Source organism: Xiphias gladius, chromosome 15 (genome assembly GCF_016859285.1).
Source record: "Xiphias gladius isolate SHS-SW01 ecotype Sanya breed wild chromosome 15, ASM1685928v1, whole genome shotgun sequence".
In the NCBI taxonomy this organism is placed as follows: domain Eukaryota; kingdom Metazoa; phylum Chordata; class Actinopteri; order Istiophoriformes; family Xiphiidae; genus Xiphias; species Xiphias gladius.
In genome coordinates, this window is record NC_053414.1 from 13,157,942 (window position 1) to 13,230,030 (window position 72,089).

At 39.8% G+C, this 72,089-nt stretch overlaps 3 protein-coding genes across 3 annotated transcripts in view; 1 reads left to right on the plus strand and 2 right to left on the minus strand.

Annotated features, from left to right (window-relative positions):
* Positions 1–83, plus strand: part of spag5 (sperm associated antigen 5) — a 13,729-nt gene extending 13,646 nt beyond the window's left edge. Inside the window, exon 25 of the mRNA XM_040147242.1 lies at positions 1–83. This exon is cut by the window's left edge and continues 92 nt beyond it. The gene's annotated coding sequence lies outside the window, so the exon portion shown is untranslated.
* Positions 84–2,296: 2,213 nt separating this feature from the next.
* Positions 2,297–3,394, minus strand: foxe1 (forkhead box E1). The gene has a single exon (XM_040146872.1). The coding sequence runs from the start codon at positions 3,392–3,394 to the stop codon at positions 2,297–2,299; it is 1,098 nt and encodes a 365-aa protein (XP_040002806.1).
* A 25,314-nt stretch (positions 3,395–28,708) lies between these two features.
* On the minus strand, positions 28,709–37,890 carry sh3gl2a (SH3 domain containing GRB2 like 2a, endophilin A1). The gene is made up of 8 exons (XM_040146378.1): positions 37,867–37,890; positions 36,416–36,488; positions 35,154–35,297; positions 34,676–34,809; positions 34,410–34,568; positions 33,504–33,607; positions 33,261–33,314; positions 28,709–28,964 (listed from the first exon to the last, which is right to left on the minus strand). The coding sequence occupies exons 1-8, from the start codon at positions 37,873–37,875 to the stop codon at positions 28,709–28,711; spliced, it is 933 nt and encodes a 310-aa protein (XP_040002312.1). The 5' UTR covers positions 37,876–37,890.
* Positions 37,891–72,089: the final 34,199 nt, after the last annotated feature.

Genomic DNA, 72,089 nt, shown 5'->3' on the forward strand with positions numbered 1-72,089 from the left:
CTTGTGTTCTTTGTATTTATGTCTATGTTATGCTTTAGCTTCTCCTGGCTGTAAGTGTTCATATTTTAAGTATGATTAAAATAATTGTTTTTAAATCAAATAAATTGTCTTTGTTCCTTATACTTCAGCAAATAAAGTAAACAGTCACGTTAATATTAATAGCAGCACACGTGGCCACTGTTAGATTTGAATACATCATGCTGAATAACTACATGTGTTGTGCTCCCACGCTACATGGAAAATAAAAACATCTTTTTTTCAAAGTGTTAGCAGTCATACTTAGGTTTTCTCTACCAGGCAATATTTTTAATAGTGATATATTTTAAAGGGTTTGATGAACTTCGTATCTTGGTCTAGAACTTAGTTTTAACTATCAGTTAATGGTTTGTGAAAAGAAAGGTGGTTAAAAGTATTAATAATACTTGAACCACAAACCTTCAAATTTTAATTGTCAGTCATGACAAATAAAAATTTTTTGCAGAAAATGCGCTCTGTTCGAGTGCTTTAAAAAAAAAAAAAAAAAAAAGGAAAAAAAATCTTCCCCTAAAATGAAAACAAATTACAATTTCCTCCGTGGATGTTTTTCCGTATGGCACAGTTCAGCATTTGGTAAAAGTTGGGAGAATCCTACAGTGGAAATGAATGCAGATACAACTTGACTGTGTTTGAGCAGAATGCACAAGAAAAGCAGATTTGTTTTTTCTCTTTTTCTCAAACCTTAGCAAAGTGTTACTGTACATGGTAATCTCCTGTTGCTGTGTACTGTTAACACAGATGAGGTATGCCACCGTAGGCTACACCTGAGTTTGTTTAAATCTAATTTTATAATTTTAAAAAAGTGAAGTGTGTAGAAAGATCTCCCATCACCTTCGGCCTTATACTTTCTATTATCGCCTATCATTAGACCATAAACAAAACCTTTGTTTATCAAACCAATCTTTGTAGTAAATCCCCAATGTCAATATTGTCTTTTTGATATCTTATAAGTTGACACTTGCTGATTAGTTATCCTCATTTAATCCACCGTGATATTAAAGTTCAGTTGCACTCGCGAAAACTAGGAGCCCTTCAAAGAGGGATACTTTGTTGAAAAAAAAAAAAAAATCAAGTCATATCCGTAAACATAGCTTCTTTTCCGATAGAAAATAAAGTGTCTTCACCATAATAAAGTATTTCATATGAGTCTCATCTTGTCTGATACGCAGATGTTTTTGCAACAGAGGTTCTAGCATTGAGGTAAAGGACTCGCACTGCTTCATTTCACAGGCTGAAATATTGAGTTACAAGTCAATTCATTTTTTTGATTAGTGGATCCATGTGGTAGATAAACTCTGTGTTTCTAAGTGCTGTGTAGATGTCTGGGCATGATAATTGAGGCCGGTCACAGTCACTGCTAATACCGTGGCTCCAGACAACACTTCAAACTGGCTGAAGTGAAACACCGTAAGTAAAATAAACAAAAGAAACAGATTTTGGAGGGCATTTTTCATTCGTGGCGGCATTATGTCTGGATCTGTTGGTTCCTCGTTATTTTGTAATCCATTCTAGTTTAATTATAACATTTACAGATATATCCGATGTAATTCTGATATGTGACTAACTGATGTTGCCTGGCTGTGAATCACATTTTCCTCTGGGGACAATAAAAATACAAAATAATTGCCTGATATTTCGGCACAATTCCTTAAATTGTAATAGCAATAATTCATCAGTAATTTAAACATTTTATTTTTGTAAAAGAAACCTTCTATATGATTGTTTATTTCCAAAAAGATGACCTAATATGCATTTTCATTTGGAAACAAAATACATGCAAATGTAGTAAAGCTAATGTTCTTCATACAAGCCACCTAATGCAAAGGCTATGACCATGAAACACAATAATTTATAGCAACATTTCAAAGACTGTCATTTAAACTTAACAGTAATGTAAATATTTAGCTTGCACATTCTAGTTATGACAAAAAAAGCTCGCACCCACAAATGAAATTAGATGAATTTTACATTCTCACATGCTGTGAAGAACCCTTGACATTCAAAACCAAATTTAAAACGTGATCTGAAAGTAAATTACCGTCATTATGGAAAATCGGTTGTAGGGTTAATGGTATATATCACAGTTGTGTCAAGAGAGGTGCATTTAAACAGTCTGTTCAGTTTTGTCCTTAATAAATGTCAAACAAAGAAAAACAATCATGTTTGTGTGCAGAAATGTCTGGCTCACTTAGTGCTTTCTCAAGTCTCTGATGTTCTGTTATAAAGGTATTGAGATGCTGGGATCTACATTCTCGGTAGCTCAGATTGCAGACACAAACCTGTCCATATTCCCTGGGTATGTGGGGTGTCTCAGATAACCCCCAGTGTTGCCGATAGGACCTGCAACACTGTTATACTGGGAGAAAGAACCCAGCTGCACTGGGGAGATCCTGCCATAATGGTCCACAGACTCCGCAGGCCCGTGGGGTGAGGCATGGAGGCGTCCTGTCGCTGCATACCCCTGGGTGTGGCTGTGTCCATATGAGCCCGGGTGTGCATGGTGGTGTGGGTGCCCGTTGGGCCCAGAGTAGGTGAACCCGGGATGTGTAGAGGAGCGGGATGGCACGGCTCCTCCGCACGGTTGGCTCTGGAAAGCTGGAGCTCCCAGGTTGCAGGGACTGGATCCGCTTGGAAGCCCCTCAGGAGTGAAGCTCCTGCTGGGCTGCTGCATCACCTCTGGCCCTTGACCTCCCAGCATGCTGGCTGACGGTGGGTGTCCCATGAGGTTGCTGATGCTGAACATACGGGTCTGGCCTGGCCCGAAACCAGGAGGGGATGAAGAGGGGTAGTAGGTGGACGGCAGCTGCTGCCCATAGGTTGCACTGACTGTCATGTTGGGGTAGACTGAGTTGGTATATGCAGCTGACCTGGCAATCTGGACAGGAGAGAAAACTGGCGTCTCATGCATGTATGAGGTGTAGGTGTTCAAGTCACAGCGCTTAAACCTCTTCCTCCGCCTCAGGAAGCTTCCACTCTCGAACATGTCCTCTGCGTTTGGGTCTAAAGCCCAATAGTTGCCCTTTCCTGGCCGCCCTGGCTCTCGAGGGATCTTGATAAAACAGTCATTGAGAGTCAGGTTATGGCGGATGGAGTTCTGCCATTTCTTTGAATTGTCTCTGTAGAAGGGGAAACGCTCTGTGATGAATTTGTAGATGCCCCCCAATGTCAGCTTGCGGTCAGGGGAGTTTGCTATGGCCATGGAAATGAGTGCAATATAGCTGTAAGGGGGTTTCCCCCGCTGGAGAGGTCTCTTCCTCCTCCGACCTCTGGGCTGCTCCTCTGTCTGTGGCGGAGGGTTGGAGACAGATAAAGTGTCTGCTGGAGAGTCTTTCTCCACTTTGACCACTGGCATTGTCATGGACAGTTCAAAAATGTCCCGGAAAAACAGATTATAAAGTGAGCTTACTGCAAATGCTGGTAGTTCCACAGCCCGCCTGAGGAAGACAAATTTGATCCTGGACAGTGGAAACAGACAATCCTTCCAGAAAAATCACATTTGTTTTTCACAATTCAGTGTCTCTGAGTCCAAATCCAACAGTTCTTCAAAAGCAGTTGAAGTAATTTGCTTTTCCAAGAAATCCCGTTTCATTAAATGCAGTGCTAATTCCACAGTTTGTTGTCAGGTTAAGTTGGAGACCAAAGCTGTAAAAGCACTATGCGTGGTGTTTAAGGTGTATGTGAGAATGAGTCAACCAGCGTTACCTGAAGAGCGTATTACCTCCGCAGAGCACCTGAGGGGCCACACCCCCCCAAGTATCACATGCTCTCAACATACCTCAGCTTTATAAGGGCCTATTGTTCATGCCTGACAAAGTCTGCATACTTTGTGGGGGAAATTTCTATTTCAAGCGTTCTGACATATTTTTAATGTGGCTGAAATACAAAAATATCTGTTGTCAAATTCAGAATCTACTTTTTCAATTAAATGAATTAACTGTTGTTCATTAAAAAAATAAACACTAAATTTTAAGTTCACCTTTTATTACCTGTTATACATTTACTTGTAACTATCAGATTTATTCCATGCAGAACCGTTTTGAGTTTTATAGACCAGAACTGTCAAAACAAACATTGTTTCCTCTTCATATGCAAATTCTCCTTTAAAGCTGACCTCAATTTATTTTAACAAGTCCAAAATGGTACGTGTTGTTTTGATGTTTCACACTAAAAGACCTCTTTAGTGGTAACTTAACCTGTGAGTTGTTTTTCTACCTCGCTTCCTTGTTTGTTTTGTGCCAGCGGTCGGACGAGCCAGCTGTGTTAAGAGATGTAAATATTTTCCAGTGAAAGGCCCTCGTGTGATTTCAGCATGTAAATTATAGAACATCACAATCCCTGGATGTATCCCAAGACACAGAAATAACCAGCTCTTGATATAGAAATTGTTTTGATTATGAACATCTTCAAGGAATTGGTGGTAATACTTCCTGGATATATTTTAAATTCAGTGTCATTTAAGTTTGTATCAGTCTATTTTTGCAGGGCAGCAACTGCTGCACACACTTACAATTTTTAACTTACTAGGTCCATTCTTAGATAGACTAATCTGTGAAACCTTTTCTTTTAAGTGGACTTTAAACACTGTTGAATTTCACCAGCACCAGTGATGGACACAATGCTGACACTCTGTGCAGCTCTGGTGGTATGAAGTCTGGGGACTCCACAGGGCTGGGGTTCACCAACTTAATCTCTTAAACAAACAGAGAGGAAAACACAGCAGCACACTCCCACTGCTCAACACCAGGCTGGGTCAACACCGCGGGCATGTGTCAGAGCAGGAGCGTGGTGAGAGAGCGTGGGTTTTCGCAGACAAACAGCCCGATGAAAGGTTTAGTCCTGTGGGGAGGGCTGGGGATGTGGCGCTCCTGGGCTGGACCTGGAGTCATATGATGGGGTGGGGTATGTGATCGGATGAGGAGTTTTTTTTTATGTTAACATGAGAATCCTGTTAGTTGTTAATTCAATTTAACTTTGCTGTAATTTTGCTTACATTTCAAGATAAGACAACCAGCTAAAAATAGAGAAAGCTGAACAAAAAAGGAAGACAGGTGCAAAATTGTTTTATGATATTGATGATTTAAGTTTTACACGATCCCAGGTGTTTATTTGAAAATTATCCAGTTATAATATAGGTATAATCTCTCAAAGTCTCACAGCCTTTTAGCTACTTGTTTAGAAAGTTATGGGTGCAATATTGTGCAATGATTGCACAATATTAATCCTTTAAGTGAATAAATTTTAGTTTAGTCTATATCGTGTTCATGACAGATTTTTTTCGTGCTTCATATACATTTTTTTTGTATGATGGTCATTTCATTATTCAGTTAAACCCAGCATGTATTTCTCCTCAAGGTGCATGGTGAAAAAATATGCAGCAGTTACATGAGTGTGTAGAGGGCATGCAAGCTACCTGACACCCCATCCAGTTCGACTAGGACAGGCAAATAAAAAAAGCCACTGGATCACAGTGGATAGTATTATTTGTCACTGTGAGCCTTTACAGTGCAAAAGTAAATACATGTAAATTAATCCTAATTCAATTAGCTGAAGAATTGATATGTATATAGGCAGAAAGTGAATAACTGACTGTTTTGATAATTGTTAAAGTCAATAATAAGAGTATAAAGAAAATAATTATTTACAGTCCTAATATAATACTATTATAGGCTGGCATTTCAAAACGTATTTGCTGTGTCTTTTAGTTCTCTTATCTGACTGTTGCTCAAAATCGAATTAAAAAAGACAGAAATATACTTATACTTAGAAAAATGAAAATAGGTGTTGATATTTTTTTCCCCTGGGTCATTGGCTTTCTTTTGTAGTCCATTTAAGTTCAGTTCAGATCTTCATTGTTCCTACAAAGGAAATTCTGCAGGAAGGGACAAGTACAACAACATAAATACAATTAAAACAATAAATCAAAGAAGACAATAGAAAGCGCAAATACACCATACACATGTACAAAATACATACAATATGTCGTAAAAACTGCACTTCTTACACGTGGTTTAAAGTAATATTGAACCTTTCAATTTAACAAGTTTTAAATGGTAAATTCGAATTGTGTTTACAATGTAATGTGACACAATATAAACAAAGGGAATATTGCGCTCTTATCCATATGAATGATAATATGTTTGATTGCATGGTTACTTCAACATCTGACAGAAGTGATGGACATGTAATGTAGTTTGCAGTGGACCTCACCCTTTGCCTAAGACAGCTTCTTATGCTTTATGGTTATGAACAATTAGTGGTGAGTTATTTCCTTGGTACCTGTTGTTACTGGAGCTCAAGCACATAGTTGCAATAGTTTGCTTATGCATCACGATTTGGCACTTAAACAGCATTTACTGTCTAATATTTGTTCATCAGTCTTTTAGCCTAGTGTTTGTGCTGGTGGATTAAAAATAGGATTTATGCTGCTGTAAGGTGACTACTGTCAACATTTAAGATAAAAAAAAGTTTTAAAATGTGTTGATATGCTTCATTGACTAAATGATTCTCGGTTCATGCTAAATGGATTGTGTTGTGTAACTTGGAAGGCTCACATTTAGAAAGACAACAAAGTTTCACTTTTATCAGAATGGGTACTTTCACTAGGACTGACCCGAATGCCTCAACGCTTCGAAGCTTCTGCCATTGCGATGGTAATCGACGTCCAAATCCGCATTTGAATGCTGTGTTTTGTTTTTTGTTTTTTTGGTTCTGTTTTGTCTTGTTTTTATAATTATTATATATGCATAACAACAAAAATCCCAAATACCCCATTAAAGAAATAGTAATGCAAAATTATTCATTATGCATCAATATAAATTATTAGTACTTATTCTAAGACAAGGACATTTAATCTTAGTGATAGTTTTCTGCAGCACAGCTCTCACCTAATGTTACCAGCACTGACATTGGGACAGTGTCACATGACCACGTGACTGTGGCTTACAAGTAACAACTGCGCTAGCAAGATGTCGAAAAAGTCAAGAATCTGGAATAATTTCCAAAATTGTGAAGATGACCCCAAAAAAGTCGAGTGCCAGATATGGCAATGGAAATTGGCATATCACAAATGTACAGTGAGTAAAACTGTAAATACAGCTTAGCCATCTTGCAACTGCTAAAATTTTCGTTTTTCTTTTTTCTATCTTGGCTGATGTTAGTGCAGCCTGCATGCTAATGAAGTATAATGCTGAAATCCGATTTTTGTCCTTGTTTCTCTCTGTTCTTCGATTATTAATGGGTCATTGGAGCTTCAAGGCCCGAAAAATGGTATTTTGGACAACCGTAATTCTGACTGATTAACAATGAATACAAATCTTATTATTCTTTGATTGCTTGTTTTTTTTTCACTTTAAAGCTGCTGTAATCATTATTTTTATATTAATAATGCATGAAATGACACTTGACACATGAAAGGAAGTGACAAATCTAAGCAAAATAATCACCCAACTCTCCAGTTCCCCTCAGCTGTACGGAACTAGCATCTTTCAGCTCATTGTTTTCATCAGTCATTTCCAGCCATAGCAAGCAGCTGCTTTATGGAAAACATGAACGGTGCAGGAAAGCATTGATAAACCCACTGTACACTACCTGCTCAGCACCACACAACAGAGGGACAAAGTTAATGAATAGCTGGGGAACAGAGTGCAGCATTTAGCAGCTTAAGAGTCAGATACTTCCCCCAAAGGTTAGCTGAGACCTAAATTAAGCTAAAACTAGTGTGAAGAGTGGATGTGCATTCACAAGGTGGGCACAATCACAACTCCAAATTAGTGCTAATGTTGCTCCATAACTGCTGGAAAAAACCAACTGTTTGCTGACACATTTACCAAACCAACTTTATAAGGTGATAATAAGTAAATTTGTTTACTGCTTGTTGTGCTTTCCCCAAGTGGCCAGAAAATCAATTTAAGCAGATATAAGCTATGGGGGTAGAAAAAATAACAAAACATTCCTTTCATGAAAAGCTATTATAGCTTGGAGGTGAAGAAATCACAGTTACAGACACCTCACCTCTCCAACTAGCAAGTATGAAAGTGCTCTGGAAAAAAGCTTTTTCATATGTTACAGACAAAGGGAACAAAAGATGAGAAATCATACATACATTACATTATTACACATAAATTATACACACACACACACACACACACACACGTATATATATATATTTGTACATGTATTGATATTATGTACTATATATACCAAAATTACTGGTGCATCATTCAGAAAAAAAGAGATGAGCTGCATTGATGCATAAATATAGCACACCTTTATTGTAGAGTTTAAACTGGTAATTTAGTTACGTTAAAGTTAAAATACATTTTTTCACGAATTTCATGTTTTTTTGTCTTTTGTCTTTGTGCTTACATGTGGCCACTTAAGTATTCACTTTCAAGTCCTGAATTCTTATATGCGGGATTTTTGAATCCAGTGTAGCTTTAGCTGCAAACAGAGCCCCAAGTCTTCCTGTTGAAGTGTACTTGGGTTTAGCATCACTGAGTATATGTCAGGGCCTCCACTGCTAAGAGCCCTGGAGCCATGCATTGATGCCACTGTGAGAGGCCTCTACCTGTCCATCACAGTGCAGTGTGGAGACGCAAATGACGGCTGGACACTGAGACAGCTGCACAGGAGAGCAGGGCTGCAGCCAAGGCAAATGAAGGGCTCTTCACTTTGCGGCCGGCATATACTTCTGGCTGTGCCAGAGAGAAACGGCTCTCTCCAAACAAAGACAAACAAATTAGACATTTGAATTTGAACACTTGACTTTAACCATTTGGCGGCTGCACATATACAGATGGCAGGTGTCTTTTAGTACTAATAGAAGATAATAATTTCTTTAACGGTTGCTGCAGTAGACAGGGAATCGCAAAGATTATGGTTCATATAATATGTGTATTAAAGGAAATATAACTGGTAAAAACTTTACAACACTTTTCTTTGAATTAAGTTATAAAAGACATTTAAAAGATAAAAAAACTAAAAAAAACCCACCATTTTAACTTTTATTTATTTAGCCATTAACAAATACACTCACGAGCACTTTATTAGGAACAACTGTTCACCTTTTTATTTATGCAATTATCCAATCAGCCAATCGTGTGGCAGCAGTGCAATGCATAAAATACAGATACAGGTCAGAAGCTTCAGTTAATGTTCACATAGAAAGTCAGAATGGAGGAAAATGTGAACTCAGTGACTCTGACAGTGGCATGATTGTTGATGCCAGGCAGGCTGGTTAGAGAATTTCTGAAAATTGCTGATCTTGTGGGATTGTCACGTACAACAGTCTCTGGAGTTTACTCAGAGTGGTGCCAAAAAAGAAATAACATCCAGTGAGCGGCTGTTCAGTGGACTGAAATACCAGAGCAGAATGGCCGGACTGGTTGGAGCTGACAGGGAGGCTACAGTAACTCTTTACAGCTGTGTTGAGCAGAAAAGCATCTCAGAGTACACAATACGTCAAACTTTGGGGTTGGATGGGCTACAACAGCAAGCGACCATGTCGGGTTCCACTCCTGTCAGCCAAGAGCAGAAATCTCAGGCTGCAGTGGGCACAGGCTCACTATAATGGGACATTTAAATAGTGGTAAAATGTAGCCTGGTCTCATGAAACGTCATTTCTGCTGAGGCACGTAGATGTTAGGGTCAGAATTTGGCGTCAAGAGCATGAATCCATGGATCCAAGCTGCCTTGTGTCAAAAGTCCAGGCTGGTGGTGGTGGTGGTGGTGGTGTAATGGTGTGGGGGATGATTTCTTGGCTCACTTTGGGCCTCTTAATACCAAACAATCATGGTTTTAAATGTAGCAGCGTATCTGAGTATTGTTGCTGACCATGTGCTTCCCTTTATGGCCACAATTTACCATCTTCTAAAGGCCACTTCCAGCATGATAATGCACTATGTCACAAAGCAGTAGTCGTCTCAAACTGGTTCCATGAACATGACAGTGAGTTCAGTTTACTTCACCAGTCAGCAGATCTGAATCCAATAGAACACTTTTGGGATGTGATACAGCGGGAGATTCAAAGCATGAATGTGCAGCTGATAAATCCACAGAAATTATTATGTGCAGCAGAATCTCAAAGTAAAGTTTCCAACATCTTGTGGAATCCATGCTACAAAGGACTGAGGCTGTTTTGAGAGCAAAGGGAGGGTCTACCCAGTATTACTATGGTGTTCCTAATAAAGTACTTGCTGAGTGCATATCAAATTACATAATCATATTGAAATTGGAGACATTTCCTCCTTATAGTAAGGATGTGTTTTGTTCATAAACTCTGGATCAGTATGTTACTTGTTGAAAATATCGTTACCAATAGCTCATCATCCAGAAACTTCTTAAGTCGCGTTTTAAGATATGGTTTTTAATTTGGTATCTTTGAAAGGTTTAATTGGAAATCAATTTTTTGAAGTGAGTGAGCTAAGTATTTCTTGATTCAAAATATTTAGGCAACTAATTTTGAAATAGCAGAGATCAAATTCACAAGCAAAGTCTTTGTTTAACTACTGTAATGTGTATTTATATAAGTCATGCATTTGGGGACTTAATTTTTAAAAGCCTTTTTAGAAAAAAATAATTAATTAAGTGAGTACTTAAGCTTATAAAAATATCCTAAACATATCTCTGAAAGTGCATAATAGTCCTTAAAATGCACCCTATCTTTTTAAATTACATCCTATCAATCATTTTAGTACAAAAGGTTTCCTGAAGCTGTTCGTTTCTGTTTTTAAATTTGAGTCTACCGCTGTATGTGTGTTTGTGTTTGTGTGTGCGTGTGTGCGTGTGTGTGTGTGCGCCCTGACCCATTCAGGCCACTGTGGAGAAAGTGAAGGCTTCTTGTTTGCATTAGCAGCTGCAGGGGCTTGGTGAGGATGCAAAGTCCTGAGTTGAGTTGAGTTGCTCCAAACCCAGGCCAGTTTACATAACTGAAGCACTGCACTGCCCAGGAAACCTGCCGTTAAATCACAGTGTGTGCGAGTGTGTTTGTGTGTGTCTCTCATAAGCATGTTGACTGATTGAAGAATAAGTATGTGGATTTGTGTAATATAAGAAAGAGTTAGTCTCAGCAAGAAGTCTGGTACCATGGTGGAGTGAAGACGTCAACTCCAGCTCTCTCACCTGTTTCGATATTTATTAACTTAAATCATCAAGCCATCTCTACGAAACACGCACTTATTCTGTATGAGAGTTTGTTGTGAAACTTGGTAAATACCTCGACCTCATGACAAGTGGATAGCCCAGCACAAGAGCAATGAAACCGAACAGACTCAGTACTAGCGATATCCAAACCCCATGGCTAGTCACTGGCGAAATTACAGAGACTAATGCTAGGCCTAACCTACAACTTAGCTGTGATGATTCGAAGGGGATGCTCAGTGCTATGAGAGATGAAATCCTTTCTTAGCTCTGAAGCACAGTCGGCACACTTCAGTCCACAGTCTCCTCTCAGGTAGTGAAAATCCAATAGATGGATGGATCGCAGAGTTGCCATACTGGAGCACTCCCATTGTGAACCTCAAGGCTGAGAACGCAAAGCTTCATGCTCGTCTGGATGACCTGGAAAACAGATCACACTGACAGAACATTAAAGGTTCTCGGTCTCCCAGAAAAAATTGAAGGCAGCCACACTCCCTCCTTCACAGAAGCCTTCCTGGTTGAGGTCTTTGGGGAGGACAGCTTCTCTCGTAAACCAGAAATTGACCTTGCTCATTGTACTGGTGGCCCCCATGAGCCATGATTGTACGCCTGCAGCGCTACCGGAGAAAAGAAATTATTCTGTGCCTATCCTGGGGGTGAGTGGGGCAGGTGACATATCACAGGGCGGAGATCAGCCTTTAACCGGACCTAAGCATTGACCTAGAGTGGAAGAGAGCTGCTTTCAACCCAGTGAAGAAATAGCTTCGAGAGGCTGGCTTGAAATATTCCTTTGCATATCCTGCAATGTCCTGGTTCATATTCAGTGGGTCCAGAAAGGAGATCAAGTCACCGCAGGATACTCTGTCTTCATTAAGGCTAACATTATTAAAATGTTTGAGGGGCTGAATGATGTGGGGAGCAAAGATATGCCCATGCTGGAGGAATTGGCTGGAACAACTGTTTGGCTACCTGTCCTATCCATGGGGTGCAGACTGACCATTGCAATGTAGGAGAACATTTCCTCGTTGCCATCTCGATCACAGCCTGTGAGTTGTGCTTCTGTGTCAAACTATTGCCAATAATAAAATCTAGCCTTAGACACAAATCTGCTATGCCCAGCCTCCTCTATTACTATTGGGCTAGTAACACCCAGAAGGTTGTCATGCATTTCCAATGCAGCTCACTTCAGCATGCACCTGAATGGGTGAAGATAGAATCATATAATCTTCCTTTTTCCTTCTTAGTCACTTTCCCCACTACCACTGGTAATTAACACATCATAAAACATTCCAGTTATAGCTCACACAATCAGAATAGATCTCAATTTAGGAAACAATTTGAACTGCAAAAATCCCGTAATGGTACCTATTATGCCAAACCACCTCTTTTCCCCAGCCAAGTTATATCTGTCTTTTTGAGCATGGCATGTAAATGGAATTTGAGTTGTTAAAGATTTATACCTTGGTGGGTTATTCACATCATTCAATCAAACGGCAGGAAAATCTAACCTACCCGCCTCTCATTTCTACTGTTATTTACAGTTTAGGCATTTTGTAGAGAAGAGCTACCATCATTTCCCTTGGATAGTCCTGGCGACAGCAATAGATATTCTTTTAGCCACAAATGCGAGTCTCAGGGGTGCCACACTAGCTAAAATGAATCCTCAGTCTATGGCTAGAATTTTATAACCCTCTGGGAACAAGATTTTGGCACACTTTTCAATAATAATCTGTGGAATGCAGAATCCACAGAATCTGCATTCAAATCACTCTCTCTGCGGCTGAGTTTGGTTGTGATCTCTCTGCCATCATTTATACATGGTTGTTGTTGAATTATTCACTCATTTCAGCTTGACCTACATTTCATTTTCAATCAATGAAAGTAATGTGTAACTCCTGTCTGTCATGCAATGCATTCAGTGAAGCGGCCGGGGCCTACACTAGAACTCGCCAATGTAGTGTGGGCATTTTCACTCATTTCTGACATTGTATAGACAAACTGATGAATAAATCAGTTGAGAAAATAACAGGCAGGCTATTCATTAATGAAAGTAACTGTTAGTTGCAGCTAAAGTCTACAGACATACGGTCTCAAAATTCATGTAAACAAAAGTCCCTTTCATGCCAACACAATACCTTGACCAAAATAATGAGAATAAACTACCACTTTACTCAAATTATCCATGTTTCAGTCACTATTCATAAGCAGCTGTGGATCAGGTTGTCTTTTTAAGGGGTGAGTCTCCCCTTACCTCTTACCTGATAGAAACAGCATCTGTATCAGAGCTCACAATTATAGTCATGCGTGGTTGCAAATGTCAGTTAGGGTCTGTTAGGATCTATGTTTCAACACCTCATAGATGTCTCAGCCTGCACAGGGCCCAGGTAGCCGCACATACACATTTTTACCTGCAACCTGAAAAGAACCTCAGTTGCACAATAGGATCGCATGTTAGGATGGTTAAACGGTAGAAGTCAAGCACCATCCTCTTTATTTTGTTCTACTTCATTAACACTGATTCATTTCTGTCTGTGCATCTATGCTGTCTGACAGAGAGGCAGAGAGGAGGGTAGAGGGGGAAGAGTCAGAGGAGATGTGTTGTTACCACACAGAGCTCTTGTGGTTTTGGCAAAAAATATTTCCATTGAAATGAACCTTTTGCTTTCTTTTCTCGAGATGTGCGGTACAGCTCATTCTCTGTGTGGGCGTGTGATGGCAGGCAATCCAGTCAACAAAGTGATGTCATTTAAAATCAGGCATTTTTTCAAAAATTCAACCTTTTTTGAGACATGGGCCACTTTCTTGCTCAGAGTTAGATGAATATGTTGATGCCAATCTCAAGTCTGTTCGGTAAATACGAAACTACTGCCAGCAGCTGGTAATTTTAGCTCACCACAACAACTGGAAACAGGGGAAACAGGAAACGGCTAGCCTGCCCATGTCCAACGGTAACAACTGCCTACTAGCACTTCTAAAGCTCACAGATTAACATGTTATGTCTTGTTTGTGTAATCCGAGAGAAAATAGTAAGAGATAACCCCACATGTAACCCCAGCAAAAACACAACAAAATACAAATGAGATAAAACATGTAGGATAGTGAGCTTGTAGGTGGATTTTGTTACTTTTGGAGAGAGTCTGGCTAGCTGTTTCCCCCTATTTACATTCTTTGTGCTAGGTTAAGCTAACCAGCTGCTGGCTGCAGCTTTATATTTTAATGTACAGACATGAGAATGGTATCGATCCTCGATTCTAACTCTTGGCAAGAAAGTGAACGAGTATTTCCCAAAATGTTGAACTATTCCTTTAGAGCAGATGAAGACAACGACGACGACGCCGACAACAACAACAGCAAGAACAACAACACAAGAGCAATTACACACCCAAAAACTGGTCATCTTAGATGTAGCTACAGTAAAAAGATACAACAACAAGTTGGAAGCACTGCCTTAACGAGACAAATTTACCAGTGCATATAGCGTTTAACTTAATTTATTACATGGTCTCTTGTCTGTGTGAGCAAGGCACCTTGCCAAAACCGTGTCCCTATTATCGCATCAATAATTGGGAATTCATTTTTTAAATCTTCTGTATTAACTGGATTATAATCGCTGCTTCAGTCACATGTATTGAAATTGTTCAGTGGTGCACAACAAGGCTTTTGTGTGTCATTCCTGACAAGCTTTCACCGCCACCTAAATCCTCTGATTCCTAAGCAGGAAGATACAGGTATTCATCCAGCTTCCACCATATCCTTGAGCACAGTGTTGTGTTTTCTCGGCTGTCAAACTCCTGACATGTCTTTTTAAGCTTGGCAGATGAAGCACTTGTGGAAAGGGCCTTGGCTCTCAAAATGCATCTTTGTCCCCGTATGATGTTGAAAATGTGCATTTCGTTTTGATATGAAGAGACGATTTATTTTTATAAAAAGGAATCATAAACAGTAAGTAGATTTTGTAAAAAGGATAAGTAATACCTCCTCAAATGATAGAACTGCAATTTCACTAGAGTCCAACCTTGGTGGCTTGTGACCCTTCAACTTAACTTCATTGTAGCAGAGGGGAAATTTGTCTTGTAGCCAGATTAACCATACAACACCCACAGATATGTAAGCATTGCATATATAAAACATAATAAAATACATAAGACCTTATTAAACAACAAGCATAATAAAATTGATCTTTTCACAAGTTATTTTTAATAGTCATTAAGGTTAATTTGTTATTTTTAGTTTTAGGTTACACTTTCTAATCACAGTTTCTGCCTGGATAACTAAAGCTCCTTCCACTTAAGAGAGAGGACACATGCAACGGCAATGGTGACACTACATCTCCATGCATGACTTGACTGACAGACTCAAGCATGACCACTCAAAAAGAATGTGACGCCGAGCAGTCCACTTGTGAATGTACGTGTATGAGAGAGAGAGCGAAAGAGGTTGCTGTGTATTGTGTGTTGTAGGTCTCATGCACACCTGTATCTGGGCTGTGCGGCGGGAAGCTGCCCTTCTGACTCAGCCTTGCATGGTAATTGGCCAAGTAAGACAGGGAGCGAAATCTAGACTGGTATGCTGTTTCTCTCAGTGCCACCTGTGTGTCTGTTACTGTGGGATTTGTACCTCCTCCATCACTGACACGTATGGATTATGTGTACTTAAGGCAAAAAGCCAATACAAGCCAGATCTTGTGTGCAAGCAATCAGGCCCTCAAACACAACATATCTTTGCCTTTGTGGATGGAATGATCTAAAGATCTGCTACCAATAAAATTGCTGTAATTAGACTTGAAAAAGAAAGTTATTTCAATGTAACCCCTCCATTTTAAATGTAATGGATTTATTAAGATACACAGAGACACCCTGAAGCGGTATTGTCTTAAAAACAGTTTTTTAAGATTGTGGGTTTATTCTCCAGGCGCTCGGTGGGTTGGATGATAAGTGGTCTTTGCGGTTTCGTTCTGAGGTACCCTGGGCTTTAGCTTGGCACAGACAGACGAGCTCAGGTGTAACGAGAGGTTAAAGGTTGGTCAACTGTTGTGGAAATATTATGAACGTGTGAGCGAGTCAGAGAGAGAGAATAGGAAATACTGTTGAACAATGCTGATAATCTCCCTAATCAGAAACCTACTCATCTGGATTTCTCTCTTTGCAGGTGCGGGTAGAAGTCTGCTCCAAAAGAGGATACTTTCCTTTTCTTTGTTTAGCATTCACCAATGTTGGAATCTTCTATTCAGCATCTATGCTGTCAGGGGGTTTATATTAACTTACATAACATACTGTATGTCTATTATTATTCATATATAGAATAACTGGGATGGAAGCAGGGAGGTAATTGAAAAAGTTCCTACTAACAGTGTGCCTGTGGGAAACCTTGTATTCAAAGAGATTAAAAGCCTGATTAGTAATCCAAATATCCACAAATCAAACACATTTAAAGCTCATATGATACAGTCATAAACAGATTTAATAGACTGGCGACGTGTCCAGGTTGTACCCTGTCTTTCGCCCAGCGTCAGCTATGATTGGCTCCAGCCCCACCGCGGCCCTCAAAGGATAAGCCATATAGCTAATGAATGGATGGATGGATAAACAGATGTAATGTATGGAGAAGGATTTCATCAGATGGTCTGTAGTTAAAGGATAATTTCAGTTTATTACAACTTGAGTCTTACTGTTGTAGGTTTGGCAACCTTTGCGGTAATGATAACATTTTTTGAAGTTAATCACTGAGATCTGCGGAGAAAAAAGAAAAGAAAAGAAGGGGCAGTAAAAACGAGGCATAAGAGTTTTAAACAAACCCCCAGTTCAGCCAAACTTATCTGGAAGAGAAAAATAAAATGTAAACTACAGTGTTTACTGTAAAGGATGCTTACTCTTTAAAGGAGACAAAAGGCCGGATCAGTAGTGAATCTAGAGCTGAAGCAGAGATAAAGGAGGCAACAGAACCAGAAAATGTGCAAAGACGATGGCACACAGGGGGTTTAACGTGTTGCATTAACAAAGGTGAAAAGATAAGGACCAGGTCTTGTTGTTCTGGATTCTTTCAGAAAATAGACTTTATTTTTATTTTTATGTCTGGGTGTTTTAAGTGAGTGATGTAGAGGTAAACCCAAGTCAGCCAGAGTCAGACACAGAGAGACTGTCCTATCAGTCAAACAGGCCTGAAAGCTGCAGGTAGACTCCTTAAATTATAAATGCTCAAATTACAAAAAAACAAGGCTTTGAATTGTGTGTGTATGTGTCATTGGGTTTGCACGCTTGTGTGCACATACGCACGAATTTGTGTGTATGATTTGGGCTGTGCTTGCAGGTTGATAAACTCAAGTACTTACTCTCTGTCATGCATAGAGAGGTTTTTGGCTGCACAATGCTAGAGTAATGGGTGTGACTGTCTCCGGGATTAAAGTAGGAGAATAGATCAAGAAACGGACAGGTTCCACTGCCTGGCTCGCTGAGACCCCTCCTTAGCAAATGAGCGGGGAAATCCTGACACTCTTTAAAGTCACAGGATCTGCAGCAGTAGAAGTTACATTTAGTTTTTTTTTTTTTTAGGTCTGAGTGGACGTTAAATGTAAATTCCACTTTTGAATGCAACGGGTTTGAGCCTGTTCCCACTTGTAAATCAGAGCTGATGAAAAACCTTTAAAAAAAAAAAAAAATAAAATTCTGATTTCTTTCCTTCCTCAGGCTAATTGATTTGTTTGTGTATCAACTTTTTGTTTGGGACACAATTTGAATGGACTGATGTATTTGCACACCAAATGTTGTCCCATTTTACTGTTTTGCATGCTGTGCGGCTGGCCCTGAACCTGGCGCCATTTGTCATGAAAGCCCTTCTCTCTTGTTCACTGTTGGCTCACACTCACAAGAAGCTTTTAGGAGCTAAACCACAGTGGAGAATTTATGACCAAGAATAGCAGGACTGCCAAAAAAAACTTGTTTTTTCATAAATAGCTTGGTGTAGTGGAGGGTTAGTCAGTTATTGCTCTTATTTTCGTATTATTATGCATAAAATGTATCCACATTATACACATTATTGTACAGTATAGCAGCTGCTTTGATATTTTTACACACTTGTTTGGGTATTTCTAAGAAGTCTTGCTCATAGAGCCAAAACTATTTGTTCATTTATTGATCAGTTGATCGATAGCAAAATAATCAGAAACTATTTTGATAATTGAATAATTGTTTTAGCCGTTTTTTAAGCAAAAATGGCAAACATTTGCTGCTTCCAGCTTCTTAAATGTGAGGATTTAACGCTTTTCCTCGTTGTAAATTACAGTAAACTGAATATCAGTTTGAAGACCTCACCTTGGCACCTTGGCTTATGGGAAATTATAACAGGTGTTTTTTCTTTCTCACCACCACCACCTTATATAGACAAAATGATTCAGTTCAATTCAAATTAAATAATCAAATAAACTACACTGGCACTCAGTAGAGCGCATACCTCTGCCAAGGCCATTATCAAAGAAATTTGCACCAGACAGGTTCTTCTCTGTGCCCATTCCCCATTTTTCCACCAAGTCTGGTTCAAACGAGTAGTTTTTGCGTAATCCTGCTGACAAACAAACAGACACAGGTGAAACCGTCTTAAATTCAATTTGAGTCAAAGGTTTAATGCCACTATTTTGTAAAGTCTCTTTTTCATCACTTCCCATGAAACATAGAGGATATAATCTTTACATGTTTTAAGAATTTTGCTAATTTGTTCACTCTTGCATTTACATCCTCACATTGTTTGTGAGTGACAGGCAAAGATCCTTAGGACAGACGACAAACAAATTGTTCCTTTTGTCACCTAGACATCATTATGCACAAGTGAGAGAGATAACGTCTCCAGAAAGTGTAGACAGCTATGAAAGAAATACTTGTTATTTGTTAATTTGTCGGATTAATTTAATTATTAAACAAAAATTGTTTTATCAGCCTTAAAGAACTGCTGACCTGCCTAAAATAATGTAAATGTGCAGGATTTTCCAGGTCTTAAAATGTTTTGGTAATACTGGTTCCCTTCCATTGATGCTAATTAAGCTTAATTAAACTGACTTGAAATTAAATTAAACTACTAAAATTAAGATGATGTTGTTGATGAAGCTCTGCCTCCATCCTTATGGAGCCTTATCATCCCTTTTAACCCTATAATTCAACATCCACCCTTTGAGCACCGGTCCACACCAAGATGAAGCCTGATGAAGAGGGTTGAGGTCTGACACACTCGGCCCACAGTTTGGTGAATCTGAAACGATGTTGACCATCATTGGGACTAAAAATGGAAGATTTTTTAAATATATTTCCTATATTTTCACACACACGGAGATGCTCTCTCTTTTGGATTTCAGTGTCTGAGCCTGAGCGACACGCACCCTCACAGGGGACAGAGCTGGCGCTGGAGGTGAATCCAGAGCTGGAAACACACTCAGACCTGACAGACAAGCATGGCGTCAGACCCCCAGAGACCATCACGGTATGATTAACAAATATGCAAGAATGAACACACACACACACACACACACGCACACACATAAAATACCTCCTCCCTGTTGACACTTCCATGCTTCTTTCGGTCCCTGCCTCCTCTCTTTTCTCTCCCTCTCTCTGCTGCCGCCACCATATAGCTGCCTGACCTGTCTTACTGCCTCGTTTGTCATCTCCAATCACTTGCTCTTTGAGCGGCTCTGACAGACAGGGGTATTAGCTGCCTCTGTGTGGTGTTGAGAGCTCGGCTTTCCTGCTGAATAGAGAAACTATGTATGAACGCCACAGAAAAACATGTAATGACACACACTGGCGCACTCCCACCAACAGCTGCTCCTCAGAGTGCATGAGTGTGATTGTGCATGTGTGAGTTTATTTTCTTTTTTTGTCGTTAGGTCTCCTCCATTTTACTTTACTTTTTTACTTTTTTTTCTCCGGTGTGTGTGTTTTTAAGTGTGTGTAACTGGACACAAGTGTAGAAACCAGTGGAGGAAGAAGTATTCAGATCATTTACTTAGGTAAAAGTAGCAATCAACTACCAAACTGTGAAAATACTCCATTACAAGTAAAAGTCAATGTTATGTGATCCTTATTATTAGTATTGTTATTATCATTATTAATATTATTATTGCTAACATAACTGCAGCTAAAGTAAGCTATTTTCTATACTGTCTATACTGAGTAGTTTTATCAATAACAATGCATCATATTTTATAAGCCCCTCATATGTTTGTATGTGAAATGTTTTGTAAAGTCACTACTACTTAAAGATGTTAAATAAATGCAGTGAAGTGAAAAATACAAAACATTTTTTGTAGTGGAATAGACGGTCAATGTGTCAAGTAATGTACTGTACAGGAGTCTAATTTTTACTTAAGTACAGTACTTGAGTAAATGGACTTAGTTACTTTCCACCGCTGGTAGAAACTCAAGGAAAGGAGAGAGGAAGAGTGAGAGTGTGTGTTGTTGATGATGTGAAGTGTGACGTTAGCGTCACACTTCTACTCGAAGTGGAAAATATTGCACTTTTTACTTCACCAAATTTATTTGACAGCTACAATTGCTAGTTACTCCGCAGAGAAATAATTTACATACAAAACATATAATCGGTTTATGAAATATGATGTACTCAAAGTACTACCACGTTAGTTTTATTTTTTACTGTGCATCTACTGTGAATTTTAAATAACGTTTCACAACAATAAAAAAACAAGGTGACAGAAAAACCTCCAGATCACTGTATTAAAAATCTGTTATGCCACAGTGAAAACCAAAAACACTGAAGGGGGGCTGTGGTTTTAAGTCTAATATTTTGGTCACCCAATTTATATTAAGGAGGGCAGGTAAACACCTAACGCAATAACATCGTGACAAACTACATCCTCCGAAATAACCATAAAGATGCATCAGCAGCTCTTGAGAAACGTTTCAACAGAAAAAGCCCTTTAAAAATAAATGCAGTAGTATGTACATTATGATATAGTATCTTTTACATATGAGAGTAGATAGTAGTTTGTCCACTGTAGTTTTAATGTACTGTAGGTCGTGGGAGGTACTAGAGTTTGATACCTATTGTTCCCTTGGCCTCAGTGAATATGTGGAACATGTCCGTAACTGGTCTGGGTATCTTGCAGTCTGCTGTGGTTTGGGGCTTGCCAGCAAACAGATGCAGTGTCATTCATGCATTAAGAACTGTGGCTGATTCAAATGTCAAATACGACTGAGTGGCTGACTGCCCTGCCAGTTTGAGCTTGCCATGGCTGGCCAGCTGAGCAGCTGACTGGGTGTGCAGCATCGCTTCTCTTTACACGCGAACTAAATGAATCGTTGAATCCAACTCCTGCAGACGGGCCAGTTGAGCTAGATTTTCCAAGGAAAGCTTTCTCAGCGTAGCTCAAAATAGCTGCTCTGACTGAAAACAAATCAGAGGCTAATCAAAGTAGATTACCTTTATTTTAAAATACATACAGTATAAGCAGCGGGTAAACAACCATTCAGCTGATAAATGTTTAACAAGACCTGCGTCAGCTGTGGTCAAGGGTCATCTGGCATTTAAACACAACGCGGTCGGTTGTTAGAAATGTTCAGCATCCATGTAAGCGTGTCAGTGTCTGTAACGCAGGCCGGCGTGGGCAGGCACAACGGCTGTGAAGGGTTTTTAGTCTCTGCGTCCAGGCAGGCCACCCACCAGGAGAGAGGGTCTGAGGAATGCTTTTTACTGGATTGCTTGTCTTGTTGCCCGACCCCCCACTCTCCTCCTCTTCCTCCTCCTCAGACCTACAGTGTCTGTGTGTGTGTGGGCATGTGTCAGAAATGCCATTGCATACATTACCTGGAAGAGAGGAGAGAGTGTGTGTGTGTGTGTGTGTGTGTGTGTGTGTGTGTGTGTGTGTGTGTGTGTGTGTGTGAGAGGACCACTGGGTGTTAGTGTGTTTTATCTTGCCTGGACCTGGATTTTCCACGTGCGCCGTGACCACCAGTGTTGTGGTTTTGAGTCATTGGTACTTTTTTATCCAGTTCGCTGACAGACTTCTCAAGGAAAGAATGTAAAGGAGGGTGTTTTGTGTTTTGTGTTTTTTTTTTGCTGAAAAATTGATTATTGATTGATTTGCAACACTTTCATAAGCTGTTGATAGTTTAAAGGGGAATTCCATCAATTTCACATGTCAAAGTCTGTTTAACTTTACTGCTAAAACACCCGAATCTCTGACAGAACTGTCAGCGATCAAGTTGCATTGTGGGTAATGTACACTAACAGGCAAAAGTTTTGGAACACCTCCATTTTTCCAGTTTTTATTGAAATTTAATCTGTTCAAGTCCAGTGAATAACCTTAAATGGTACAGAGGTAAGTGGTAAAGTGCCCAACGTAAAATAAAAAAAAGCTTAGGTCAAAACCAAATACTGAAAAATCGTGTAAATTTCATAGAAAACAGGCCTTTTCAGAGATGAAGAAATTGGTTAACGTGCGGCTTTCCTGCAGAAATCAAAGTAAATTAAGCCTTGAGAGTCGATGCAAATGATTCCTACAGTCGCCGCAACTTTTGTTGGTGACTTACAGTTCCTCTGTCTATTTGTGAGTTCTGTGCTTCTGCTGCGTCCATTTAAATCTTTTTTTTAAAAACTGCCCATCATGAGCCCAACAATGTTATTAGGAGTGCAATGCTGAATAAATGGAGGACTCTTATTTTCATTTTTAAACAGAAATTTAAAAATATCACATATAAAGATACCAAGAGGTGCTTTTAGCATCAAGACGCACACGATTCCAAAATGTGCCAAGACGTTGACCCCTAGAATTAAAAAAAAAAAAAAAAACAGCTGATATGATACAGCTCATGATATACAAAAGAGAAAAGCAGCAAATGGTCACATTGGAGTAGCTGAGAGTATTTGTCTTTTTTTCCCCTCCCATTTACTCCCTGGTGCTGAACATATACCAGCAGAAAAAATGCAACTGAAAGAGCATTATGACGGACTTCAGCATGCAGAGTCTTTTGCACTTGCTGCACTCGACAGTAGGTACATGCACTATTTTTTGTTACGGGGGGAAGAAGTGTTGATATCATTTACTGAAGTAAAAGTAGCAATGCACTATGTAAAAATGCTTAGTCACAAGTCCTGCATTCAAAATATTACATAAGTAAAAGTATGAAAGTATTATCAGCAAAAAAGCATCAAAAATTTGAGTTAAGCAGGCAGAATGGCCCCTCTCAGTGCTACTTAAGATATATTATAATATATACTGGATTATTATTTAGACTGTTGGGTGAATGTGTAAGAGGCGTTTTAATGTTGCGGCTGTTTGAGGTGGAGCTAATCTGAACTTTTTGGTGAACACTTTTGGGTAGTTTAACCTACAACAATGCACTAAAATGTATGAAATGATTATATAGTTTTTATGCAAAAAAGAAAATAGTAACTGTAGATGTCAAAAAATGTAAAAGTTCAATATTCGCTTCTCAAATGTAGTGAAGTGGAAGTAAAAGTAATATAAAATGGAAATACTTAAGTAAAGTACTTTTTTTTTCTAACTTTTTTTTTACTGCTTTCAGTGTTTGGTTGAGCACAGTATTTTTTTTTTTTTCTACCTGCAAATTTAAAAACAATGAATGTAAAAAAAGGAGCAGGAAAGATAAAAATACACTCCTTTCTAAGTGGCCTTCATGCTGAGCGCTGTAAGTTTACCACCACTAGAGGATGCGTTATTTCTAGCATCGGTCTTACAAGAGCAGCAGAGCGAGTGAGACTCAGGCAGATAGCTGGCACGGTTTCATAGACAACATTTAATAGGAGACGCCCTGTATCCACAACATCCACCTGTACACACATGACAATGCCAGTTACTGAAAATTGTGGTCGACATAAGTGTTTGTAGACTTCTGTTCAACCTGTAACTCACTGGTCAAACAAACTGCAGGCTGTATCTATATTTGCTTTGATCAGAGGAGCGACAGGACACAGGGTGTGTGACTGTGAGGGCGACATGCTCTGATGCTATTCAAAAGACCTGTCTGACTTAATCTGCTGCAGGACGTTCCAGCGGTCTCCCCTATACTGGATCAGTCTCCTTCTAGTGTGTGCATAAAGAATGTGTGCGCAGCAGCGCAGCGGTAGAGTAGGGGTTCAACCGTATGCATGAAGAAAGGGTGTAGCCAGATTGACTGGTGGTGAGATATAATAGGTGGCGACCAAACAGTGTCAACGCACATCTGATGTTAACTGTTATCCAGTTACAACTTAAACTGGTTTATCAGATTGTCATGAATGGGAAATTCCTCCATATCTTAATGCATTACAGTGTTTGGCATGATGCTGTTGGCTCGACTTGCACCACTGAGCTTCAATATGCAAAACACTTCCAACAAAATGCTACTCTAACGACACTGTATTTTTTCATCATTAGTGAACTTTGAAATAAAATGGTTATTACCATCAAATGATGCTGTCAAAAACCGCCTATACAGAAATATGTATTTGAAATATTATAGTGTAAGAATTCCTTTTGAAAACTTTAATTTAATTTAATAAACATACTGTATTACTATAGATATAGAGTAAGTATTCGGGAATCTGATGGTTGTTGCTGTTATTGCATCAGTTTAGTTTTTGTCCTGTATCTACAGCAAAGTTTGTGTTTTTAATTCAACACATCAAACATATATTTCCATCATTTCTAAGTTCAATAATTGAATTAAATACAGTAAGCTACTGTCACACCGGGAAGGATACAACAGTAAAACACAGTTTACACCACTGTAATCTGCACTCAATATATCGACGGTAATCAAAAGCAAAGATATTGCCTTCCTTTTCCTTTTCGAAGTGATCAGCAGTTACGTTTCAGTGACACTCACATGGGTAAAGCTAAAGTAGAGAAACGTTTCCACTCAATGTACCATTGAGTCACTGATCTGTACCCTTACTAAAGAGCATTGTGCTAATATGAGGTAGCTTTATTCTGAAGACTAAGCAAGTGAATTGAGTGTTTTGCACCTCAGTTAAGGAAAGTTGCATACTGTGTTTAAAGTTAAGAATTTCGAAAGTCAGTTTGGCTTTTTGCATTAAGGGTTTTGCACATTAAAACTTGTTTAGCAGTCATGTTGAAGTTCTGCTCACCTGGGTTGTTAAAATGTTACTTATATAACACACATAACAGCAGAGGTATTAACAGCTATATGTACTTATAATATGAAAAGTAAAAATACTTAAGATGCAGAAAACCTGGCCTGTAGCAGTGTTAAATTTGTTGACATTACTCAAATATTATTAGCAACACATGAATATGTAAGTAGCAACAACAAAATAAAATCATTTTGTCTAGTTAAATATGTAACATTGCATCATATTTATTATATCACGCTTCAGATGTAAAAACTTTATGTACAAAGTAGATATAACTGTCAGATAAATGGAGTTGGGTAAAAATTACAATATATGCCTCTAAAGTGTGAATATAAGTACCTGAGTACAATTTGATTGTACTTGTACAGTACAGAGTTAGACCAAATTTACTTTGTTGCTTTCCACCACCGCTGAGAGCAATTGATTTATTACGTTTACTACAGCTCTACTATAATTCTTCCTTTGTGCGGGTTGTACGACGTTTGCATTGTATATCGCAGCTTACACATGTACACGTTTCATATCTCCTGGAGCCTTGAAGATGCTGGAAGCTGTAGTCATGACCATGATAATGTTGTGCTTGTTAACAGGATTATTAAGCCATTTCAGTCGTCTTGGATCCACAAAAGAGATTTTCTTACTTGACCTACTTTTTTCTTGTTTGGATTCTTGCAAGAGGACATGAAAGAATCCACCAGGAAAATAAATAATGCATCTCTCCTCTTCTATTTGCTGAGCCAAGTCCCCGCTGCGCCTTCTGCATGTAATGAAAAACAACAGCTAGAGAAGTGTAGTGAAGTAAAATAGCTGGTTAACAAGAAATGAAACGATTTTATCTTCAGCCTAGGTCTAAATTAATTTTGAAAAATGTGTTGGTCTTTCTACCTACAACATACTTTTAGCTTCAGGTAAAATCCTGAGGGTGTGTGTATGAAGGAAAAGTCGTCAGGTCAATAACCACTTCTCTGTATTTATTTGAATAAATTACACTGACTTATCACATTTTTTTCTTTACATCGAGCATACAGTCTTAGAATCCAGTGCAAGAGTAAAGTAAAACAAAAACAGAAAACAGAACAATCCAAAGACAATCATGTGCAGCACAGAGAATCCCTCCTTTCACATTGCTTCTGGATAATAACTGTATATATACATCTATTCTGTATGTGTATACTTTTGTCACAGTTACAAAAATAAGATACGTTACTGTAGATGCGCAACTATACACACAAGGTGAAAACAAAACACAGAAAAGCTGTACAGTCCTCATTGAGGGCAAAGATACACACGATTGTTAAAAAACAGTGAGAGAGAAAAAGATGGAAGGAATTGGAATCACCTTTAAAAAAACAAAAACAAAAACATGACCTCTTCAAACTGTACCGTTATTCTTCCCGAGTCAACAAAGTTTACTGTCTGTTAAAGCGGTGCTTCCCTTAAAAAAAAAAAACGAGAACAAAACAACAACACTTAATATGGGTTATCAGTTGATTTTGCATCATTATTGTACTTCTACTGAATATAATGAATTGGTCCTTTGATCAAAGAGACATCCATGTTTGCTTCAATGTTGAACACTGTCAGAGACAGTATATTTTAAATACCTCAGCATCGGAGGTCCTCTGCCACCCTGTCCCTGTGCATTACATGTACAGTATGCAAACCCAAATACACTTCCCTCCCCCAAAACACACGCACAACATTACTACAAGATGGGTGAAACTATAGCGTTACTGCTGCGAGAATTGTTTTGCAGGGGGGTTAATACATTGTCCACATTGCAGGGAGCAAAATCTCAGGGATAATGTCTGCACTATGGCAACTCGCTGCTCAGCTGAGAGGTGTAGTAACTGAGGCTGGTTTGATTTTCTAGATTATCAGTACGTCAGTAAAAGAAGGGAAACAAATCCCACACAATACTGCATACAAGCAAACAGCTGGTTAGGAAAAATTAAACATCATGTAGAATATCTAACAATTTTTCTGAGGAAAGGGAAATGGACATGGAAAGGGAAAACCGGTGACCTATTGTCCGTATTATCATGGAGAAAAGGGGTTTTTAGTGTAATTTGCGTCATTTCAATGAGACATAGACAAATGATTTCTCATTCCACTCTGCCATTTGTGAACTCCTTTGTCCTCCTTAGAAAGTATTTCAAAGAGTTTTGTTGTTGGCTACGTCTAGTTTTTTCTTAATCAATAGACAGCTACACTACAGAATACTAATTGGACCAGTAGGGATGCAGCAAAAAGAGCAACACCTTCAGCTCCCGAGAAAACAGTTGCCCCAGTGAGCAGTTAATTCCTATAAGTTATTATATCACAATACATCAACCATTTTTCACACAAGTTGCCGATAAAATACACGTTGGAGGACTGAAATTTATGCACCATAGTTTTCTTACATCACTTCAGACAGTTTAAACGTCACAACTTGTGTTTTTGCAAATCATGTCATCACTTCACTAATCACTGGCTCAGATATGTAATGTCACATACTTAAGAATACAGTTTCAACCCCCCTTGATAAAAGTACCAAAGAACTAGAGATTGTAAGCTTCACCCTATTGCATCAAACAGATTTACTGACAACTTGCTGTTAGAGTTAATTCAGGTGTTTGTAGGTAACTTTGGTATCTAAACCACATATGACCAATCGTGCACACATGTTGATATTCAAAAAAATAAAAATGCTATGAGTAATCTTGGTTGTAAGTTATCGACTAGATGAATCTGTCTAAAACTCAGAATAGTTGAAATGCGAGGACGTCCTTTGGACAGAATTGTTGGAGCATGACATGGACGTGGTTTCTCCAGAAACGGCCCGAGCATGCCAAGAGACGACTACAGTTGGGAATATTTAAAACAAAACAAAATCAGCTTAACATCTTTTTTTTTATAAGATAAAACGTTAAACACTTGAAACCATGCTTGACCTAGAGTCTCTAACAAACATGAAGCACGTGGACCGATTTTTTTTTTTACTAGCATGTGAGAAAAAAAGCTTCTATCTACTGCAGAGGTTTCCACATAATACAGTGAATGAGAGAGAATGTGGATTTGCAAAGCTGTTCTGATAAACTCATGACGGACTGACAGCCAACTTAAACCAAGACAAAAGCCGTGACAGAAATGGATTAAATGACTATGAAAGCCTGAAGGTATCTCCTGGTATTGGGGGAAGCAACAACATCAATGCAGATTTTTCCTCATTTGAAGTTTTTAGGCTCAGTTGGTGCATACCTGCTTTAATTCGTCATCAATCTTGTTCGTAACTTCGTTCGTTATTGTGTTGTTGCCGTTTGGACTCCTTTAAAGAGGAGCGCAGGTGGATGGTAGGAACGTTTAGGAAAAGCTTAATGGAAATACCGGGGGGGAGGAACTGGAGGCCAGGATTTGTTTTGCCACTTTTGCCGACACGGCTGGTTGTCGTGACGTCCTAGTGGGGCAGCGGCACCAGGATATCCACGTAGTTGATGGGGAAGAAGCCAGAGTTGCCGTGCAGCATCCCCTCGTACCAGTTTTCATCGATCTTATTGGTCAGGGTGATGATGTCACCTTCCTTGAAGCCTAGCTCACCTTCGTTCTCAGGGTCAAAATCGTACAGTGCACGGCAGCAGGGCTGGTCCATAGGGGCTGGAGAAAAGAAAGACGGTTGGACATATAAGAGAAGAAGAGCAGAGTTAGAAGAGAGACTGCATATAAATTAGAGGCATAATGATCACAAAAAAAAAGCTTGTGAAAGGCTCACCTGGAGACCTGGCTGTGAGGGGGGATGGAGGACGTAGCACAGAGGAGAAGACAAGGCAAGAGAGAGACACAAAACATGACCATCAGTGACTGAAATATTTTAATTAGGCAGGCAGTGTTTTAGGGACTCGTTCAGTGTTGTGGGAAATACGCACATTATTCCTGGGACTGTGTCATCACTGCGAAGTACTGGCTGGTTTTTTCTCTTGTTAAACCCCAATCCCTTGCGTTTTACAAGAGATAAGATAAATCTCATCTTTGCGTCGCTTGTCTGATTTTGTTTTTGAGAGTGGAATGGGTTCATTATTGACCCTTGTGGCTTTTTAGGGAAGAAACACCTACTACAACTTCAAAGTACCGGTTGGTGTTTTCTGCTCTCTGGCCTAAGAGCAGTAATGAGTCCATTATGGCTTATTGCACTACAATGAGGCAAAGAAGATGCCGCACAGGAAAAATCAGGTGGACAACAGACACAAAGGTTAGATTTATGCTTTATGGTAAGTGTCCTCAAACTGTATTTTTGATTTTACAAGAGAAAAGACTTTGACGATAAAAACTAATTGATTGATTGATTTGGAAAATCTGGTTAATTGCCCCAACCCTGTAAAATAGCACCCTACAGCTGGTTCCCTGCGTTGGTCCGTGGCTCTGTCCAAAGGTGCATCCAGCACTTCTACAGCTCGCTAATTTACACATTATATCTTGTTTGTTTAATCTTTACAAAAACCGCAGTGTAAAAACAATTCACTGTTTGATGGGACTATTTCTTGGCTCTGAGCAGTTGTGAGGCAGCAAGAGATTCCAGGAAGTTACTGCTCCAGGGCAAGAAATAGTCAAGCGCATAACCCCTTAAAAATAATTAGTGAGTGAGCTTTAGGGTTCTGGTAGGCAGATTTTGTTGCCTTTGGACAGAATCAAAGCAGCTTTTTCGCCAGCTGCCAGTATTTATGCTAAGGTAATTGCTAAGTTAACTTGCTGCTGGCTGTAGCTTCGTATTTAGTGTCCAGACATTATCTAAGTCCAAGTGAATAAGCGCATTTCCCAAAATGTCAGACTATTCCTTTAACATAAAAAAAGAAAAAAAAAGAGGAATTGATTTAATGAAAGGGGACCAAAGAGAAACCAGGGGTTAGACAGAAGCAGCACTGCAGATGAACTGCACTGCAAACAAAAAATGCAGACAAAACACCATTTCCACAGAAGTCCATTTAAAGAAGGATAAAAATAAGAGTGATAGCGAGATTTTGCATCTCTTCCCAAGTCACTCTTGCTCACCTGGAGATCTTGCTGCAAAGGGGGAAGGAGAAAACAAAGTTGAAAAACAGAATTTTAGCAATAGTATTCTTAGATAGATAAATGATGATGAGTAGTTGCAGCAATTAAGAAGACAATAAACAACAAAGCAAGAAGAAACACAAGTTGGACAAGAAATTGAAAGAGAGGCAGACAGACAAAGAAACAGGAGGAAAAGACCGGTCAGAAGACTGACGAGAAGAGAACACAACAGAAATAGCAAATGCTCGTCTGCTGGCAAGCTTTCATTGGTAATGTCGGCCTGGGATTCTTTGCACAGTGATCGGACGGCACTTGCTTTTCTGCTGTTTGTTTATATCATTTGAGTAATTTTCTTATTACAAAAGAGACAAACAAAGAGAGATAGACAAAAAACAAACAAGAAAGATGAAGCAATGGAAGAAAAATTATATCTCTCTGGGATTCACTTTTGTCTCACCTGGAGACCTTGCTGCAAAGAGGAAAGAGGAAACAACACGGGGGAGGGGGAAAGGACACAGCAGAAGTGGTTTTGAGTTTAAAGTGGAAATGACGGAATGCTGCTGAGGAAATGAATTGATGACACATTAACGTATTGACAGAGAAAAAAGCACAAGTTTGACCTGGCTCACCTGGAGACCTTGCCCCTAGAAGAATAAACAGAAATTATAAGGGGAAAGAGAAAAGTGCAGAGTTGTATTTATTTGTTCTGGATTGATGGATATTCTGTTCAGTACAGGTGATAACTGAAATGTTGGGAAAAGAGCTGGGAAAAAGAAAGATAAAATTAGAAAACACCCTAAATTCTCAAATTTACCTCAATTCATGAAAGCACCATGCTTTTATTTTAAACAGGTTAATCAAAATGTTTCTCTTCTGCTGTACAAAAGACCAATTGGATTTTTTTTCTTTAATGTGGAACTAATGTCTATGTATGTATGTGAATTGTGTGTTGTGCTTTATTTCTGTTGTTAATGATTATACTTTTTCTATTTGTTACTGTGCACGTAACGTAAGTCTCTGTTAAAAAAGACGTCTCAGTGAAACTGTTTAAATAAAAGACTACTAACTAACCAAATATACTTTTTCTTACTATTTAAGTAAGAAAGCTCCCTCTTTCTGATTAGCTCCCATTTGTAGTATTTGTTTATCAATGTAGCTGTTTTCAGTTATTACAGACAGTCCACGTACAGTATGGACTGCATACTTGCATTAAAAGGCTTATAGTAGTTGACTGGACTTAATCCATTCTCTCCTCTGGGGGGCTTTTATTGTGAAAACATCTGCAGTAAATGTTGCATTTCAGTAGCTCGATGTTAAGAAATGAAAAGCAAATTGACCAAAATTAATCAGTGGGAGTTATGACGGTACAAGTATGAGTATGGTCTACTGATTAAATATGCTGTATAACGTAATGTATAATGTACTCTAAATTTACCATGCAATGCATTCAAATACATCTGAAGCATTTAGTCTTTTTGTTTTATTTGGCCATTTTGACCAGCATCAGTATTGACTTCTATTTGAGAATTTAAAAAGAAAATTAAAAACAAAGAGAGGGTTGTTAAAGGAAAGAAACATGTCAATTAATAGAAACTAGCCCAGAAACTATCCTTTAAAGGGAAATACTACTACAAATGTTACTGTTGTGTCTTCACATCTGTTGAGACAGAAATTTGTTTCAACCCCACTGAGAGACTACAGGGTGCATGCAGAACCAGGACTAGTTTGTGGACATGTTTCTGAACAGTGAGGTTTATATCCTGGCTCACCTGGAGACCTTGCCCCTAGAAGAATAAACAGAAATTATAAGGGGAAAGAGAAAAGTGCAGAGTTGTATTTATTTGTTCTGGATTGATGGATATTCTGTTCAGTACAGGTGATAACTGAAATGTTGGGAAAAGAGCTGGGAAAAAGAACGATAAAATTAGAAAACACCCTAAATTCTCAAATTTACCTCAATTCATGAAAGCACCATGCTTTTATTTTAAACAGGTTACTCAAAATGTTTCTCTTCTGCTATACAAAAGACCAATTGGATTTTTTTTCTTTAATGTGGAACTAATGTCTATAGTGTATGTGAATTGTGTGTTGTGCTTTATTTCTGTTGTTAATGATTGTACTTTTTTCTATTTGTTACTGTGCACAAGTCTCTGTTAAAAAAGACGTCTCAGTGAAACTGTTTAAATAAAAGACTACTAACTAACCAAATATACTTTTTCTTACTATTTAAGTAAGAAAGCTCCCTCTTTCTGATTAGCTCCCATTTGTAGTATTTGTTTATCAATGTAGCTGTTTTTAGTTATTACAGACAGTCCACGTACAGTATGGACTGCATACTTGCATTAAAAGGCTTATAGTAGTTGACTGGACTTAATCCATTCTCTCCTCTGGGGGGCTTTTATTGTGAAAACATCTGCAGTAAATGTTGCATTTCAGTAGCTCGATGTTAAGAAATGAAAAGCAAATTGACCAAAATTAATCAGTGGGAGTTATGACGGTACAAGTATGAGTATGGTCTACTGATTAAATATGCTGTATAACGTAATGTATAATGTACTCTAAATTTACCATGCAATGCATTCAAATACATCTGAAGCATTTAGTCTTTTTGTTTTATTTGGCCATTTTGACCAGCATCAGTATTGACTTCTATTTGAGAATTTAAAAAGAAAATTAAAAACAAAGAGAGGGTTGTTAAAGGAAAGAAACATGTCAATTAATGGAAACTAGCCCAGAAACTATCCTTTAAAGGGAAATACTACTACAAATGTTACTGTTGTGTCTTCACATCTGTTGAGACAGAAATTTGTTTCAACCCCACTGAGAGACTACAGGGTGCATGCAGAACCAGGACTAGTTTGTGGACATGTTTCTGAACAGTGAGGTTTATATCCTGGGTCTCACCTGGAGAACGAGCACTGTGGATGCCTCCATTGTGGTTCTCACTGATGGAGAAGTCCAGAGACGTGCGTGGTTTAGGCATGTACTCCTTCCTCTGTTTGTTAGAAATGTCCCTTATCCTGCAAAGTTGAAAACAAATAATTCATCAATGCACAAATAATAGAGATTAAAATGAACCTCATTCGATTCCTTTGGCAATAACTGGTAAATAGTAATTCAAACGTGACTGAAATCCTACATTTAAGTACATCCAGCGATGCATGCGGAAAGAAAAAGACCCGGTGGAACAGAAAAGTGTCAATACTGACCGTTCGTCGATCTTACTGGAGAGCTGTGTGAGGATCTCAGCAGCCCGGCTGTGGTACTCTACCTGAGCGTGGACCAACGCGGCGAGCTGGCTCACCTGTTCAATCTGTTGATACGCACAGAAGAAGCACAGGATTTACTACGCACCGACACCACTGGCTGATGATTGCTACTTCTAATTTAAGATTGGGGTGCACTATTTTTTTATTTTTTCAATTAATCATTTAGTCAATGAAATGTCACAAAATTGTGATAAAGTCCATTTTTCCAGAGCCAAAGTGACATCTTGCGTTTCCATGGTTTGTCTGACCAGCAGTTCACAACCCAAAAATGTTGCATTTACATAAAACAGAAAAAAGCATATCCTCATATTTGAGATGGCATGTATTTGGGATGTTTGCTGACAAATGGCTCGACCTGTTATTCAGTCATCAAAGCTTGCGCTTAATTTTCTGTTGATGGAATAACCAATTTGTTAATTGTATATGCAATAATTCAAAATACTCTAGATGTGGATCCTGAACTTGTATGTTAAAACCGTGTGCTCTAAAGGTGACATCTGGTTGAATAAGGAATGCGTAAAAACAACAGTGGTTACCATGGATGGCTGATAGGACATTTACAAAGCCATATACAGTAGAATTGACTAATGTGGAGCTGATAATGAAAACAATAGGGGTTCCCCGTACGTAAAGGGGTCACAACTCCCAATTCACTGCAATAGTTTGAGATGCACAAGAGGGTAATGGAAATGGATGTAGTAGTTGGATTCAGAAAAAGTGGAAAGTTAGTAATGGAATAATAAATAGACATGGTTGTAAACTTAGAACATGTAAGGAAACAATACTGGTTGTGTCAATGGGGAATTCAACTATTTAACACCAAGCAGGGAGGCCACTAACGCTTACATCACTCTCCAGCAGGTTGAACATGCTCTGCTCAGCAATCTCCTTGGAGTCGTCGAACTTCTCAAGTGCTTGTTTGATCTCGTCGTCTGTCACTTTGCCCTGACGTTTCTTCTTATAATCAAAGTCCAGACGGCGACCCTCCAGTTTCTTCAGGTGATGCTGCAAAAGAAGATCAGGTGGTAAATCTGAATCCTTGACCTACAGATGACTTAGATTATTCGTTTTTGTTCCTCCCCCTGTTGTGTAACAGAGTTCTGTACTCGTACTTGAATCTCCTTGAGATCTTTTTCATGGAGGTTCTGCAGTGGATCAATGAAGTTCTGCTTGACCTCCATGTCCAGAGCGTCCTTAACCTCTCCAAGCTCACGCATGGCTTCCCCAGCATCAATCAGAGCAAGGCCTGAAAAAAAGAAACACATTCATAAACTAAAACCATATGTATAAAATACATTTCAATGTCAGTGTATGGTGTAGAAAAAAGGTTCATCTCTTGTAACACTATCTCATTAGAATATACAGCAGATTCTGAAGACATGTTTTAATCTTTAAACAACATTTTAATACCTTCAACTTGTGAATAACAGAGGAAACTTCAGGCATCTTGTCTGGAAAATGGGCTCATACATTTTTCACAACATTGTTACTGCATCCTTGAGGGGATAAAATTGTACCACTTTGTTCTTGTGAAATATATACAAGTGTTTCTTCTCTTTTTCTGAGAAGCTTTTATGTGATGCGGCTCACCAAAGGTGGACTCCTCTCCGAGCTCCCTGCCGAACCTCTGCATGGACTCTCCCAGGATGGTCTCGGTCTGTGTGTAGCCTGGTCCCTTCTCCTGGCCCCGGATACGTGACATGGAGTTCATCATGCTCATCTTGGCTCTGGTGGCTATAAAGACAAGGCACAAGTGAAACCAAACACCTCTGGGCCAAGTGTTTGACCATGTCTTAAATTCGTAGTCAGATAACACGATACCTGAGGCACCAAAGTGAACCCTGTTAAAATGCTTGACTGTAGTTTGCAGTTAATTTGGTGGTTATTTCATGTGAGAGTTTCTAACCAGTTCCCACTAGTAGCAGAACATTTGACAGAATATTCAGTTTCACTGTTATGGAAAAATCAAAGGCATAAAGGGCCAATAAGCCTCAAGGATCAACTGTTATTAGTGTAAGATAAACATCATGTCAATGGATATAGACAGAAAAAAGAATATAAATTTCATAATGTAAAAAAGCCCCAAATAAATTGCAAGATTCAGGTTGATTTAAAACCACAGATGGCGTATTGAGCCATTTTCAACTAATGAAATGCTGATTTTTATAAATTAAGCTTTAAAAAAAACAAAAAACAAAAACAAACAAAAAAAAGTCATCACATTAAGGTCATATCATTTAGTTTACAGCTCAAAAAACATGTTAAAGTGTGTAGTACCTCTTTAATAGTATTTGTATGTATCTTTGTATGAATTAGAGCTGGATGACATGGTTGAAATCATTATATTAATAGGGATATTTTCAGATATCAATATATATCAAAGATATAGGGAACACTGATGTTCAGATTAATAAAATATGCTCTACTGTTTTGCATTACACCAGACCGAACCCCTCATCTGTAAAATGTGTAAGTAGATTTTTTTTTTTTTTTTTTTTTTTTTTACATCAGTTTGCTGGGAATAATCAATATGGCCAAAGAAATTTGTGGAATGATTACATGATGTAATCACATTATGCTGAAAGTCAATCAAAAGTATTGAATTGATGACCGGGCATAATGTGTATAGGTGTACGTCTTTATGACTATGTATATCTGAGTGACTGCATGTTTGTGTGGTCATATGTACATATGATATGTACATGCATATGATGTAAAGTATATTTTTCAAAATGTTTTTGACCAATTTTAATATTGAGTCTTGGGAGGCTAGCCTTTTGGCTAAAAGATATTCGAATAAACAAAACCATCACATTCACACGCTAGCATCATGCACAGCTGGTCTATGTCACCTGGGTTTGGCTGCAGATACTCAGTGGTCTTGGTCATGATGTCCAGCACTGCCCGAGCAGTAGTGTCCACCTTCTGCATACCACATTGTAAAACAACACGTAGAAGGAGACAAAAACAGAAGGTACAGAAACAATGGTTGAGAAAAAGATGTGGGTAGTAACAAAAATAGGTAACGGCTGAAGACTGTGGGAGAGGATGAGAGGAATATAACAGCAATAAAACAATGTATGGATCCTTAAACCAACAATCTAGCAGATTTTAAAAAAAAGGACAAAAGAAAGTGTTGCTTTGTTCTGCAGCTTGATGGTGAGAGAAAGACGTGCAGAGCTGAGAGCCAGCATCCCCTCTGTGTTCTCGTTTCAGTGTAATGAGACTCACCAGTCCCTCTTTAAACACCATACTAGAACCACTTATATGTAAAAACAAGTGATCACATGTAAATTCACACATGCACTAACATGCGTTGATGTTTAAAAATACGTAAACACAAGTATGTATTAATGGTCATGTATGGGAAAAAAAAACATGCAATATGTTATTCAGGGCTAGGATGTTTTAAAGGTGCTATTGTTAATTTTTCTCTGCTGCTGAATGTGGTTTCTTGCCGTGAGCAGGTGGTGGTGATGGTGGCTTGCCAAGAGCTTCAGCCATCGTTGCGTTTACAAGACAAGAAGTTAGAATACGCCCTCTAGACTGGACAATACAGTGACTCACTATCAAAAACTAGTGTTACGAAATGGGACTGGTTGGGGCTAGCTGGTTAGCATGCTAACTTCAGTAGAAGAAAAGAAGTGATAGAAATAGAAGCAAAACAAGAGTTAACATTGGCGTTGCTTTCCACCGCTGGAGGCAGCTCTTGGTGAGTAAAGGAATGAATTTTGATGCTGAATATGCAACATTTCTTCTAGACTGGTAAGTAAACTGCTGTTCATGCTAATGTTGGTTATGTAGCAATAGCAAAAGCGTACATATAGCACCTTTAAGGCAGGCACATGTTTGTGGAAATACACACCAAGATATCAAAGATATGAGAGTCATTAAAAATTCTGGATTAAATACGGGTTATACAAAATAGTGGCAGAGCAGGAACATGATGCCACTATGGGCAAAAAAACCGCAGTGAAGATTTCTGGGTTTGATTGGGACTTCTGAAGAAGAGTTAGCCTATTAGAGTAGTGAATTGAGTTTTCCGACTGTTAAGAAATTTTTGTCCAGTTTTAACTCCACTTAAACCTTCTCTGAATGGGCTCAATTATGCAGGATAACACTGTTGGACCATTGTTACTGTTGGTGTAATCATTTGGTAGGCTCCTGCACAGACCTGTTGGGATCCCACAACATTCATGGTTGATTGAATGATTGTCTAGTATTGAATCTAGTAATAATCTCTAGCATTGGTTGTCATTTTCAACAAGATGGTAAGGGGAAATTGAATAGAGTTTAGTCTTGCCTTTTCCATTTCAGTGAAGTCCACATCGAGCTTCGTTCCTTCTGCTCCTCCAACTTTCTCGCTCACTTTCTGCAAAAAAGACCGAATGAAATGAACATGTTAAGATTTTAGCTTTTAACTTTTAAAAGTTTGACTAAATTGAAGCGCAGTGGGTAGAAATATTACATTTTGCAAATTCCAGAGAGGTCAAATCCAATTCAACAGTTCTCAGTACTGAAATGAAGTTCATGATTGAAATGACATGAAAAACAACCTCAGCCATTGTATATAGAGGAGTGGTGAAGGGAACAAGAACAAGGGAAAAGAACTCCAAGTGCTGCACATGGACACTCTGAACAGATATGATAAATAAAAGATTTCTCACAGATTAAGATTTGTAAGATTCCTTTCGCAAACTGTTTTTGTTCAGAGCAAAATGGAGATGTTTATATTATTATGTTATGTATTTATTTGAAACTCTAACTTTACTGATGAATCAGTAGGATGAAAAAGATAAAGTTCATTAGTAAATTACATATTAAGTGACATGTAACGTAGATGTCAATAAGAGAGTGGTTTGCCCTGTCAGGATGAGAAGTGTGAACCAGTCTGTCTGCAGTATCACCAGGACACAACCTCTCCATTCTAAAGATAATGTCAGCAAACAAATGCACAATTATCAGCTTGACCTTGTGCCTCACATAAAAAGCTATTTTATTAATGACCATATGGCAATATGAACCTCACCTCTCACCAGCGCTCATAGATAACAACGTCAGGAGTGTGTTAGTGATCTTCACACCTCTGATAATGATCTCTAATGGAATAAACCTGGCCTTTTTAATGGGTGTCTCTTGAACAGCTAAACTCTTTCTACAGCAATGGTTCCCAACCTTTTTAGCTTGAGACTCCTTCTAATGAAGCAATGTCTTGTTTGTGACCGTTTGTTGCAGGGTCTTTAAGTTCTGAGTACTTCAAAGAATGATTTTTTCGCTTCTCAGATTGGTTCGTTGAACTATTTTAGAGGACCTGAGGGAATGAAAAATAATTAAAAATAAAAAATAAAAAAAATTTCAGAAAAGTCAGAAAAATAAACATAATTTTGTGCAACAGAAATGTTTTTAAAAACATTTTACTTATCCTGTTAATCATCTTGTGACCCCTCAGATTTTCCTTCGAACTCCTTAGAGACCTTATGTGACAATTTGTACACACAAACCACAATGGCACAATCACACGCCAACGTATAGTTTGCAGCTAACATAGGCGCACATTTTTCTACCTACATTTTTTATGCACACACACCCCTCTTACTCAGTCTAGACAAAGACAGCGTGTTAGTGCCTGACTTTAAAATGACAATGTCAGATCACTGTTCAGTAATGCTGAGATAAGCGTTGGCCCTTATAGCTTCAGACAGGGCACAGATCCATGTGCACAGACATACAACCAGAAAAAAATTCCTCTGGGCTCACGTCCCTTCACTCTCTGTCTGCTGATAATACTTCTAGCTCTGCCACCATCCAGCTCCAATCTGTGATGTAACCACATGCCTTGAGGGGGCAGTAATCTGACACAACAAGGCCAGACACGGCCCTCAGAGGAGGGACGAAGAGAGGAAAAACACCACAATGCGTGACTGACGAAAGCAAAGGTCAGTGGATGAAGTCTTTCCTCGAGTAACAGACAGAAAATACACACTGTACATGTACTTCTTGGACAGGAAAAGTGAATTTGATATTTGTGGTTATTCAATATTCATGCTCGTTTTTACACTGGCACTGTTGTTGTAGGAGAGGGGATGAATGATCTTTGAGTTTAGCAGTCTTTGGAATAAAGCAAGTAAAAATGAGATGTATTTTTCCAGGGACAAAACACAGAGGGTGATCCGTGACTGACAGAGCCTGTGACAGCAGTTTATGCAGTGTAAGACTTTCTGAGGTGCTCTATGAGTCATCTCAGCAAAGTCTCTTCTGATCCCACTTGTGAAACAGCTCAATATTCTGACAGCAAAGCAAAACACACACACACACACACACACACGGTGGAAGCCTAGTAGCGAGCTGCATTTCCTGTCATTAGTTTCACCTACACATCACTACGATGTCGTCAAATCCTCCTTGAGCTGGTTGCCATGGAAACAGGTATCTGCCCTTGCCTGGCTTACCAGGTACACTAGTGTGTACATCTCAGTGTCTGTAACTTCCTGTTATTTCTCTCACCACCTTTCTCCTGCGTCGACCCCCCCTCCCCCCATCAGGCTTGATGGCTAATGGTGATACATGCCTCGCAAAGGCATCATCACCGCCTGGCAAACAATGATAATCTGAGCTGCTAAGGTGGAGGTGAGGATGGCTGTAAAATAGCATTACTGACTGTATGTGTTACGACTCGGTCCACAGCTGTGCCAACACAACCCATGTACATAGTGACACTTCTGGTGTTCATCCAAGCCACCTAATCACATACTGTACTATTTTACACCTAGGATACATTAGAAATGCAGTTACATGTAACTACTACCTGGTTTTAGAAGAAACTGGTATTTACGCTAAACAAGATGATGTCAAACCTGGCTGGACAGCCCTTTATCTGCTTGCTTCTCTCCTACTCTCTGCTCTCACATACACAGTAATTTAATACAGCCAAATTTCCAATAAAGCTCCTCTCATGTACATGTTTTTCTCTTTCTGTTGTCAGACAACGGAACAAGTATGAAATAGTGACCACATGTGAACCAGCAGTCACTTCCAAGCCATTTCCAAGCTGCTGCTCTGCACTGCTAAAATCCAAAAAAAACTTAAAATCTGCTAAATTTTTTTATTATCAATTGATCTGACAATTATATTCTGAATTAACTCAGTCATTTGGTCTATGATATGATAAAATTGTGAAAAGTGTTCCTCACAATTTTCTAAAGCGTAGTGTCATCGATTTGCTTGTTTTATCCAACCAACAGTCCAAACCCAAAGATATTCATGGAATGTTTGGTATTTTTGTTTGAAAAATTACTTAATCGAAAAATCAAACATCAAAATAGTTGTCAACTAATTTTCTCTCGATCAACTAATTGATTTATTGACTAATCATTTCAGCCCTAGTACAAAGGATCAAAAAATGTAGTCTCAGTACTTGCTGGACTCTGCAGACCATTTGTGGACAGAGGATTTTGAACACCAGCAGAAATATAAGCTCTTATCTCATTGCTTGTATTGAGGAGGAAACATTCCTATTTTTCCCACCACTAACATTAAACACGCAGTACTTTAAATTTTGAGGATCGAGCTTGAAGCCTACTGTAGTAAGAGCATTGGAGTTGGCCTTGAGTGATGCAGACACCCTCACCTCACATGGTATTCAGAGCTCTAAATTCAACCATAAATTATTTGCCTGTGTGCCAGTCTTTGTGTGTCCCACATGGAGGATTTCTTTGGCTTAGAGATAGAGAGGGGCTCAGAGTCAGTAGAAGTCAGTCATTTCTTGAGCTAAATGGATAAAAAACAACTCAGGCAAGCAGCGCCTTTGGGGACCCGCGTATAGCTTGGGAGAAGAGGAGAAACTCAATGAATAAAAATGAGCTGTTGGTGGCTGTTTTGAGTAAGAGGAACAGTGCTGCTGTGCACGCTGCTGCCCATGGCTGCTGTCAATGCGTGTTCAACCCCCAGACGCTTGCAAAGTGGAGAGCAAAGACAGAGCTGGTGTTGTGCTCTGATGGCTGCAAGCTGAAGAGACAGCAATTTAGTCCAGTGATGGAAAGGAGATGCACACCAGGATGCATGCATGAACCTAGGCGCATACACACACTTAGAGACACTAAAGGACTATATAGCATGTCACAGCCAATAACCACAGGTCTGATGATTGATCCTTTACTCCCAGTCAGTTACTAAATGTAACCAAATCACCAACATCACCTCACGGACAGAAAACCAAACAGATCTAAAACCTCCTGGGGAACCAGCAACGTCACTGTGCTTTCACACATAACTGATGTCTTTGTCTGTCTGTAATCTGTCCCCCACTCAAAAAAACCACCTCTCTTTTCATTCTCCACCCATCACTCTCTCTTAGCCCTCCCACTCCGCTTCCTCAGCCTGCCTGCAGGGTAAGGACATGACAAGGTTAACCGAGCAGCAGCGGCAGCAATGCAAAGTGAACTTTGCTGGGATGAGTAAAATGCGCAGTTGGCTGCCAGGAACAGCAGTGGCGTAGGTGATACGTAACCTGTGACGCCACAGCTTGCAACGTCACATATTAAGCACGCACACTGGTAGTGGTGGAGACTGTCGTGCAGAGTGCTGATACATGCGAGTAAATGAATATGCAGTTGATTCATGATGCCTCCAGACAAAGAGGCAATGAAGAGACAAGGTTTCACTGCAGAGCTCGGGGTAGAATACTGCTGATACACTGCAGCCATTGTGTTCAACACTACTTTAATGTGATTTAATTCAAAGACATGTTTTTTGACATATTAAAAATACTACTAATAATTGGTGCCAAATAATGTTTCTCCACAAAAACGTGCAATTACATAACAAATTCAAATTACATCTACTCCTTCTCCAACACCGAACAATCCAGATTAAATATGCAAATATTGTTGATTTCAGAAGTTGAACTGCTGGACGCAAAATGTCTCACTTTCACTGAAAGCAAACATACAACTTCTAATGAAAACCATCAGGTCTGGTTCACATAAAGCTTTAGCTCTCTGTCTTCAGTCTCCATTTTTCTCCAGCTGGCAGCCATGTAGAACAAATCAGACCAGATTAAATATGCTAAATGGGGAGAGGAAAGTAGCCTAGAGAGCCTGCCTGGAGCTGCAGGGTGCCCTCCCTCCCTCCCGGTCCGAAAATCTCTTGCATCATCACAAGGGTTGGAGAGTAGGATGTCCTGACTCGCTCTCACGGTGGATCTTTTTAAGAGTACATCAGCGTTGATACAACCTCAGGTGACAAAACAGCATGTAGAAGCTGAAAACCAGCTCAACTTGCGGTGTACTCGCTGCTGAGAGGGATTTTGTACTCGCAACCCCCCAACTTCTCAAGGAATGCATTTTAATGCAAGCCCAAACTGATCATTTCATACACTCAAATGATATTTTTCAATCACCAATGTAGTCATGTCAGAAACCACATGAACTTAAATTAGGACAGAGATCAAAAATAAATATTCTGTACTTACTTAAATACCCGCACCACAAGAACTAAATACCACAAAACGTCAGGTGTGAGACCATCTATTTATTCATTTATAGCCTATTAAGCAAAACTTATTAAAATTTAAAATACAGATTTTAAAAGACCACAGGAAACATTAAAACGCACACAACAAAAAATTTTGAGGTTTAAGATAAAAAATGGAAGTTTTTCAAATAAACAATTTAGCATAATGATTTCAAGAATGACTTGCTCTAGACTTTTAGGTTTTCATTGAACACTGATGCAATCTCTTTTACCCCCCCCCCCCAAAAAAACCCAACAAACCCCAAAACAAACACACAAAAAAAAAAAAAAATTACCCGGTATTGAATCACACTGGTATATTTAATCAACAGCGACAATTCACCTGCAGGCTGACAGTTTTCTTTTCTAAAAAGAGAACTGCCCACAGAGATTAATGAAAACACTCCTGGCAAACACAACAGGACGGTTTAAACAGCGGGGTTTTACACCTGTGTAAGACACCCTGAGCTAATACTATTAAATAGCTGACGAGGAAACCGACCTGAGACACACTCTGACACTGAAAGCGTCTGTTGTTGCTTTTAGACGGAAGTCCAGGATTAGATTACATCGCTCACTTTAGAACACGGTGTGATCAGTACTACAGTATCGTATCTACACATGGATATACAAGCCTGAGGTTATGATGCTGGCTCAATTGTTCTCATGTTTCTACATCTGTTTTTGTGTTTCTCTGAATCATAAATACATTTTGGATTGGGCCAGCCTATCCCAACAAAAACACAAGGAAAAACGAAAAATTATTTTGCAGATTTTCCCCATGACATTTAAAAAAAAAAAAAAAAAAAAGAAGTTTTAATACTTTAATATTATGAACTTCTTTTGCTTTATGTGGTATATTTCTTACTGTATGCCACATAAAGAGTGAGAAAAAAAAGGTGGTATATTTACGTGCCAAGAATACAACCGCTGTGTTTTGGAAACCCCCACTAAATCCATGTCCCAGCCAGTGATTAAATGGACTGTCAGCCTGGTTGAAAAATGTTTTATAAAGGGAAAAAAACCCAAAGACTTTGAAAAGATGTGGGGTTCATTCATGGACTTCCTGAAAAACAATCCCATGGTGGATTCACGCAACACGATAACTATTTGTTGTTAAAGTACAAAGCTTTGGCTTAAATAATGTACAGACAAACTATGCACCATTGGATCTATTCACTTACAAATGAGGGACAACACTACAGCTTCAGTACAGTAGGGCACCTTGAAGTAAGTACTAATTACTAAATCTGTTCAATAAGATCAGGTAAAGAAGTGCACTGAAAGTGCGCAGTAAATGCTAGTGAGGCATGTTAAGGTGTCAGAGGTGTTGGGAGAGGAGGTGCTATTGGAAGAGATGAGTCTTCAAGAGATTTGTGAAGATAAAGAGGGATACCCCTGCTTTAATAGCTCGTTCCACCATCGGGGAACCACAAACGAGAACAGTCTGGACTGAGATTGCTTTTTATTTAGGGATGGCAATGCTAGACGACATTACTTGGAGGAACACAGTGGCTGAGAAGGAGCATAGGCCTGTATGATTGAGTTCAAGCTGATGGGTGCAGACCCAGAAGTCACTCTGTGGGGCAAGCATTAGTAACTTGAATCTGATTTGGGTGGCCATGGGTAGTCAGTGGAAGTCAATGAGCAGCGGAGTGACATGTACCCTTTAAGCTGTTCAAAAAAACAGACGCGTCGCTGCATTCTGAACTTAGAGTCTAAGGCCGTGCAGTGTGAAGCTACACTTAGGGCACAGCATTGAGCTAATTGATGGGAAGATGGGAGGTTTTGCAGGTATTTGATCACAAACCACAGTACTGGACATTTTTGGACTGATGAGGGCGCTAGAAAAAAGTCAGAGGATCACCAAAGTTATTAGAATTCATGCTAAGTGCGGTATAAATAACTGCACCACATTTCATGGCAATCCATCCAACAATTCTGGAAACAAAGTTGTGGACTGACTGACCGCCTGACACTGCCATCTTTAGAGCCACATCAGTAATGTGGCCAAAAATGGAGTAAAATGGTTTTTTTTCTTAATTGTTATTTTGTTTCTATGTTAAAATGGGATAAATGAAAATCACAAAAAATTAGATGGCTTTAATTTGCAAATTTAATATGTTTTTGCATCTTCATGATGTGTGGATGAATGCAGAGGTCCATCGATGCAGTACGTCACCTATTGCACTGTGGATACTGTAATAAGATAATTAAGTGTACGACAGTCTGTTTACTGTTTTGCATCTATCAACCTATACTTTTAGCATTCATAACCGTACTGTTTGCATTAGCATCAGTCACATGGTGCCCAATGTGAGGTGCATAAGGAGTGTGCTGCTGCTGCTGCTATTGCTGCTGCTATTGCTCTCCTCCCCCCCTGCCTCCCACACCTCCTCCCTTCTCTCCTACTCACTAGTCTAATCCCAACTGGGCACACGGAGGCCCCTGCTTTAAATACGCCCAGGGTGGAAGAGGGAGATTAAAAATGACAAGAGTGATTAGCGAGGCTATTAGGAGGTTAGCCCCTGCTGTTGGACAATAACAGGAGAGGATCTGACTCTTCCTGAAGGAGGGGAGAGATGTTAAAATATCCCTCCCCTCCTTCTCCACCTACCTGCTCCCTAACTGCCCTTTTCACCTACTGTGGGGAAGGATCTGAGTGGAAATATCCCCAAGTATGTCATAGGGAAGAGCCGATACCCTCATCACATTTTCCCCTCTCATTCAGTCTGCACTAAGGTTCAGCAGGTATATTTTCCCCCTTTTTTCCACCTCATTTTGTACGGGTATGTTGTCAGAGAGGAAAAGAATGATAAAGGAGGACAGAGGTATAGAAACAGAAAGGCTTGGTCAGTTGGGAACATGACAGTGAAATACCAAAATTTGAGAAGTCAAAAACAATTGCAAACAATGCCCAGAAGATCTTTGTCTTGTCTTATTTTACTTCTTTTTCAGAGCCTCTCTTGTTTTCTTCCTTCCTTTCTACTTCTGTCTTTATCTCTCCCTTTTCCCTCTTCTCAACTCCAAATAACCTCAAGGCCTCGCTGTTCTCATTGTCACATTTCTCATGCAACACTGTGCCGAGTATTCTCACTGCTGGACTGTGACTCAACAATATGTCGGACTGCAGTCACCTTAGCTGGAATCTATGCTGCCACGGTTAAAACCCTGACTTCAGCTGACCAGGATTTCTAAGGACACAACACCAGTAGGACCAAACTGTGAATGGATATTAACACTTTATTTAGGAGCAAACCTATAAGTGTACTGGCTGTCCTGAGAATAGACCTGTGCTCTCGTGGAATCAGGGAAAATCCATTTGTTACTCTTAAATCCTGGTGTTCAGAGCCAGCGTGGGGGTGACTCGTTCCCGCTCCTACTACAGCTGTTTCAGGATGATAGTAATCCCCACAGAACATCAAGGCCTGGGGTGGCATTAGCGGGGAGAAAATTCAACAGTGCCGCTGGCCGGGATGTTTGACAAAACCACTGAGAAACAAGCAATGACGACAGTCTTAACACGGCCTACCAGGAAACAAAAGTGGTACCCCAAATTAGCCGGTCAGTTCAGACAATTCAGTACCTGTAAGGACAGGCAGGTATAAAGTAGAAACTGACTGGACGAGCACCCAGACAGGAAAGGGGGCCAACTGTTTCCTCTGTCCAGGCCCATGCCAGCATCAGTCCACTGGTTGGCCATGTTGCTTCACTGACCTCTATCCTCTCTGGGTGAGTGGCCTGCGGCTATTATAATCTGATTTGTAAGCCTTTGCATGGCTCTTATGTAACAGCAGGGATGAGTCTGTAGCTGGGGAGATGTGTGCACACACTCCAATCCATCCATGTACCGCTCGGTAAATGAGAGAGGAGAGGGGTGAGGGGGAGGAGGGGGAGAAGCAGCTGGCACAGTATGCGGGAGGAAAGCGTGCCAGAGTTTCTGAGCACTGAGATATGTGGTGATGATGACGAAGAAACCAAGATGGAGGGGCCAATAACGGCACACACACGACAGTTATAGTGATCTGTGTGATTTATGGATTTTAGTGAGAGTAACACAGAATACGCCTTTGTGGAACTGTAAGTAGGGAAATTAAACCTGGACCCACTGGAAGTATCTCATCTATTGTGCTAAAATTGCTTGATCATAAAATTACATTACTTACGCAAAGCATTTTCTGGACAATCACACTTTCAAGTATTCCTCTGCCAGACCACCTATTGTTTTGCCCGGGCACCGCATGAAGGTGTGAAAGACTCAATGTGTTCATAATTCCCTCTCGCAATTGTTTTCTAACCTCTCAATGCCTTTCCAGCGGATTTGGTAGTATCACCTGTTTACTGAAGTCTATTTTTGACTCTCTTTTTGTCCATACCTTGTCCTTTCTTTCGTGACATCCATCCTCTTTCCATCTTAACATCCTGTCTAACCACCTCCACAACAGAGAGTGGTGCCGTAGAATAGTCTGATATTTTCCCTTTTTAAACACTGGATATTGAGCTTTCATATTATTATGAAGGGACCCTCCTAACCACAACTCAATAAAAATAAATTTCAATGTTTTAAATTTTTGTTTAATTTTTTTTGCGTTTAATATATTTATTTAATTGTAGAATAACATTTGTTTGCCTTCATTTAAGGAGCAGCTCAGCACCAGCTGAAAATCTTGTTTTGGATGACGTTAAGTGGTTAATTTCTCACTTCACTGCAGTAATGTGGAGGTGTTCTCCAGGGTGGGACAGTGCACTGTGACATCACTGTTGGGTGTGGTCAGAGGTGCAATAGACTTTAAACTTTCAAAAAGGTTTTACCAGACCAGGCAGGAAAATGCTTATTTTCAGCCTGGTGTTAAATTAAACTCTTAAAGGTAATAATCTGAACCTGAGATTCCCTTTCTGTAACATTACGAAAACGATTCTCCAGCAGTAACACCAATGGCACACTGTGAATGGCCTTCTTCTCTCCCAAGCTTGCTCAAGCTGTTACATAACTATTTGTGGCAACTTTCGTGTTTGCAACCAAGTGCAACAAGATTAGTGTCTTCCAGGAAAGAATGTTTGAAATTGTGCGCTCCTATCCCCACATTTAAAAGACTCATTGTGTCTCCACTGTCCCGTTGACGGTCAGCTTCTCACACTACTTTCAAGTGTGGCCGTTTGGATAAACTTAAACGCTTGATTTTAAAACTTGGTCGAACAACATGTCTTAGGAACTAGTTCTGATTGAGCACAAACTCACCCCTTATTTTTCTTGCCCTAAAAAAATCCGTAGCGAGTCCATCCTGTCAACGTCATTTGCACTCAAAAACAAAGATCATGCAGATCTGACCGATGAAAGATTGAAGAAAAACGTTGTTAATAATATAACTCGAATTACTACAACTTTTACAGCTGCATCAATATCATCCATGCATTTCACATTATTGGCCATTTTTCTGTTGCCATTTTTCATGGATGTACTTAGGTAGCTGGCAAGCTATGTAGGAAGCTGACATCTGCATGCTGAACCCCACCTTCCAAGGTCTGAGACTAGGCTAAAGGAGGGACTGAATACTAAAACATTTAAAAATTAGTATCATTTTCATTCACCACCAAAAGATAAGAGAGGAACATGACCCAGAAGCAATGATTTATAAACGATAAATCATCCTTGCCGTGACTCACCATTCACTCAAACACACCAAAGACCCCCCCCACACACACGCAGCAGAGACACATATGAAGCACAACCAGCTCCATAAACAACACACTAGCTTTCTCTTTCTCTGTACTTGAACGCCAATCTGGAATTTCCATTTCAAACACGAGCGTCTCTCTCAGAAGAGATAATGACAAAACTTTGAGGCTTGTCGGGGACTTGACTTTTTCCAGCACACAACTGAAAAGGGAAACATATTTATTTATACAGTAGGTTCACAGTAATATCATTTTAATGTTTACCCAGCAGTGTCGTGAGTTAATGATGGTGTCGTCTACCATAATGAACACTGAAAATCAGTATTGATGACTGTTATTAAGGCGCAGTCTCAGGCTGCTGCCTCCAATGTGTGTGTGTATGTATCTGTAATCCACCGATTAAAAAACACATCATTTATCCTACAGATTATCGCCCAGCTACTGGTCAGAATAAAGTTCTGGGCAGTAAATCTCTCTGCCAGTTTATTAGTCATAAAGAAAGTCGTATGAAACTTTCTTCATCTTGAAGTGGTGCAATTTGTATTGATTCTATATTAAGGTGTTCCTTATATTGTCTTGTCAACTTTGAATTACATCCAGTCTGATCAATAATATTTCTGGAATCTGCCTATACATAAAATATAATGATATTCAAAATCCACACACACAAGTTAAGCACATAGTCGTGCATTATAAGTGACTCAAGAGGATTGCAGTGCGTCACCAGACAGTTACCTCAGCACTGAGGCTTTTATACACAGTGAATCCAGGAAGAACAGATTATAATATTCACTTTAAAATCATGATCACATTAGGTAACTCTGGGGAAAGTGACATAGCAGCCATTTTATAAATCCGCTGCTTTCTTTACTTGTTGTGGGAAGCCATGATTGTTGGTTTTCTATCATATCAGTCTCAGGGGAAACAGTGAGGGAGGTTCAGGAAAGAAGCTAGCATGTGTTTCCAAGCAGGAAAGACCCTCACTGGTTTGTGTTTCTGCGGAGGTGTTTTACCTTTTACACAAAGTGTTCACACTCATAAATACACATGCAATCACAAACACAAACACAAACACACACACAAACACAAACACACACACACACACACACACACACACAGAGGAGAGACAACGGTTCAACTGATGCCTTGTGCAGGTAATTTAAAAAACTAAAAAAATCCACACTTAACACAACAATGTAGCTGCACACCATCAGTCGATGTCAAAAATAATCCTCCAAAAGAACAGATGACTATTTATCAAAAATAAAGCCCAACTAAGATTCTAATTCTACTTCGTCTGCAGTAAATTTTATTGTTGAGCTGAAACAACTGGTCAAATTAGAGTAGCCGATCAACAGAAAATTAATTGGCAGCTTCTCTGAAAATAGATGAGTCATCATTTTCAAGCAGTAATGCCAAAAAGGTCCTCATTGCAGCTTCTCAAAAGCCAGGATTTTCTGTTTTGCTTCGTCTGATGTGATTGTAAACTGAATATCTTCAGGTTTTTGACTGTTAGTCTGACAAAACAAGTCAATCTGAAAACATCATCCTGGGCTTTAGGAATCTATGATAGACATTTTAAAAATATTTTTCTGATATTTTATAAATCAAACAGTTAATTGAGAAAGTACCGAAACACATTATTGCATATTATATTACATATTAGTAACTTACTATACAGGACATAAAGCCATAATGTAACATGATTCAAAATTCTGTAATAAAATATATTGTTATTTATAACCACAATGCATAAACATGTAAAAAAATGGGGTTTGTTCTTTTAAATAATTTTACATTTTAAGTGCAAGGCAATGTGTTGGTACAATGAAGTACACATAAATAGTACATAATGTATAATGTAATGCAAGATGCACATTATACACATTTATACAAAAATAATAAATTGAACATATTAGAAAACAGATGACAGGTACAAAAGATATGAGTGACAAAGGATTTGCAGCAAAAGGGGGGAACAAATAAATAAGATAAGTAAAGAGAGAGGCCAGTGTGTCAGAGGGTATATGCTGTGACAGTATGCCTGCAGAGTAACTGTGTTTGAATCATTAGGGAAAACAAGATCTTGTCATAATCTACCAAGAGTGTACGGACTGTGCCTGTGGTCAGTGAGAGTTCAGGAGACACGAAAACACACTTGAACAAGGTCCCTGAAACCGACGCAAGCTTTTCGTACTGAATCCAAACAAACGCTGCCTAGCATGAAAGACGATTCATTGTCGTTGATGATGAAGATAAATGTCTTTTATTTCTAATTTCAAGCTAGACCATCCAGCAGCGACAGCAGAATAATGGATCCTGGAAGAAACGAGCTGCCTTTCTTTTAGGCTAAAAATCAATAAAGCAGGAAAAAAACAGATTCCTTGCCCTCCAAACACTACCGGTCTTTCAATCACACTGTGCCAATCCCTCCCAAAATAAACAATAATATTAATATATCCAGTGGCTGGCATGACCCATCAAACGAGGGGAAAATTGAAAAGCATCAGCAGACCAACATTCTGTATATTTGATATTGACTATCTGCTGTTCAACACCAGTCAGGTTTGATTAGATTTCCTGTCCATAAAGAAGGTCATGACAGGAGGAGACTGACAAACCAGAAAGGTAATGATACCCAGAATACTGATGACTACTGCTGAACCTTTATGTTCATACATGGAGAGATGTTCGCTGAGGAATATATATCTAAACATAAAAATGTCAATAGATATTAAAATGATTACATATTTAGAGCTGAAGCGACTTGTTGATTGGTCTGAATTATTATAATGGGTATTTCTCACTTTTTTTTCTAACATTATACAGACAAAATTATGTTTTCAGCTTTAAAAATATTAAATGTTACATTAAACAATCTGGAATGAAAACACCTTGGCTAGGAAGAGGTGATTTACTAAAAAGCTGTCAAAATCCAGATTATGTTCCAGTATATTATCAGAGGAAATTCAATAAAGGACCCGCTTCTGACCTTGTCTATTACTCATGCCCATAAATCAATGTATTAAATTGCACATCTTCTTCAGTCATTATGTCTAAGTACTATTTATAACAAGACAGAAGACCGCAAAATGAAAGGCAAAAAGAGAATAGCATCCAACTAAATAATCCCACAAGCTCTATTAGTAGTTATTCTGGAGCTTTCAATCAGGTGTTCTTGCCCATGTGGGTTTAAAAGTTAGTACTGAAAGCCCTCTCTTATATTTCTTGAATCTCTTCTTAAAACAAAGGTGTTGTAGTTTAAAAGCTTGACAATAAAAGCAACATTTACACTGAGAAGTCTAAATGATTCAAGGTGTCTAATTTACACAAAGATGTCTGTCTTTGTTTGTGCCCTTGCCAATATAGTAGGTTGAGAATCAATAATTTATGTATTCAAGCCCAGACATACACACACTTTGAATGTTTTTACATGGCCTGTACATTTAAGGAGATTTAAATCTGTTTTTAAGCCACTTTGAATTGAAAGCTGTGCAAACTCAGTTAACAACGGTTGCTCTTATCTCAGTGGTTAAGAAAATATGCCAAAAAAAGAAGAAAAACAGAAAACCTAGCAAATTCTTAGTAAATAATGTTTTTTATTTTGGTTTTGCCACAATGATAACACACTACTTTAGTCCCCCTATTTACCTGAAGTTGTGCAGTTGTGAGGATTTGCAGCATTTCTTTGTCTTATGTGAGGTAAATTGAATATTTTCAGGTTTAGGACACTAAGATTTTGTTACGAGATTTTATGGGGCATTTTTCACATTTATCAATTGAAATTATATTCAGACTCCTTTTTTCCCAGGAAATTCTGACATCCTCAACTAATTTCTTTATTTGACTCTCAGAAGATGTACACAATCGCCTACTTATCCTTTGGAAACACGTGGTAACATTTAATTCAAGGTGTCTAATCCACAGCTCAGTCTGTGGGTGCTGTTTGTCATATTGAGTCTAAACAGCAGAACACTAACTTTGTTTACCATCAAGATGATGATGAAGAGCCTTGTTTTCACAAAGCAGCGGCGTGATTAAATTACTCATAACTTAACTGCATAGTAAACAATGACATTAGCACAATTATTACACATAATGTAAAAGTTTGGTTATAATTATTTACTATATATATATATATATATATATATATATATAATAAAATAAAACAGAGTTTATTTACTGTATCTGTCTCTTCAAATGATCATCTTTCTATGTTTTACACAAATGCAAAATTGCATGTCATGTCTAAAATCCCCAGATGAAATCAACTAAAAATACCACTCTGATGAAAAGAGTAAGGAGCAGTCATAAAACCTCTGACCCCATCACATGGTACATTTGGTGTTCTGGTCCGGCACATGCAGCACGTTTCACAGATTACCGCCGCAGCGCTCTGATTCTGAGTCACACACGGCCTCACTATGATGCAAAGTCACTGTGCTCTGATTAATCTGAGTATAATCCCTGACAAGCCATTCAGTCTCAGCTCTGCAGTTGATGGGAGGGCGCCGTGTGTGCACAGGGTGAGTGAGTTTACTGTGTGCGTCCATGGCTGAGATCAAATATTATTATTATTTTTTTTTAAACTGGAGGAGGCATGTCTGCTGTGCTGTCCGCTTGACATCCACTTTAGCAAACATGTAAATACAATATGTCACATCCTGTTCCCTCCAACCTCTCATTACTGTCCCTTCACAAGCAAAATTAGGCATTTTGACCGAGGGCATGATGCTACAGCTGCCTGAAAACACAGCCTCCTTCCCTCTTTTGTTCCAAACATCCTCATCTCCTCTCCACTTAACTCCCTTACTTCCTCCTCTCATCTCTTCCATGCTCTCTGCTATACTTAATCCCCTCTCTCAATCATTTTTTCCCCTGCTTTCTTCCTTTCTGTTCCACACTTTTATGGCCCAAACGGCCTCTCCCCCTTAACTTCCAGCAAAGGAATACATGTATTTACTACAATACACGTTATGTTGTGTCATTCTATTTTGCTCAACACAATGCTTGTGGTGTTGATGTGGGGGCAGCAATGCTGGTCCACCACTTTGACTCAGACTGATTTATGACCAGATACCTTCACAGTTACATTCCCGTCAGCCTATATATTATATTTTGTACTCACTGCTACTTTGCATTGAATGAAACACTGATGATGAGTGCCTTATATATTATAAACAGTTCATGCCTAAATGTTCAGAAACAAGACTTTCTTTCTTTTACTTTCTCTTAGTCTGAAATGTTCACTAACCTCTTGAAATGACAAAAACACCTTATTCTTAGACAGGTCTCCAATCTTATTAAAATTCCTCTCCCGTCAGGATTTCCACAAACAGGGTTTTCCTATTTTAATAGTTGGATTATTCCAAATAGAAGAGTACTCTTGTCTGCATTGGGATATCCCAAGTATCTTACGTATCTTCGCCACCACTCCCCAGGAGTTCTGAAAGATTGGATTACTCTCCTCACCCATCAAACTACCTACAACATTCTGTGACAAGGTCTCGATTGGTTTGAATGGGGCTGTGATCTCCTATTCTATGTGTGTCCATCCAAGGTGTGAACCATAGCTGGCCCATTGTTTGGCTAGCTTGGACAATTCAAATGCAATATTATAAAGTTCTAGCTTTTGCAAACTGATTCTAGCTTTCTTTCCACCCCATAAATAGTCCTTAATTATCTGATTATACTGCTTGAAAAGTCCTATAGAAATTGTCATTGGTATCATCATTGATACGTAGTTAAAGTTAAGAGAAACTACCATTTTAATGGTATTAATTTTTCCCCAAAGCATAAGATTGGTTGATTTCCATTTATGTAGGTTTTTTTTTTAAAGTTTCTGAAGCAGTGGGGACATAATCAGTTGTATTATATTGTTCGTGTCCACGCTCAGTCTTATCCCAAGATACTTCATCCCTAATGGTATCCATTTAAATTGGAATGCACTAACTGCTGCTGGATGAAACACCTAACCTCAGACTTATGACAAATAGTTTTACAGCCAGATAACTGTGAGAACTTTTCAACTGAATAGAGGCTGACAAAGTTGGGTCTGAGGATAACAAAAGAATGCCGTACACGTACAAAAGTAATTCACGTTCTGTACCCTCTGCCCTCACTCCTTAATTCTACTACAAGTGGTTCCAGAAATAAAAGTGAATAAGGTCGAAAGCGGATCTCCCTGTTTCAATCCCCTAGAAAACTGAAAAATAAGGGGACATTTGTCCATTTGTGAGCACTGATGCTCTCAGCTCTGTATAGATCATTTTAACCCACTTCATTAACCCTGACCCAAAACCAAAAGCTTCCAAGACACGTATTAAAAATCCCCACTCTACCCTATCAAATGCCTTCTCCACAGCAAGAGAAATTGACCATGAATAAACTTCAATTAAAATAGGAGCCAGCGTATCTATGAGTTTTTTTTCCCCCCAGTGCTCCACTGGGAAGCCATCTAATCCTGGAGATTTACCATGTTTCATGTCTTGAAAAGCTGCTCTAACATCTGAATCCACAATGGGGCAATCCAGGTCCTCCACTTGATCTGAAGATATCTCGGTTTGATTTTAGAAAAAAAAAATGCATTCAGCTTGTCTGGGTCTGAATCTATCTGTCAAGTATAGAGTTTTGAATAGAACTGCCTAGCGATATCCTTTATATCAGTGACTACCTCTCCCTTTTTGTTTTTAATACCAGGAATTACATAGCCGGCCTCTTTTTGTTTGAGCTGTCAGGCCTATAGTTTGCCCCATTTCCCCATTTTTGTTTTCAATGTTTTCAATCTTAGTAGAGCACATTTTGTTATAAACGTCATTTAAATCAAATTTCAAAGCACACAATTAATTAAGTAATGAGTCTCAATAACTATTTGCCAAAATGCTTTTTTATTCCTTTAGCTGAGATTCAAATTTTCTCTACTTCTCAGTGCTTCTCTTTTCTTTTTACTAGAATATGCTATAATCTTACCCCTTATAAACGCTCTAGATGCCTCCCAGATTGTACCTATTGTTTCTGTGGATCCAGCATGAATTTCAAAGAAGCTCCGAAGGTCCTGAGACTTTAAATCTAGTAGAGCTATTTCACTCAAAACTACAAATCTCAACCTGCTGTTGTCGCTGGAGAAAATGTCAGGGATCACCAAAGTCATTAGGATTCATCCTCTTGAGACCTCAAATGTCTATGCAAATTTCATGGCAGTCCATCTAATAATATTTCAGTGTGGACCCAAGTGATGGACCAACTGGAAGAGAAACTGCCATTGGCATCCACAGAGCCATGAGGCTAGCATGGCTAAAAATAACTTTGATATCACAAATGACCTATGACGATAACATTCTGATTACACCATCATCACGATTAGACTGCATAATGCTGCCACACACATCTCTTAACACTTTGATGCCCACAACATGACACACCCCTATGAAATGGGCTGCTGTTTTGACACCACCCTCTGGCAGTTATTACATCACTACTGCTACCAAAAATAACTTTTGGACTTCAACTTTTGTCATGTAACAGTTCGATTTTCTTTAGATCGAGCATTACAGCTAGCGTGGCTGTGGACTTTTGTTCTCCTTCTTGTCTTGTTTAATGTTACGTATTGTACAACTACATCACTTTATTAATGCAATATGTTTTTCTGTCTCAAATCCTGACTGAAAGTGCGATAGTCTTGTGTGACTTGGCGCATGACCTCAGTTTGGCCCATGACCTTTAACCCTGAGTTAATGCACTACACATGACAGACAATACCTTGTACAAGGTCTCTAGGGCTGTAAACGAATCCATATCTGCAAATAATGTTGCACTGCCCTTCATTATATCCACACCACGTCAGCAGCTATAACAAAAGCCATTAACCAACATGGCAAATGGTTTTTGAGGAGAGTGTACTGCAGGTTCCTGGGTTATAGATTTGGGTAATAATGATGTGACCTGAATGTCCCTGAAGAAGAGGTGTGTGTGTGTGAGTATGATGGTTGAATTTATTCTTATCAATGTTTCCAGTTATTGCCATGTATAAAAGTAAATTGCTTTGCTTTTTGCAAGAATGGCAACATATTAACTGTGGAATCATAATACGGAGGAAAAACCTAATATATTATTTTATTTGTGTAATATTACTGAACTTTATGCAAGTCATATTAATGGTCAATATCTTTAAAAGCATATTTTAAAGGGAAATTGAAAACAACGGGACCACCCCTAGTTTTTCTCAATTCATTATGTTTGATAAGGCAAACCTTTTCCTAAGGCTTAATAACAGGTTAAGAGAATTTCCCTTTTCAAGCCCAAAGCCATCGCCCGGTTCTCCTGCAGTGGTTGATGCCTAGAATATATAATGTACCAGTCCTGAATAAAACATCAACCATGGCCTGAATATTGATGCTGAGAAGGCGGCTGAGAAAAAAAGGGAGTGGAAAAGAGGAGAGAGAAACCAAGGACAGTAATGAACCGCAGCTCAATTTCTATAGACAAGACAAAAACCATCAGTGACTGTCACGGTCAAAATAAGAATGACTGAATCTGCAAAACACCATGCACCAGTGTTTCCATCACTCAGCACATCTTTCTTCTTTGACAGAGATGAAACTGTCTCAACATTGTTCATTCACATTTTTTCTGGATGAAGACATTTACTGAGATCACCTCACCAGCGCTCTTATTCAAAATGTGCCAACAGCATCTAACCACAGGACAAGCTAAGAATAGGGCTTGTACAGACCGTGTCCGTCTGTCATTAACCTCCAGAACAAGCTGATGTGAGAGTACTGAGAACTCCACAGCCCTGTTTTCAACCCTTTGGCTACTGCATTTGCACTCCTGTCAAAAGTGATACCACTGACTGTTTATTCAACATGATTGCTAAAGTTCTCTCCCCTTTATTCAATAGTTTAACTAAATCTATGGGATTTATTGAGATATACAGTATGTTAGACTTCTGGCCACACCTTTCCGATGCAATGTGTAGTAGCAGCTCTGGAGCAGGTGAGTCATATGTATCAAATGCTCAAGAGACAAAAACTCGTACTCTTGATGATTAATGCACTGTCAGCGAACTGAATGAGAATATTTGTTGGAGGTGAGGTGATGGAGGTGACATCTCACACTCACACTAGTCAAAAAAACTGTCACTGCTGCCTTAATATATAGCACAGCGTGTCTGAGAACCAGTGAAATATTTCCCCGTTTGAAAACTTCAGGAAGGGACCAGCCTTTAGCACCCAGGAACAAATATCTGACAAAGTGTTGCTGTTTGCACTTGTCAGAGGGCTGATGGAAATTCATGCCTGTTTAGCAAGACCAAGCAAAGGACAGCAGAGCAGCCAGGGAAAAGGTTTCTGGATCGAAAAGGGCTCTACTATGGTGAGTAAAAACTTATTTTTAAGCTGGAAGGCAAATAAGAAAAAGTGAAGAGTAATTGAGGCACCGTGAGAGAAGGAAATATATCCAGATAAAAGGATGGAGGAACATTACTGCAGGTACTGTACCGCTTGATTTGATCCAGTGCAGTATCACTTTGCTGCATTGCTGATCCACACTTGGCCAACACTGGAGGCACTGGGTTTCCCGGGACAAGAGCATTCACTCCAGAGGAGACTACTTCAACAATGTGTTTTTGTCCTCTGACTCATGAGCACATGGCACACATGAAGCACGAGGTCTGCAGCTAAAACTCAGCCCAGTATCCCTAGGAACAATACTGGATGATTCTGTACATTACGATTTACATCCAACGGTTTCCAAGTTTCAGTGCCGATGCAGGAAGAAGTGCACCACACGTGTAGTGAGACCGAAAGTGAGGGCGTAGCGGTCAACTCCAACAGAAGACTGGAGTTTGTGCCCCATCACAGATCTGCAATTTACGTTTGCCTTTTTTTTTTACGGTAACCAGAATCTTTGCATAACCCCTCAACCTGTTTTAGCTCCCGAGATTTAACCCATTTTTATTTACCATAAACATAATCATTTCCGAATCAAAACCACACCATGGTTGTCATGCATGGATGTAGAAAGCAAGGATTTTAAAAACTTAATATGACTGTTTGGAGAATTGTCCAATATTTATGTTCTTGTCTGGCAATAGGGTAGTTATACTACGAGCACTACTACATACTTGACCTTGATGAGACACTTCACAAACATCACCCTGCAATACTCTATTCCAAAAAAAGACACTCTTTTCGTAGAATTAGTGCTGCAACGACTCATCGTTTGTGATCAGTAAGGACTACAGTAGAATTTCAGTCATTTTCCAAGCAAAATGACAAACATTTTATGGTTTTAGCTTTTTACTGCTTTTGATCGTCATACATTGTAGTAAATTGAATATTTTTGGGTTATGGACTGTTAGTTGGACAAAACAAGTAATGTGAAGATGCCCCCATCGGGTTCAGGGATATTTTCCACGTTTTTTTCACAACATTATTTAGATGATTAAATTAGAAAATAATGGGCTGATTAATTGATTTAAAAAAAAACCAAAACAGTCATTACTTGGCCCCATACCCAGAATAATTAAGTTAAAAAAAAAAGATAAGACTGGGTTAGCGCCAATATCAACTGACAAAATTCAGCTTGGTAGAAAATTCTCCTAAAGCTGTCAAAGAAAGTAAATCCCTGCAGATCGACTGTCCGACCTGGCTCATACCCCCCTCCTGCTCTCGCCTTCAGTATCTGTTGGCTGAATTCTCCCTCTATCTCTTTGCCGCTCCCTACCCGCTCATGGGTGCTCGGTATCTCCCTCTCTTCCCCCTTACTTGTCTTCTCTTATCTCTCTTTCCTTGCTCCACTATTTTTGTCCCTGCCGCCGCATCTGTTATCTCCCAGCTGGATCTGTTTTACGCTGCACTGCAGTAGGCCTTAGTAAGGATCCAGGCTGGATGAGTCACTCACTCACAATCTGCTGCTCTAAAGCCCTGCAGGCGTCACATCCAAGGACCCCACTGCTGTCCGTGGGTATGCACGGATCTACATCGATGCACATTCACATGCAAGCTTGCATACTGCGTACCATTTGCTAAGGAGAGAAATGCTGTAAAGGCCTGTATATGCACACAGATACATGACGATTTAAATTCAAATGGACCAAGATAATCAAATGAGATGGTTTCCAGTTGACAAAATCGAAATGCTACACAGTACAATAAGGGTAAGTAGTATTCATATTAGTATTCAGCACACACCCTTGGAAACCTCTTTGTTGAACCAAGGCTGACTACAAAATAAAGGATTACTGCTCTGCTATCCACTGTAGGGAATATACCCTGCCCAAATTTGATCACTGCTTCTTGATTCTACAGCACCTACCATTACTCACAAAGATGGGGATTCAAACAATCACACATGTTCACATACATGTAGCAGCTACAGTATCTTGACAGATAGTTTTGTTTCCATACAGACCACAACTGACATGACACTTCATGCTTCTCGTACAGCTGTTTCTCAAAGGTGTCTTGGCTGTGTTTTCCAGCTTTTCTCATTAACATGTTCAAAAGCTGAAGAGCTCATTTCTAGAAGATAATGGGTGACATTGATACCTGGAGTTCACCAATCTGCAGTTATTCTAGTATTTTCATTTAGAAAGTTTCACATGTCGTTTCCAATTTGTGCTGTTTGTGAATTTCCATGTGTATTTTTTTTTTAATCACAATCGGAGAGAAAGAAACTTTCTACATGTTGGTTACACAAACCTTGTGTTACTGGTGTCAGTGGAAATGTGATCCTAAATTTATCACTGTGACAGATTTCATAACAAATATCTTATATAAGTATTATATGTTACAGTTAAAACACTGCATATAGTCTATATGGTGTTGATCTGCTGCCAAGCTGACAACATGGTACAAGTATATTTAGCACACAATACCCTAAAATAACATCGTATCTCATGAAACTCTTTTAAGGTCTTGTGGAAAGTGGACTAATTTGGATCTGCTTAAGCAATAGGCTATATTCAGTATTCAAAAGTGCAGTTGTGATGCAAAGTAGAACATTAGGTACAGGTACCATTAAATTCACGTGGAATGAAAGATCTCCCATTTCTATGGTTTTACCAGTGTTTAAAGATGAAATTTAATACAACTAACTCTTAAACAAAAAACAGGAAAACACTTTTTATTGGATTTAGACGCAGTACATTTATACGTCATGTATGCAAAACCAGCTGAACTTGTGAAGAAACTTGTCAGCCTTAACATCAGCCTTTCTGAAATTGACAAGAAGCAAAACAACCATTTTATCTGGAAAGCTGCAAGACCGAAACCCCCAAAGACTCTGCTTTTTGTTTCCTTTCCCTCACTTACTCTGGCACACTTTCTTAAGCTTTCTCGCCATCTTCTTCATCTCCTCTCTCTTTACTGCAGTTTCGATTTAATGAACACATCTTTGTCTAACTGCTGGAAGCACACACTCAATCCACTGAGATTAAAACATACACTCTGCAGCCTTAATATAAATATGAAAACTGGTATTTAAACTTGGGTTTGATTAAAATATAACGACAAGCAGAGACTGCTGCAGTGTGCAGTTCACTCTTTTTCAGAACCATCATTCGAGTGGACATTACAGCCCCAAATAAAAAACCTAACCACATTAACACCTTCACATGCACGCACGCACGCACGCACGCACGCGCACACGACTCTCCATGGGAGCTGAAGCATCATGAACGTAGCATCTGTTCAAAGCATGACTCATTTGACTCTGAGGTGAAGTTGACTTGTGATGTAATACGCGAGCAATCGTCACTTTTAAAAGTACAGGAAAAAAAGACAGCTTCTTTGCTTAAACCAAGGTGTGGTTTTTAGAGCAGAGTGATGTTATATTTCTTAGATAAAATACAAATGATTTCTGTGAATCTATTACAGAGGCTGTAGAGTTATATCACTTATTACATAGTCCATGGTGAGAATGAGTAATGGATTTCTTGGTTGATGAACAAGTAAAAGCAGTTTCTAGTGGACCTGCTGGGTTTTACCCTTCATGCCCCGTGCTTCTCTTCTTTTTAAAATGGCCCCCATTAATAATGCACCATTCTGAGCCCTGATGTCCTTGGGTGAGAGAGAGAGAGTCTTCTGTCAGAGAAAAGTGTGATTGTGGTTGTGGTGTGAAATAAATTACTCAGTGATGTACTAGTGAGAAGGTGAAACTGAGGTTGTGTGGTGCATGTGTGTGGTACATGTGAGACTCATAAAATCCCAGTAACTCTGTGGCATTCTACCTTTTATGAGCCATTTCTCTCAACAGAGTCCATAAAGTCAGTAATGAAGAAGTGCTGCAAGCCTCCGGAACGTGGATTTTCTGTGTCTCACAAACCAGCTGATGTACACTTAACTTCAAACAAAGCTGCACTGAGAATTAGCAATTAATGACGCATAGGACTACCGTATAAGGTCAATGCAGCATTTTAGGATATGCAATCTGTTCCAGTCTACATATAAACCAGTATGATGCTATTGTGGCTTCATTTATTTATTTATTTTTTAAACTTGATATGTTACGTCATTATACAGTAGACATTAAGACTAAGAAGCCCTGTCCTGGGATGTCCTTAGGGGTGTGGGCAATATGACAACATAAATCATAAAACAATATTAATTTGTCAACGTTAAGAGACATAGCCATACTGACTATATTGAGATAGCTAGTCCTTTAATAACTGGGTAATGCTGCAAATCAGTGAGCATTAACTGTTCCTCAATTGTTTTTTTTCTTTAAAATGTACAATCAAATTTTAATAACTTCACAAAATATAAAATGATATTGCCATATAAAATTACATATACTATGATAGAGGATTTTATCTAGAGCTGCAACTACTGATTATATTCATTACTGATTAATCTGCAGACCATTTTCTTCAGTAATCGATTGTTCCATCAAATATCACATTTTCTCAGAGTCCTCCTTGTTAACATCATCAGATGTCTTGTTTTGTCCAAGCAACATTCCAAAACCCAAGGATATTCAGTTTACAACAACAGAGAAGCAGAGAAAATCCTCACACTGCAGAAGCTGCTACCAAAACAATTTTGGCTTTTTTTACTTGAAAAAAAAGAAAGACGCTTTAATCCAGTATCAAAATAATTGCCGATTAATTTTCTGTCAATCTGCTAATTGATTGATTGACTAATTATTGCAGCTGTAATTTGATCCATGTTGTCCCCTCCTAACTGAGCTGAGTCATGACAATTAAAAAAGAGCCAATGATTTTACATCTTGTGTAAAATAACTGCCATCAATGCAGATATCTATTCTTTCAAATTACTATCTGATTCATTTAAATCCCTGTCCTCAAGCCTTAATCTCCTGACCTCCCGTCCTTGTGTTGGGGTGGTTTTTTTTTTTTACCAAAGTATGGCTGGACACTGTGTGTGTGTGCGTGCAAGTAGCCAGATTGCTGGGTCTCTGCCTGTGTAAATCTGGGCCTGGATTACAGGGCTCTGGCATGGGAACAGAGGGGTTGAGGGGAGCCTTCTGCCAGTGGGAGTCTGGGGAAGAAGACATGGTGTGTGTCTGTGTATATGTTGGGGCTTTAGAAGGGGGGGGGGGCGGCTTATGTTGAGGAACCGACAGCAGGAGACCACAGAGACAGCTAACTCTGAGCCTAGAGCTGACTGAATCACATGACTGTGCTGTGTAAAAATCTACAAATTCAGATGTATTCACTGTATTTTTACAAACTCAACTACATCTCTTTATGCATACACACGAGAGCCACATAACTTTACGGATATTTACAGATATCAATGCTGAGATATACGCCTACCTTACACACACACACACACACACACACACACACACACACACACACACACACACACACACACACACACACACACACACACACACACACACACACACACACACACACACACACGGACACATTTTAGGCAGTAGAGGAATGTCTGCCGGGAGAGAGAGGGCTATGTTAATGGGTGACAATAGACTCATCACAAAGAATTAACACAATCTGTGCAGCCATCTAATGTCCATTGTGGGCTGCTGTCTACCTCCAATCCGATCAAACAAGCTCTTGATTAAAACTGAGAAGTGTGTTAACAGCAGAACATGACCACTTCCAATTATCTTTCTTTTTATTTAATCCTTGAACATGACGTAACTCTTAGGTATATTTTAGAGTAATCACAGCCTTCTTGTGTCTGGCTTTAATCATCTACACAAGCCTCTCAAATGTCAGTGTAGCATTAACAATAATATAATTAACTAATAGCAGCATAAATTAACTAAAAATACAATATTAGACTCCATTGTATCACCATACTGGATCGCAGCTGGTCATTATGTAAATGACCTCCTGTCCTCACAGACTGCTATCTTACTGTCAGTTGTTCAGGTCTAACATGAAATCCAGAGAGTTTAACATCTACAGGCAGCGACCTTCAACAGACATGCAATTATTTGTGTCAGAATTAAGTCATTACTCCCCACTATCTCAGTTACAACTGCTCATAAATATGAGGAACGGTCTCACCCCTAGAAACACACGACCCCCCTCAGAACCCCGGAGCTGTCAGCTCAGCACAGGAGATAAAAGTCACTCAAAAGCTCTGGAGTTAGTGGCGAGCTGCAGGGACAGGTCTGTGTCCACGCATTTGACCGTCGAGGTCCCATTTAAGAGCACTGGTGATGTATGGCCGCAACTCTGACTGGCTCCAAAGGTACTGATAGCTGCACTTCCAGCCTGAGCTCCGGGGAGTAAAATAACTAAGACTAGGAAATGAGTGGGGTGGGTTTGTATTCAGAGCCTTGTTAACCTTGAACTGAATATTTTCAAATGCAACGGGCTGACATCTGATGATAACAGATGATTAAGCACTAGACAGGAAGGACGCAATTTAATTCACCGCTGGCACCCGTCAATAGGCGGTAAGTGCGTTTAGAGGGCGCAGAGGTCATGGCGTGCCGCGGCTGGTAGGAGCGGATTTCCGTTAAGGCGCACTTAACGATTGCGTAACATGATGAACGTTGGAATTCCCACTGTGGCTGGTTGAAAACACCAAAAAAAAAACCCAACAACAACAACGCTGATTTAAACCGTGCTTCATTCCGGGCTGCAACTGGCGCATTACAAGTGAGAGCGGCTGCCACGAGCTGCAGCTCTGCTGGTTCTCTGCGCGGAATGTCATGTGAAGGGTACTGAGAGGAACTGACGTCCCCGACATCGCTACCACCACATTGCTGTGCCATCTGCCTCCCAGTCGGCCACACACACACACACACACACACAACTATGACACCGACTGACTGTCTTCTGCCCTCCCGTCGTGCATCAAATAACCACAGCATGTTGAGACGGAGGCTGCAGAGTGAAACGAGCGGTAAATCATTCTGTTGGTGCAATGCTGCACCAGGCCAGTCTTTACAGTGGAGCCCATTTCAGCACCGGGACAGCAATGAGTATCTGAATCAGAGGTGACACTACTACACATGAGTGCAGCAGCAGCAGCGGGAGTCAATTTAAAAGCAATACGAGTGAACTTGAACCGCTTCCACCCACACGCCACTCCACGGCTCTCAAACAATGTGACACTTGCAGCATGAAGATCCAGTGAGACCTGGCGTGCAGGAGGTCGCCTCCTCTTACCTGAGTGGCTTTGTGGAATTGCTTCTTCAGCCCCGCTACAGACATGGTCGCTACGCGGTGGTTCTAGCTGGGATTATACACTGCAGGTGTGTGCGGAGGGAATCTCGGCCCTAATGGTATCTGGTGATGCTCTTGCAGCCGCGGCTATAGCCCCTGTCTACGCTGGTCTTCGCCAGAGGGATTCTCCTGTGAGAAAGGGCTGACCAAAGCCACGCGTCTAAAACGGCGCTGACGTCGGAGCCAGCTCCTTTTAAAGCGGCCGCCTCCTCACCACGGCTGGACCTGGTACTCTAAAAGGAGGCTGGGGAAATTCTCCTCTAAGCTCGTTTATAGTGGGAGGGCGAGAGCGACAATCTGCGAGGAGATTGAACTTGATCGAGATGAGGTGATACCGAGAAGAAAAGATAAACAGTCCCCAAACATAATATGCAAAAGAGCAGTGGATCCATGCTATAGGTTTCAGGCTAAAATGTGAGCAGTGCTTTGAGGTGAGGGTCGTGCACTATGAGATCTATAGCTCATAAACCTATATTGGATAGAGGGGAAGAAAGAAAGAAAGAATCAAAGAAAGAAAGAAAGAATCAAAGAAAGAAAGAAAGAATCAAAGAAAGGAAGAACGACTGTAAAAACACTACGGTGCCAAATAAGGGTTTGTGCTGGACCTCAAAATGAGCCTCAATAACTAGTAAGGACAAGCTGGACAGCTTCAGTAGTGCGCCCACATCTCCAGCACCCTGGACAGCTCCCACCAACGAGGAGACACAAGTCCCACTTCGACGCAACTGACTAACCAACCAAACTGCCTCCTACTCTACCAGTCGGATGGACTCTACATGGTAAAAGAGAGTAGTAGCCTGGACGAACGCACCGTGGACTCAGATACAGAAATGCTTACTTACACACACACACACACACACACACACACACACACACACACACACACACACACACACACACACACACACACACACACACACAGATAACACGATGGTGTTAATTGGGAAAATCAATGTACAATGGAAATGTGAATTCCTCCACAAATTTAGAGAGCTGAGGGTCGTACTTAAGCGACTTTGATATTTTTTCAGCCCCTTGTGTGTCAACGAAAATCCCACAAAACAACATTCCCAGTCCGAGCATTATTATTTCACTGGGGCGCCAGAAGGTTTACTGACATACTTTTGTTCAATAATTGTATGTGGGTCAAGATTTCAAGCTGATTCTTGACCCTGGAAACAGCAGCCGACAAAACAATCTCACGGGAAGATCCATTAGTGGCTCCTTCTCGAGCTTTCGATCTTATCGCGCGATCGTCGTCAGCAGATGTTTACCCAGTTATCAAGGATGTGTCGACGCTCAAGTTTCCATTCCCCTGCACCTGAAGAGCAGCCACTGTTGAACTTTGTGGTGACACTGTTTCAACGACTGTGTTTGCCTATTAAAGTCATGTTGTTTGCTGATGTTAATTAACATCAAGTCCTCACTGTGTTGTTTTTAATCCTCCGTGGTGACGTTCCACATTGTAGACGATACGATTCCTAACGATCCAAAAATCATACCTGGGAATTAAAATCGGCCACCACACATCAAATCATAAACTTGACCTTCTAGTGGCATCAATCAGTTAAAAAAAAAAAAAAAAAAAAAAAGAGCCGGAAGGTAATTCAGAGGTGCTACTCGTGCGTAATGGTTTTGCATAATGGCGCAAAAAGCCCTGGCACAATAACTGCTATGGCACAAAGCGGGACACTGGGGGCCTGATTTATGTACAAGCAAATTAAGTGGGAGTTAGTGACTGTGGGCTTTAATCTGGGCACACACACTCATTGTAACACTGGAACACATGACAATGCGTACAAGGGTATTCGCGTTTGCCGCGGGAGCAGCGAATTTGCACCTTTCTGCTGTTACACCCGGCCTTTCCGGGAGAATTCCGGATTGCGGAGAAAGATCGCCGCGTTCTGCCTCGGCTGAGTCGATTAAAAGCCAACACGAAACTGCAGGACTATTTCAGAGTTAAGGCTCCGAATTAAGGCCGAGAAGTCACCTGCACACGTCGGTCAGCTCGGCCGCAGCCCCCCTCGACGCCAGATGGCTGGGCGACCGTGGTGGGACCACTTGGGCAGGCAGTCAGGGACGCATCCCATATGGCCACTACTACAGCCCTGGAACCAGAGTCGGAGTGACGATCACCAAACGCGCTATCAAATCCCAAAATATGCCCATATCTGCGGCGTGGGAGAGTTCAAATAACACAAATCGAGGCTGTCCATTCGAGGATGTTTCTGTGTAGGAAATACACTCTAAACAGTCATGACACATGCAACCTTTAGCATACAACACAGTTGCGAAGTGTTGTATCTATTACGTTATTATTTTCATTCCTATTATTTACCCCTTCTTCTTCCTCCTCAAATATTATAAAAGCCTTAGTTCCTTAAGTGCCAACTCCATTTTATCATCACTGTAGTTTAACTAATGCAATATCTTATTTTGCTTTTGTTCTATTTAAAAAAAAAAAAAAAGTTTTTAAATTCTCAACTCTTGTAATGATCAAATCCATCACATGCTGCTTAGAAATCAAGAGTAACATTTGTTATGTTAGCGGCGCCATCCTCTGGCCTATTTCTGAACATACATTAAAGCGGAATGGAAAAAGAATGAACAGGATTATCTATCATGGATCTATCTACACCAAGACAGCAAACGAAACATGGTACTTTAAGTTAAATAAGTAATCCTGAAAATGTGCCGATGGCAGGACAACTATCAAATTGCAATGGCAATTAAGTCATGATTTTTTTTAAGATGCAAAACGGCTCACACACAGTTGATGCCACCATCGGCAATGGATCTAGAACAAGAAGTCATGCAAAGAGCCAAACTTTCAAAACCTGAAGTCTACGGAATATTTTATGCGAGCAGCTATAAAATTTAAACTTTTATTTGTTATGTTACGCAAGCCTGTGTGTCCACAGCCCCGTAAATGTACAACGACAAAGCTATGATGTTTTGCTACCACCTAGTGGTAAGAAATGATGCAGCAATGATGATAGACATTTTAAACTGCCATGCAACACACAGTGAGCTGTATTACTCTCACAGATTACAGAAGTTCCGCAGTGAAAACAGCATGCATACAGGGCTATATCAGACACGCTGTAGCAACACCTTACATGTCAAACATTTACTTTATCTGAGTAGCTGTTGCTGGCGAACAGAGAGGTATGAGTGATTCATCAGCCCAGCCGACAGTGACCTGAGTGCAGTTTTTTTGCTCAGTTCTCCTGCTCACCGGCCTCGGTGGGCAGCTCTGATAAAGTGCTTGGTCCCGCGGCTCGGTGAGCTGTATGTGCGTGCGTGGCCTGAGAATAGTGTCCATATATCTTAACCCAGGAGACAATAAATCCCACCTGTACTGTACAGACAAATGGAGGCTGAGCTCAAGTGAAATATGAGATTGTTGCCATTAACTTTATTGCACTGACCATGGGTCTCATTTTTGTCATCAGCACTGACTGAATGTTGGAATAATAGGAGTTTCTGTTACATGCATCAGTAGCATGTTCGTGTACGGAGAGAGGGGGTGTTTTCACGTGTAATATTTATATCCAGATACTTATTGTTCTACTGTATACTAAGGTCTTATTTCTGTGGTAAATGTTGGTTTTAGTAATGGTAAACTATTTATGTAAATAACTTTAAAGTGTTCCGGCATTTGTTTAGTGCTGACACTACAATACAGTACATTCAGAAAGTTTTCAGACCCCTTCACTTTTTTAATAATTTGTTATGTTGCAGCGTTATGCTAAAATCGTTTAAATTAATTTTTTCCCCTCATCAATCTACACTCAATACCCCAAGTGAAAACAGAATTTTAGAAATTTTTGCTAGTTTATTATAAAGGAAAAACTGAAACACACTTACAAGTATTCAGACCCTTTACTCAGTACTTAGTTGCTATTTTCAGGTCTCTCCAGAGATGTTCCATTGGGTTCCAGTCAGGGCTCTGGCGGGGCCACTCTAGGACATTCAGAGAGTTGTCCCTAAGCCACTCCTGTATTGTCTCGGCTGTGTGCTTAGGGTCATTGTCCTGTTGGAAGCTGAACTTTCGGCCCATTCCGAGGTCCTGAGCACTCTGGACCAGGTTTTCATTAAGGATATCTCCGTACTTTGCTCCGTTCAGCTTTGACCTAAGCGGCTTTCATGTGTCTTTCACTGAGGAGAGGCTTCCATCTGGAAACCATAAAGCCCAGATCAGTGGAGTGCTGCAGTGATGGCAGTCCTTCTGGAAGTTTTTCCCATCTCCACACAGGGTCTATGGAGCTCAGTGAGAGTGACCATCAAGCTCTCGGTCACCTCTCTTAACAAGGCCCTTCTCCCAGATTGCTCAGTCTGGCTGGGCGGCCAGCTCTAGGAAGAGTCCTGGTTTTTCCAAACTTCTTCCACTGAAGAATTATGGAGGCCACTGTGGTTTTAGAAACCTTCAATGCAGTAGCAATTTTTTGTAGCCTTCCCCAGATCTGTGCCTTGACACAATCCTGTCTCTGAGCTCTGCAAGCAGTTCCTTCGACCCCATGAATACTTTCTGAATGTCATCTAAGTCAAAATCTGTTTTCTGTGCTAATGAGGTAGACCTCAGAGATCCTCATTAATCAATATTATGAAAATACTTATCAATCTGATTTTCCATCTTTCCTCATATGTAAGAGATACTTGGGACAGCAAGTCATGCCCAACCTGAGGGGGCAACCCACCATTTTCCAGCAGAGCACCATGGCCTCAGACATGGAAGGGTTGACACTCAATTAGACCTTGAGATTACAGTCTAATGAGGTCACCAGAACTGTGTCATTTGCCAAAAGCAGAGATGCAATGCTGAGGTTACCAGACTGGATGCTCCTCACTTCTCAGCTGAGCGTAAAGATTGTGTTGATTTAAAACACAAACAATTTGTGACTAGAAAAACATTTGTGAAGGCCAACACCAACATGAACATGCTTACTGCAGACAAACACAACTCCTAATCAACTTATAAAAGAGCTGGATGGCAATAGTCATGTCACCCCATATTCTTGTGGTAAAACCTGTAAGTGACTGTAGGTAAATGGTTTAACTTTCATGACTCCTCTTGTATCTAGTCGACCAGCTCTCTCTCAAAACGAGGTTTTCCATGACTAGGAAAGAATTTTCATTGCAACTGGCTGGACCATCCCTTCTAATATACTAATCTTTCCTGAGGAGGCTGAGGAGTGTGCTGAGGGTGTTTCCCAATGACTACATTGCAGGACCTTGTAGTGGGACTGCTGCTGCTCCGCTACATTGTAAGGGGACAGGTCAGGTGGTTTAGGCAACTGATCAGGATATTCCCTGTGGAGGTTGGGAAGATAGGGGCAGACAGAAAACACTGGGCTTGGGTATACCTTGGGATCCTTAGTTATCTTAATTAATTGTTCCTTTTAATTTTTACTTTACTTTTACCATGGTAGTTTTGACAAGAATAATAGTCTCTTTTAATGCTCAGGAGCACCTGCTCTCTCAAGTTAGTTACATTCATTGTCTGCATCTGTAAAACATATGTGAATCACACTTTCCTGCTTGTTTCTATTCACATTTGAGGGCAAAAGCCCACCAGAACCTGACTTTACTTTTTTATATTAATCTTTAAAACGTTAGAAAATGGTCATCTGTATATAATATAATATAATATATAAATAAAGCCCTGAAAAACTTGCTGCAACTGTACATGTGAGTAAAATGTGTGTGTTTAGGTGCAGATGGAAAATACAGGATGTGCAGACCAGGGGTCATTTGTTACACATATGCCAGTCATGTCACTGGAGACAAACAACTAACACACACCAGACCATGGTCATGTGTTTGTGTATTTCGTAAGGCCTACCAATCCCCTACGCCATCCCACTCCACTCAAACATGCTAATGTACCTGTGCTCTGCTCTAATTGGTCCCAGTGATGCTCGCCCTGCTCCACCTGTGTTCACAGGAAGCCTCAAGTCAGTCCTGCAGTCAGGCCCCCGCCACTGTGTGCGAGCGTGCAGTGCTAATATTATGCAAACAAACACTTCTTTGTTGTTTGGCACTTCTTGCACCGACCCGCCACTGTGGAAGAAAGGGAGAAAGTCAGTAAAGGGAAAAGGAGAAAGGAATGAGGGGTGGGTGGGTGGGTGGGTGAGTGAGTGAGAGAGTGTGTGTGTTTGTGTGTGTGTGTGTGTGTGTGGGGGGGGGGTTGCTTGAATTCATTAGTGTGATTACCTGAGGTGTGCTACTTTACAGGGGGTAATATGCCAGCCCAAACTTCAGCCAGTCCGCTAATGAGTACTTGGAAAAGTTAGTCAAGGTGGAGAGGTGCTTTGAGGAGCTATTCACCCCAGACAGAGATGTTATTATATATGCTGGAACACAAAACAAAGGGTGGCTGCCTATTTTATAACAGCTAGGACCAATGAAGACTGATACTGTTTTAGCCGTTTGTTTTGATTCTGAATGCACATAACTAAATGTTACTATATGAGTAGTGTGTCAACTGATGAACTGAGGCTCAGAACAAAAAAAATCCCCTGCTTAAAGCTTAGCATATTTGAAAGCATGAAATCTCTGACAAAAATATAGTGCACCCAAGTATGATAGTTTGACTGATCTGTGATATTAAGAGCCACATTTTCTACACCATTTGAGGCAACGTCCCAGATTAGTCATCAGGA

Bases quoted from the DNA above. Each gene is read 5' to 3' on its own strand.
- foxe1 (XM_040146872.1), bottom strand. From the start codon at position 3,394: ATGACAATGCCAGTGGTCAAAGTGGAGAAAGACTCTCCAGCAGACACT.
- sh3gl2a (XM_040146378.1), bottom strand. The intron at 35,298-36,415 runs GTGACATAGACC...TTGTCTTTATAG, and splicing joins GTATCTGCAGCCAAACCCAG to CCACCAGAGCCAAGATGAGC. The intron at 34,810-35,153 runs GTGAGCCGCATC...TCTTTTTTTCAG, and splicing joins CGGAGAGGAGTCCACCTTTG to GCCTTGCTCTGATTGATGCT.